This window comes from Odocoileus virginianus, chromosome 29, assembly GCF_023699985.2.
Source record: "Odocoileus virginianus isolate 20LAN1187 ecotype Illinois chromosome 29, Ovbor_1.2, whole genome shotgun sequence".
NCBI lineage: Eukaryota > Metazoa > Chordata > Mammalia > Artiodactyla > Cervidae > Odocoileus > Odocoileus virginianus.
In genome coordinates this window covers 26,403,368-26,475,456 of record NC_069702.1, presented here as the reverse complement: position 1 = coordinate 26,475,456, position 72,089 = coordinate 26,403,368, and the positions used below count along the sequence as shown (strand labels likewise).

Below are 72,089 nucleotides of genomic sequence, written 5' to 3'. Positions count from 1 at the left end.
AGCCTACCAGTCTCCTCTATCTATAAGATTCTCCAGGCAAGAATACTGGAGTGGGTTGCCATGCCCTCCTCGAGTTTTCTCTATATATACAATCCCTACTTTATTCCATACAGCCTTGTGCCTTTAATTGCCATTTGTAACTGACTATTCCTTGACTAGATATTTTCCCTGATTTCTAAACTTCATTACACAACTACCTATCTGCTTGGATATCTACTAGACATTAAAAGGTAACATGTTCAATGACCAACAGTCCTTTACTGTTTTTTCTTCTACTATGTTCCTATTTAATTAAATTCAACTCCATCCTTTTTGTACCTCAGGCCAAAAATCTGGTGTCTTTTCTGGAAGGTGCTGAAGGGTTCACGTTCAAGTAGTTTCAGAGAGGATTACCCTCAAATTTGTACAACAATGGAAAAACTGCAGAACTGGCCATTTTGAAGGCATTATGCAGAAGGAAAAATCTCCCAGAAGACTAGACTTTGATAGAATATCACATTTTTTTTTTTTTAAATAGGAAAGTGTAGGCAATGTATTTGACTTTGATCAGTTCTAGAACATATTTCCCCTCAAATGGCCACAAGATGTTGTTTTGTTCATTAGGGTCCAACACGAATTCATTAAGAAGAAGACATAAAATACGGATCCTTTAGAAATATCCTGTCTGGCCAACTAATGGTAAATACCCAACATACAAAGCCAAACAAGGGAAGGACATTCCGTTTATTTAAATTCAGAGAACTATTTAGGAAAAGTCTTCCAAAAATTTCATATGAGCCTGCAGAGCCTTGTGCCTATTAAGAAAATAGGCACAGCCAAGTAATTTAGTGCAGGTGTTAATAGGTCTTCCTTGGTGGCTCAGTTAGTAGAGTCAACCTGCGATGCAGGAGACTTGGGTTCGCTTCCTGAGTCAGGAAGTTATTAATAGATCCAACACATGCTAAATGGAGGCCATGCGACAGGATGATACAAAACTTTGGATAAAAGCGTGGTTGTATTCATTGGAAATATAGGAAATATGAATAAATTATGAGTTTCCCCAGTAGCCCAGTGGTAAAGAATCTACCTGCAATGCAGGAGCCACAGAAGATGCGGGTTAGATCCCTGGGTCCAGAAGACCCCCTGGAGAAGGGTATGGCAACCCACTCCAGTATTCTTGCCTGGAAAATCCCATGGACAGAGGAACCTGGCAGGCTACAGTCCATGGGGTCGCAAAGAATCAGAAACGACTGCAGTGACTCAACAGGCACACATATAAAAATATCAGTGGAAAGGTGATTTTTCTAGCCCATCTGTCAGAAAGGAGCAATGGTTTTCTCTTTAGTCTTTTTCTCTGGATAGCAGGATTGATACCAGGGAAATATGTCATATTCTTGGCCCTCAACATGTCATCAGGGATAATTCATGTTCTGGAAAAATGATAAAAATTAATACTTTATGAATCAATCAATTAATTAATTAGAAGTATTAATTTTTCACATCTAGTAATATATAAGGACTATAGAGTATTCAAAAGAAGTATTAAATGTACTGTAGATTTTAAGAAACTTAGATGAGGAATTTGAAGTTATCATGACATATAAAGAACAATGCAAGGCTTTAGTAGTTACAGTTCTTTGGCTTTTAGGGAAAAAAAAACTGAAATTGATTCTGGCTTAACCAAGAATAAATTTTTGGGAAGGATATATGGGGTTTGATAGAATTAAAATAAAAGCCAAAGAAATCAAGGAAGTTCTAGTGCTTTAGTTAGCAGTGTACTGCTTCTAGAAGGTATGAACTCCAACTGTTTTTGTTCTTGGGTTCAAGTGGTCAAGGGAAGCAGCATTTGATTACTCAGCTGGGATCATGACCTCACCTCTTGCCCTGGCCACTAGTACATTTTGTTGAAAAGCCATAGGGTTTGTACCTAATGGGAGAATCTTTTCCCAGCAGAGGAAAATCAGGGAGCTATTACTAGAGGAAGAATAAGCGAATTCTGAACAGGCAAACAACAAAAGTCCACCATAGATACTAAATAGTATTATACCAAACAATTTAGAGAAAGGTCATGTCAATGGGGAAGCTTTAACTGGACTTGGAAGGTTGACAGGACTTTGATAAGCAAAGGAGGGACTATAGGACATTTCAACTGGAAGAACAATCAAGAAAATCATAGCATGTTAAAGATACATAACGGAAACCACCCTGACAATAGTGTCAGATATCTATTTGGGAATAAGTTAGAATTTAGTCTGAAGGATCTTCTAAATCATACTGAGAAGATAAACTTCACATTAATGGGTAATAAGTAGTCATTTAAAATTCTTGATCAGGGGACACATGCCATTAAAATGGTGTCATAAGCCAAATAATACCCACCACCACTCCCCGTGCCCCAAAGATGCCCTTGTCCTAATTCCTGGAACCTGTGAACGTGGTCCCTTACATGATAAAAGGGCCACTGCAGATATGATTACGTTTACAGACCTTAATTTGGGGAGATGATTCTGATGAACCCAGTGGACTCAGTCTAATCACATGAGCCTTTAAAAGCAGGGAGCTGTCCCCAGCTGTGGTCAGAGAGCTGTAGTCTGAGAAGGACTTGACCCAACGTTGAAGACTTTGAGACAAAGAAAGTTATCATAAACCAAGAAATGCAGGTGGCCTATAGAAGCTTGAGAAGACAAGAAAATGGATTCCCCCAGAGAGCCTTCAGAAGAGAATGTAGTCTCACCAACACCTTAATATTTACCCATTGCCAACACCTTGCTTTTAGCCCAAGGAAACCTACATTGTACTTCTGATCGATAGGACTGTAAGACAACGAGATCTGTTGGCTTAAGCCACTGAATTTGTGACAGTGTGTTACAGCGGTAATATAAATTGAATATGATTAGTGTTTTGAGAAAATTTAAGGGTTCTTATTTAAGAAGATTGATTGAGAAAATCAGTCTGATTGATTGGAAAAAGAAGACAGAATACCTAGCTAGATGAGTGTTGCAATCACCTAGATATAAATTGAAGAAAGCTACAACCATGGTTATCTGACATAACAGAGAGCAGGAGGAAAATTTCAGATACATCACAGAGAGAAAACCAGAAGTGATTAGTGACTGGATATGCGAAATAAGAGAAAGTGAAGTTAGAAAGAATTCAGCTTTGGAAAAAAGAAGCTAATTTAGTATAAATATGTTGAATGCAAGATAACAACAGGATATACTTATAGAAACAGCATGTTCAAGGTCTTTGACAGTACTTCAAAATTATATATACTATTTTACAATTTAAAGAATACTTTTACTTCTATTAATTCTTTGTTTAAATGCTTTTTCTGACACTGAAGGAGCAGATTAATAATTATTACTTACAAGAGAATATAGTTTCTGGAAAGCTTGTGGTTTTCTCTGAGTCACAAAACAAGTAAAGTCACAGAACTTATATGTTATTTCAGGTCTCCTGATCCCCAAATTTCCATCTACTTAGAGCTGCCTCCCTAAAGTGGAACTTGGGTGTGTGGTGTGAGTTAAAGATGTGATGGTGGGAACTCCCATCACAGAGACTATAGCTGGTGTCAGAGAAACATTTCAAGTTCAATACTTCAAAGAGTGAGGGTAGAGGAAAAATGCCAAGAAAACCAATGATTGACACAGAGGAAATATCTTCACCAAAGAAATTGTCAAAAAAAAAAAAAAAGAGCCAGTGAAGGTAAAAGGAGTGGTTAGATGTTTCATTCATTCATTCAAAAATTACTTATTGAAGGCTTAGTATATGTCTCACAGTTCTACATCTCAACAGTGAGGGGTGACTAAGACAAATTATGACTGGAATTTGCATTTCTAGTGGGAAAAGAAGAAGATAACTAAATAGTAATAACAATAATAGTATCAAACATTTATATAGGGCTTATCATTTACTGGAAAGCTTTTAAAAAATAATAACTCATTAAATCCTTATAACAAGTCTATAAGGTAAGTAACTACTTTTATAAGATTCATTTCTCAGATGAAGGAAATGGGGCAGAATAACTTACCCAAGATCTTGTGGATAGTGATAAAATAAGTTAGTAATACATAATACACTTCGGTGTCAGGGCTGCTTTAGCTATGGTAGCCACATGTATGCATGCTAGGGTGGCCACGGAGGCATCTATTTAGAAGTAATATATGAGCATAGATGTGTGAGGGTGGGGAGCAAACAGTGCTACAAACCTGTGGAGCCAAAGTATTCTGAATCTGGAGCAGAAAATACAAAGACTCTAATATTCAAAAGACGGTCAGATCAGCATGGCTAGAGCATGCTCAGTGGACAGCAGAAAGACAGAAGTCAGAGAAATAGGTGAGGGCAGAAAATTTGGGAAGTACAGGCTTTGGATAAGGTGTTCACCTTTTGTTAAAAAGGCAATGAGCCATGAAAGGGTTGGGAATAGAGTAGTGATAAAATTTGAATTTCATAATGTCATGCGCAGCTGCATGGATGAGCCTAGAGATTATCAAATTAAGCTAAATAAATCAGAAAGAGAAAGACAAATATCATATGATATAATTTACATGTGGAATTTAAAGTATGGCACAAATGAACTTATCTATGAAACCCGGAGACACAGAGAACAGATTTGCGCTTGCCAAGGGATATGGAGGATAAAAGAGTAGTACTGGGAGTTTAGAACTGGCAGATGGAAACTATTGTATGTATAATGGATAAACAAGGTCCTACAATTTAGCACAGGGAGCTATATTCAACATCCTGTAATAATCCATAATGAAAAACAAAATGAAAAGAATATATATAGTTTTTATATATATTTGATTTATAGTGTCATGGTTATTGTCTGCTACATAGCAAAGCAATTCAGATACACCTATGCATATATCTATGTATACATATAAATATGGAAAGTAATTCAGATATACCTATATATATTTAGGTATATAGAATCAATACTTAAAGAAAGTTTAAGGCCATGGAGGAGGTTAACATTACTGGTTAAAATGGAAGTTGGGACTCACCAATGACTTTCAGTTCTCCAGTCATCTCTGGCATTTATACCACGGGTAGCTGAGAGTTGGCTCTCATCCTGGGTTTCAGGAAAAGGACCAATGCCTGTGAGTCACATGCTTACACAAGATGAAGCCTAGGTTACAGTGGGAGACTCTGGCTGGGTAAATATAAATAATATCCTTATCACTGGGTAGGACTTCTTTATAAAATCATGGGTTGGACCACAGAACAGAAAGTTGAACTGGAGAATATACACAGCAGCTATATTGAGAATTGATTCCCTCAGTGTATGTGATGGCTCCTGACCTGTCGGTCATGTCACATAATTTAGAAATCAGGAGTAGAAGGTTTCCGGTTAGTGGAAGTCAACAATTACAGCGGTCTTCTCAGGGGTAACTATTTGCTCTCCTTGACAAGACGAGACTGGGAATCCTAATGAGGATTGGTAGTTGAAGTAAAGTGTCACATTGCAGCATTGCTTCTGCCTTTTTAATTTTGTGCTTCAGAATCTCCCACAGTTCACAGTCTCCATTGTACTATTCCATAGCATGGGGCCCAATATTCAGTTAGTTTGTATGCTTAATATGTATCTGTTTTCCAGTTCTTTGTTGTTCTGTGGTACTTGGTAGAAAAGTTCAATATTTATTATTAATATGATAATATAACTAATGATTCCTCACTGGGATCAATCTAGATTGAAAAAAATTCCCAAAATCCCAATGATACAGACATTGTGCCTACTTCACACACACACACACACACACACACACACACACACACACACACTCACACACACACACACACTCACACACACATTACACACATTAAATAAACAGTTAGCCTTTAGCAATATGCATATAAAACTACAAATACTACATCCAGAGTTGAATGACAAAGAAATATTTATTAAAAACCACAGAAATCATTTCTGAATTCTAGCCTATACTATCTAAAATTTAGGTCCTAAAAACACTTGTAAGAAACTAACTTTGGAAATCGAATCACAAGAGAATTAAATTCCTTTGAAAGTCCTTGATAATGACAGCAGGCAAATTTAGCATATAATAAAAGAAGTGTGCCTTGTACACAGATTTTAATAAATCTTTTTTTCTTACCAGAATGGGCAATCTCAGGCTTGATACTCTCATTAGTCAACAAATCCAACAGGCTATGCCCCAATAGCAGACACAGATCTGTTTGCTACAATGGTAGCAGAATTTCCTGGTGTTGGGTCACAACCCAGCCCCCATTCAAGGAGGGCAAGGAGAAACCAAATAAACAGGCAGCACACTCCAGATTGGGAGCTAGCAGAATGGATAAGCAAGGGAACCTATCTACAAGGTCTTGGGTGATGGTGAGATTGCTAAATTGCCAACACCACCCACCAGATTCTTGAAACTTTATATTAAACCCTTAATGGGGTATTAAAAAGCAGAGACATTACTTTGCCATCCAAGGTCCGTCTAGTCAAAGATTAATGCTTTTGAACTGTGGTGTTGGAGAAGACTCGAGAGTCCCTTGGACAGCAAGGAGATCAAACCAGTCAACCTTAAAGGAAATCAATCCTGAATATTCATTAGAAGGACTGATGCTGAAGCTGAAGCTCTAATACATTGGACAACTGATTCAAAGAGGCTACTCATTGGAAAAGACCTTGATGCTAGGAAAAATTGAAGGCAGGAGGAGGAGGGGACAATAGAGGATGAGATGGTTGGATGGTATCACTGACTCAATGGACATGAATTTGAGCAAGCTCCAGGAAGTGGTGAAGGACAGGGAGGCCTGGAGTGCTGCAGTCCATGGGGTCACAAAGAGTCGGACACGACTGAGCGACTGAGCAACAATCAAATGTAGTTCAGCCATGTATACCTTCCATATGGTGTCAGTAGCACACTGTTTTCTCAAGGCTGCATCCTTGAAAATGGCTCCCACTGTGGGAATGGCCAGCAGGACACTCATTCCCAGGTCAGGGGAGGGGCTGACCTCCTGCCCTGGTCCAGCTCTAGTATCCACCAGTGTTCATATCCTTTAGATGAGCTCCTCCAAAACCTGGATGTATATTCCATTAAAAGAAGAGTTTAGGGGTCATTCTGTAAATGTCTCTCATCAGCTTCCGCAGCAGAATTTTGTGTCATTGGAAAGAAGTTATAGTATATTCAAGTGTGCATGAAAAGAATAGAAACTGTATTAAAATTTATGCATATGTATGTCTCACTTAAAATATGTAACCTACACTTGTTTTTTGTAGCTTTTAATTGCAAAATAGTATGTTTGTTTTTAACAAAATTTTAAAGTGTTATTTAAGTAAAAATAGGTTTAAAGTTACTCTGTTTTCCTATTTCTTAAATTACCACATCTTGATTTATAGTTTTACAGTCTTTGTGAATGGGATTGGGAGCATGTACACAGCAATGGAATAATTCTGTGTGTAATATTTCGCTTCTTGTTTTTAATATTTGACAATGGCAATTTTACATGCGACTAAGCATTCTTGCCAGGAAAATCCCAGGGAGAGAGGAGCCTGGTGGACAATGGTCTATGGTATTGCAAAGAGTTGGACCTGACTGAGCGACTCAGCACTCATGCAAATATTATTGGCTAGTGTTTTAATGACTGCATAATCTCAAAACAAAGCTACACTACTGAATGTGTAAATTGTTTCTATTTTTCCAAATTTGTACAAATTTAGATGAATATCCCTATACCATGTGCCTCTCCCTGATTATTTTCTAGAATAAACACCCCAAAGTAAAATTATTTGAACAAACTTAGGGGCCACATAGTCAAAGCTATGGTTTTTCTAGTAGTCATGTATGGATGTGAGAGTTGGACCATAAGGAAAGCTGAGCATCGAAGAATTGATGCTTTTGAACTGTGATGTTGGAGAAGACTCTTGAGAGTCCCTTGAACAGCAAGATCAAGCCTGTCAATCCTGAAGGAAATCAGTCTTCAATATTCATTGGAAGGACTGATGCTGAAGCTCCAATAATTTGGCAGCCTGATGTGAAGAGCTGGTTCATTAGAAAATAGCCTGATGCTGAGAAAGATTGAAGGCAGGAGGAGAACGGTACAACAGAGATGAGATGATTGGACAGCATCACCGACTCAATGGACATGAGTTGGAACAAGATTTGGGAGTTGGTGATGGACAGGAAAGCCCAGCGTGCTGCAGTCCATGGGGTTGCAAAAAGTCAGACACGACTGAGTGACTGAATTAAACTGAACTTAAGTGTGTATTAGTATAACGGGTTCCCAGGTGGCACAGTGATAACGAATCTGCTTGCCAATACAGGAGACGAAAGAGACACAGGTTCGATCCCTGGGTTGTGAAGATTCCCTGGAGTAGGAAACGGTAACCCACTCTGGTATTATTGCCTGGAAAATTCCATGGACCGAGGAGCCTGGTGGGCTACAATTCATGGGGTCTCAAAGAGTCAGACAAGACTGAACATGCTCGCCAGAAGGATATATAAAATTTTGCTTTTGATAAAATTTGCAGCAATTATTTTTTAAATTCTAGAATGATGAAAAATACATTTTAACACCAATCAATTTTATTTTAATACCACTAATTTGCCAATACATTGGCAAATTATTCAATCAAGAGTTAACCTCTGAACATTTCATCCTATTCCTTGCTTCTCTCTCTCTGCACAATTTGGGCCAAGTTCCAGGTATCTAGAATTCTACCTCTAAATATATTAGTGTTTATTTCCTAAGAATAAGGATATTTTCTTACATAACCAGAGTCAGGTTATCAAAATCAGAAAAATTTAACCTTGATATACTATTATCTAATATTCATTCCATATTCAAATTTTATCAACTCTCCTAGTGATAATCTCATGCTAAACTCTCTTTTTGGTTCAGAATTCAATCAGGATCACATATTGCATTTAGGTGTCAGTTATCTTTCATTTCCTTTCATCTGGAACAGTTCCTCAGCATCTTGATCTCCTAAACCATAATTGTTCTTCCCATTATTAATATCAACCCTTTAGATTAAGACAAAGGACTCCCTTTAAAAGACCAGAGTCATGGAAGTGGGAACAGTCATGAATCCATTAGCATCCTTAACTACATTAGCATATATTCATGTATCATCTTAGCAGGAAAGTGTGCCCCTCCAGGAGAGGGAGTTTATTGAGAGGATAGTGAAGGAAAACTGAAGAATGTGAAAGTTACTGATGATGATGATCATGGCTGAAAAGTTAGAGTGACACTGTGAGGATTGAAATGACAGAAAGAAGGCTTTGAAGACTGGAAGGAATAGTGACGATATACAGAGAAAGTGATATTACAGAGATGTGAAAGTGAAAGTTACTCAGTCGTGTCTGATATGGAGGGCATCAATACATGGTTTTTGCCATTTTGCCAATTTTCCCAAGGATAAGAAAATTCTGTAACTAATGCAATGGGGCTTATAAAATGAGTTAACTATAGCATTCTTTTCTTACCTTTTTGACTTCTGATATCTAATAATACTTCTCAAAGAACAACAATAGGAACTGGGACTGATCATTTGTTTTTTAAGTCAGTTCTCAAATATATTCTTTAAAAGGAGGGAATGCCTACTTGGTCGATTAAATCCATAAATATCTCATTAAACTGGTTCGAATAATATAATTCAGCATAGTAAGCAATGTCAGCATAACAACTAATAAGACTTGTAGCAGTTTCATAGGTGTAAGTCCTAACTTTCTGGAGTTAAATTCCTATCACCACAACTATGTTAAAAAACTCTCATTTGCTCTTCCATGCTCACCAGTGAAAGTTCCCTGGGAACACACATGTGGTCAGACTGTTGGGAGAATTCACTTCTTATTAGGAGGAACTTTTTATAGTGTTTGGGTCTGTGCTGGATGTTTTAAAGGAGAGTATGAGAGAGCCAAGTATTTTCCTAAATTGGGTGCCGTCAGAAAGCTTGAGTAATTCAATTAGGTATCCTACACATTTTTATTTAACAGTCAGGAGGAAGTATGCAAGGCTAAATTTGCCATTAGTCAGAAAATGATAGCCACTCATGTTAGTGGAGATAGAAGGGTATTTGAATATTTTGTGATTGCATTGCATACTGTCTCTGTCATCATATGATTGGAATGTGATCTTACTTTTGTCATGCTCCACCATAATCATGGTGTGGCCCTGTCTGACTCTTCGACATATTTGTTGGACATAGTTTGTGTTCAGTGGAGGACACCATGGCCTACCTGTGAGATGCCAGATGTCAAGGCCTTTTCATTTTATTTCACTTTATTAATTTTATATTATTTTATTGTTACTCTTTTCTCAACTTATCTATTCCACATTCAATAAATATGTATGAGTGACAAGATGTGCCTGGCACTATGTGAGGTACAAGATATGGATGGGAAAAAAAGACAAGAGGGTGGAACTCAGGTAACAATAAAGTGCTCAAGAGCGTGGCTTAGAGTTAAAGTCCCGGATTTAAATCCTGGCTTATCACTTACTGGGCTTCCCTGGTGTCTCAGACAATGAAGAGTCTGACTGCAATGCAGGAGACCTGGAGTTTGATCCCTGTGTTGGGATGATCCCCTGGAGCAGGGCATGACTCTCTACTCCAGTATTCTTGCCTGGAGAATTCCATGGACTGAGAATCCTGGTGGGCTACAGTCCACAGGCTCACAAAGAGTCGGACACAACTGAGTGAAACGCTTTCTCTTTTTTATCACTCCATGTCTCCTTGAGTGGTAGTAATAGTGTCAGTCACTCAGTTGTGTCCTACTCTTTGCGATCCCACAGACTACAAGATCACCAGGCTCCTCTGTCCGAGGGATTCTCCAGGCAAGAATATTGGAGTGGATTGCCACTCCCTTCTCCAGAGGATCTTCTTGACCCAGGGATGGAACCCGGGGGTCCTGTATTGCAGGCAGATTTTTTCCCGTTTGAGCTACAGGGAAGACCTTGAGTCTCCTTGAGTAAGTTATTCAATATCACTAATTCTCAGTTACTTCATCTGCAAGTAGGAATAATAACATTAATAGCTCCCTAAGTTGTTATTGATATTAAATAAATGTTATCATCATCGTTATCATTAAAGAAGACAGAAGTGCTATAGAAGAGGAACCGGAGATGCTCTGATGGTCTGTACCAGGAGCACTTCAACTCAGGGACAGTTAGGGAAGCGCCCCAAGGAGGAAGTATTTAAATGGAGCTCTAACCGTGCTTTAATTAAATGGAAGGAGTGAGGAGAAGGGTATACTACCCAAATAGAAGAAGGAATCTAAACAAAGCCTAAGACAGGAAAGATGTGTCATGTTTGAAATCCTGGAAGAATGTCTGTGTAGTCGGTTTAGTCCAGAGGAGGTGGGTGGTGGGAGATAACATTCATGAGAGGGCAGTTAGGAAGGACCTTAATGCCATATTAAAGATTTGAGATTGTCCCAAGAGCAAGAAAGCACCACCAACCACAGTGCCATGCCTCACCCAACACCTTTTACAAGAGCTGCTGTTCACAGTTACAATAACGAATTTGAACTTTAATCTCTAATCTCCTCTTTGACTCCTAGACATGTGCTAATGAAGGGCTTTGGGTTGTCAGCTCAGACAATCAACACAGCCCTAACTTGTGCCCAGCTCTGAGAAAAACAAAAGTCATTCAAAAAGAAGAGGAATATCAATGGACAAGTTAGCTTTTCCAAGTTTTTCCAAGATAGTAGAATGTATGACACATGCTTTTTAAAAATCCCTTTATTCAATATGTTTAACATTACATTGTATATTTTAGAGTCTAATATTCTACAGATTTTCTTTTTTCCTATGTCTGTAATTTTTTTTCAATACCTGTAACTCACTTAGATACCAAGTCATTTGGTACCGTACTTGTATGGAATCACTTTGGTACAAACAAATAGTCTAAAATATAGATACAGTTGTTGTTTTTTTTTTTTAATTATGTATTTACTTCTGTAAAAATTTACAGACATAAATATTAGTTATTTCTAGTAATGTTTGCTTTCTACACTTTAAAATTAGTATAATTATCTCCCCTAGCTTCTAGGATTGTGATGAGAATTACATGGGATAACATATCCAATGGATATTCAGCGTATGCTTGTTAATTTCCCTTCTACCAAAAGAAGTCCTGCTTTCAGCAGAAGCCAAGGATAGCCATGAGGAGCTGCCCCTTGAAGTCCGACTTTCAGTTTCCCCAGTTTAATTTGGGAAGTGTCACTGCCAAGGTAACAGTTGAGTTGTATTTGAAACCATGATCTGTTAGAGGATGTGTAAAAGATTCGAACAAAGTCATCAGTGAATGTATTGCTGTCTTGCATTCCTTTTATCTTCAAAATTACTTTTCCCAAAGATCTTTGCAGTCATGAGTCCATAATAGCTTGTCAGATTTTGTCCAGGTGGAGCTGAACTTTAAAAAAAGATCTAGCAAAATAAACTGCCCAAGGCTACCATCCATGTGACTCATTTGAACGGAAATGTGAAATTATTTGAAGGCATAAGGAAAACTTTATATTAAGTGATCTAAATAAAATGAATTAAGTGTTGAGAGATGAGTCAGTTCTTTTCTCTTAAAGCACTAGCATTCCTGCTGATTTCAGTTAGAATTATTAATCTTCCTGTAACTATTCCACCTTTTCCTTCACCTTGTATTGACCTCTCTGTTCTTCTATGTTTAAATCACATAGACTCTCTTAAAATTGTAAAAGCCACATCAGTTCACCTCAGTTCAGTCGCTCAGTCATGTCCGACTCTTTGCGACCCCATGAATCGCAACATGCCAGGCCTCCCTGTCCATCACCGACTCCCGGAGTCTACCCAAACCCATGCCCATCGAGTGGGTGATGCCATCCAGCCATCTCATCCTCTGTCGTCCCCTTCTGCTGCCCCCAACCCCTCCTAGCATCAGGGTCTTTTCCAATGAGTCAACTCTTTGCATGAGGAGACCAAAGTATTGGAGTTTCAGCTTTAGCATCAGTCCTTCCAATGGACACCCAGCACTGATAAAGCCGCATACTAGTATTTAAATTTTGACATTAAGGTTGATAAATTTGCCTTTGATGGAAAGTACCTGAGCTTTTCAACAAACTTTCAATTCTGTAATACTTTCTTTTTCTGAACAGCTGATATAATACATCAGAAGGATCCATTTATGTCAATGGTTCTGAGAAACTGATAATTCAAGAAAGTACCAAACTGTGTCATGGATTATACAGAAGAAGTATTTACAGACCAAAGTTGAATTCACACAATGTTTTGTTTTATCCATGTAAGATGTGCAAGGAGTAAATAGATTTCCTTCCCAGATGGTGGTTTGTATAGACGGTGACATCTGTGTTGAAATGATCACACAAGCTTGCACGCGATTCATGCCCAGGCTTTTTCCATCAAGAAGAAATGACTAAGAAGGACCACACCAGTTTACAGGCCAGGAATTCCAGGACAGTCTCCTTGCCTGCCCAGGCCCAACCTGGCACAGGTTAAGGGATAGAAACCCTTTCTTATCATCCTCATTACCAGTTATGAGTGGAAAAATTAAACAAAATAGTCCTTTAAACTGGATATTGCTTTGCTATCACAGATGATTAGTGACAATAGCCAGGGACAAAAATGTATTTTCCCCGCAGTTAGATAAATTTTTTGTTATTCCCTGACTCTGTGTTTCTCAACCCTGGCTGTACCACAGGAGAATTTAAGAGATCTAAAAAACCTTTTTTACTATTCATTTATTTGGCTGTGCTGGGTCTTCATTGCTGTGCATGGGCTTCTCTTATTTCAGTGACTTCTCTTGTTTTGGAGTTCAGGCTCTAGGGCATATGGCATCAGCAGTTGTGGTGCAAGGGTTTAGTTGTCCCAAGGCATGTGGGATCTTCCCGGACCAGGGATCGAACCTATGTTCCCTGCATTGGCAGGCAGATACTTAAGCTCTGGACCACCAGGGAAGTCCCAAGGGATTTTTTTTAAAAAAATATCTATGCCTAGGTCTTACTCCAGAAATATCAATCAGAATTTCGTGGTTTTAAGGCTTGATTCTTAGAAGCTGTTTATGTGCTGCTAATGCTTGCTTATGTGCACGTATTATTACAAATAATGGTTTCAACCAATGAAATCTGTCAGCACAGGACCTGCGGAGTCAGACTTAATTGATCCAGGTTTTGCCTGAAAATTTCAAATGTGATTCTAATAAGCAACCAGGACAAGACGATGATGTTATAAACTGCCTGTATTCTGTTTAGATGTGTAGACATCCACGACAAGTCTTCTAATACAGTGATCCCAACATTGGTTCTTTTCAGAGACAACGGAGCCATTAATAACTAGAATAATTTTTCACATTTATTTAGCATGCATTACATTTCAGAGTATTTTCCAAAGCATTCAGTTCAGTTCAGTTCAGTCGCTCAGTCCTGTCTGACTCTTTGTGACCCCATGAATCACAGCACGCCAGGCCTCCCTGTCCATCACCAACTCTCAGAGTTTACTCAAACTCATGTCCATCGAGTCGGTGATGCCATCCAGCCATCTCATCCTCTGTCATCCCCTTCTCCTCCTGCCCCCAATCCCTCCCAGAATCAGGGTCTTTTCCAATGAGTCAACTCTTCGCATGAGGTGGCCAAAGCATTATTGGATCATATTAAATGGGTATGGAAATATTTTGAAAATAACTTAAAAATACAAAACTAATACCTAATATTGTCTATTATTTTCTAATGTTATTTTAATTGATACTTCAGTTCAGTTCAGTTCAGTTCGGTCGCTCAGTCGTATCTGACTCTTCACAACCCCATGAACCGCAGCACACCAGGCCTCCCTGTCCGTCATCAACTCCCGGAGTTTGCTCAAACTCATGTCCATTGAGTCGGTGATGCCATCCAACCATCTCATCCTCTGTCCTCCCCTTCTCCTGCTGCCTTCAATCTTTCCCAGCATCAGGGTCTTTTCAAATGTCAGCTCTTCAAATCAGGTGGCCAAAGTATTGGAGTTTCAGCTTCAACATCAGCCCTTCCAATGAACACCCAGGACTGATCTCCTTTAGGATGGACTGGTTGGATCTCCTTGCAGTCCAAGGGACTCTTTAGAGTTTTCTTCAGCACCACAGTTGAAAAGCATCAATTCTTTGGTGCTCAGCTTTCTTTATAGTCCAACTCTCACATCCATACATGACTGCTGGAAAAACCATAGCCTTGACTAGATGGACCTTTGTTGGCAAAGTAATGTCTCTGCTTTTTAATATGCTGTCTAGGTGGGAAATAACTTTTCTTCCAAGGAGTAAGAGTCTTTTAATTTCATGGCTGCAGTCACCATCTGCAGTGATTTTGGAGCCCAGGAAAATAAAGTCAGCTACTGTTTCCACTGTTTCCCCATCTATTTGTCATGAAGTAATGGGACCTGATGCCATGATCTTAGTTTTCTGAATGTTGAGCTTTAAGCCAACTTTTTCACTCTCCTCCTTCACTTTCATCATGAGGCTTTTTAGTTCCTCTTCACTCTCTGCCATAAGGGTGCTGTCATCTGCATATCTGAGGTTATTGATGTTTCTCCTGGCAATCTTGATTCCAGCTTGTGCTTCATCCAGCCCCACATTCTGCATGATGTACTCTGCATATAAGTTTAATAAGCAGGGTGACAATATACAGCCTTGATGTACTCCTTTTCCTATTTGGAACCAGTCTGTTGTTCCATGTCCAGTTCTAACTGTTGCTTCCTGACCTGCATACAGGTTTCTCATACTTAGCTCCTCTTATAAACTGAGAATTGCTTAAGGTTCACCTCTTTATCTTATTTATCACTGTATTCCACACAAGGGTTCAATAAATATGTATATTTGGTAAATATTCAACAAATTTATGTTGCATAAATGATTGGATAATTCCATTTACTTGGATGAATACTAATGAATAATTCTGTGCTCGACTCTCTCTAGGTCTTACAGAAACAGTAAAACTTATGCTCATAGCTGCTGTTTTCATGGCGCTTACATTCCAGGAGATGAATGAATATTACGATTTCAGCTTCCGGAATTATTCCATGTGCCTGTCGTCAGTACTGACATGCCACAGTAGAGCTCCAGACTGGCACAAGCCCAAAACTCAAGAGACACGTGTATTTCCCTTTGCTAGCAGTCAAGAATCAGCCTGTCTGGAATTGTTGCAATCCTTATATCTTGCTTTTTTTTTTCATCATGCTGCACATGAAGTGGGCATCCATGATCTTAGTTCTCCAGGCAGGGATTGAATCCATGCCCCATGGATTGGAAGCATGGAGTCCTAACCACTGGACAGTCAAGGAAGCACTGATCCTTCTATCATTTTAAATGAACAACTTCTATTACTTTAAGCATCCTCACACAGGGGTCTTTTAAAAAAAGTGCAATCAAAAGAATGTATTAACAATGCTTAGAACAGAAACCTGAAACCTTAACACTTGATGCAGAAGCCTCAGGTTACCAGGTAATCTTCCCCATTGGAAGGACTGTACCTGATACTTCTGTTTGAACTGTGATTTATATATGCAATATATAAAATGGATATCTGTGCCAAGGAGAAGACTTAGCATGGAGAAAACATTTAATAGCCAATTAAAATAAAATGATAAATGTGCATGTTCCTTAACATGCACAATCCCATTGACAATACTGAGGAGAATAAGAGTGGCTTTTTCTTAGGAAATTGTAAAAGTGACTAAGAGGAGCCTCCAAAAGCCTGCTGGTAGTATAAACTTTCCCTCTCCCAAATAGCTGCAGAATCAGATCCAAATTTATCATCCTTTTAAGCAAAAACTAAATTCTGTGCTTCCCTTTCAAAGGAAATGGGAAATCATCATCATCACCACGGGACGGGAGTTATCATATGATCTGAAGATAGGAAACTCGAGAGTCAGTTTCACTGGCCCTTCTGATTCCAAAACTGCGCCTGAGAAGGAAGAGAAGTAGTGATTTCCTCCTGAGCGGCCCTGGCACCTCGGCTCTGAAGAAGGCTGGATGGGGTTTGGCCCCAAATAAATTTGCCTTCAGCTATTAAAATTCTGCTTTGAATTTTAGAATTCAGGCTCACTGCACTTACAACCAAATGTCTTTTAGGAGTACTGGCAGGCCTAATGGAGCAACGGCAGTGATTCTGTTAAAAAAAATCCTGTGCTTAACTTGGAGCCAAGATAGTACTTAATGCAAACAACTGACTAAAGAATTACCATTTTACTGGGAGCTGAATTCTGGAGGTGAGGTTGGGGAGAAAACTTATTTTGAGTTTGGAGGCCAAATAGAGAAGTGATACATATTAGTCCTCTTTCAGAAGGAAAAATATTAGTCCTCTTTCAAGTTTAGATTCCAGCTAAAATCGTTTATCATAATAACCATAATTATTTTTAAAAACATTCTGAAAAAATTTGCACAGAGAGTGGCAAATCTGAAGATCAGAATCTTAGAGTCTCATCTAAAATTAGTGTTTTCTTTGATAATATCCCTTGCCATGTTTCTGTAAATGCTAATCTCAGGTATATGCTTTCAAAAACAGTAGCTGTCACCCAGGCCCTTAATAACCTTTTGAAATGAGGCAATAAAAAGAGCTAATTATAAGGGAAGGGAAAACAATATACATATCCAAGCAGCTGACCAACATGAGGTATCACTTTCCTTTTCCAAGGCAGAACAGGATGAAGATCCAGCAGCTACTTTTACAGATTGGAAACTGACTAACAAGATGTAATCATCTTGCCATGAAACTTGTATAGAAGAGACTTTGGTTACCATGAAATAATTAAGCAAGGTGAAAATATTAATTGATTCTTGATATAAAGGCAAGGGAAATTTTATTGAAAACACATTTCTATTATGTTGCAAATATTAATGTTTAAGGAAAAATATAGTTACACTGATTTTCTAGTAATACTACCTAGCATTTTACTAACCAGAATCCTCTGTTAACTGGCATTTCTGAATATTTCCAGTACACAAATAATCATCATTACAAACTGAGATGTGAAAATATTGTGAAGAATTATCTAAAGCTTAGGCATATTTGTACACTCTAATACTTGAAGATAAACAATGCTGTGTAAATTATGTTTGGTATATCATAGATCATAACAATATTTTCTAGGGAATCCCAGATATTTTATAAAAAATATCTATTTCAAGAATTTACTCCTAAGCTACATTAATAGAAAAAGACATGTCTCTGAGGCCATTTAGAAAAGTGAGTTTCAGTCAATAAAAAGGATTAATGTGTCATCAGTCTCATTCTTCAGTTGGCAATGAATTTGAACTTACTGGCTTCCCTTCACCATCAATTTTCAGGTAGTGGATGGTTTCTCATTAAGGTTGTTCTTCTTGGTTTTTCTGTCACTTTTCTAAAGTATTATGCCCCATTTTTGAGTTCAGGCATAGCTGAGAAGCAATGAGAGTGATTATAAACTATAAGGGTTGTGAGAGCTCAATCACGAAAACGGACCTAAATGGCGTTTTTCAAAGCATCGGCCTTGGACCATTTGCATCAAGAAGCTATCTGGGAGGTTTCTGGCACATGTAATAAGTAACTCAATTTATTTTTATTCATAAAAGACTAAAAATACCTGCCTTAAAAAGACTTCTTTTCCTCATTTTTAAAATCAAAGTGTTATAAAACCTAGAATTACTTAGAAGTTTAGAATTCTGTTGAGCTCCAAGCTCTGCCTAATGTAAGACTGCTTCTGATGGAGCTTAGCAACAGGAAGTCTTATAAAACCTCTAGGAAGTTACATAATGACAGTGATGATAGTGGTGGAATCACATTGAAAAAGAAAAGACAGTGAAAGTTGCTCAATCGTGTCCGACTCTTTGTGACCCCATGGACTATACAGTCCATGGAATTCTCCAGGTCAGAATACTGGAGTGGGTAGCCTTTCCCTTCTCCAGGGGATCTTCTCAACCCAGGGATCAAACCCAGGTCTCCTGCATTGCAGGCAGATTCTTTACCAGCTAGTCAACAGGAAAGCCTGGAATCATATTAATCTTGACAGTCCAGGTTCTTTCTTGACAATTTTAAGCACAACATTCACCTCAGGGCCTTTGCATCAAATCATATTGTCTTTCATTTGCATCAAATCAATCATGGCTGAAATGATCATCATCTAGTTATTAAATGGCCTGCTTTTCATTTGTGCTGAAAATAGCCATATCTGGGCGATCTCCTTTGACCACCCTAAACTGTATCACCTTCCCGCACTCTCATTTGTATTTACTTTTCTTCATAAAATAGTTATCATGTTATCCATTATATATGTATTGTTTACTTGCTTAAGTTTTTCTGCCCTAGAATAGAACACCGACGAGAGCAATGTTTTCATATGTTTTGTTCACTGCTGGATTCCCAGTGCTTAGGAGGGTCATCAACCCATGAGAAATTTTAATAAATATTTGTTGGAAGTGGATGAGCCAACATACACAGTTGTCAGTTAATCCCTTAGGAAACACAAGTTTGAAAGTGGTCTAAAGGGAACTAGAATGTGAACTCATAAAACTTGCCCCATACATTTTATGCTCCAACGAAGTTGTCTGCACAGAGAATGTGCTAAAAATAAAGGTAAATCTGTGTTCCAATGTCTTTAGACACTCCCCTAATAAACTAGTCTCCTTGCTTCCAATATTGTCACTTTCTATTTTATCCCCCAATGGAAGATAGGGTGATCAGACTACACCATTCATCTGCTTAAAACACTTGTACAGAAGCCCACTGTGTCCAGGATAAAAGACCCCCAGAGCTTTGCATGGTCCAGCTTCATTTGAGTTCCTGCCATTTTTTGCCTAAGCAGCTCTTCCAATAATGCAAACTCTGTCAAACTCAACACTATACTGATGCTGCTCTCTTTGCTTGGATGGCCCTTGGCAAGCTCCTATTCCTTTTCACATTTTAGGGGAATTGCCATTTTTTTTTTCTCAGAAAACTTCCCTGACATTGCCATTTATGTTACCTCTTGGTGTATTTCCAAGCATCCTATAATTCTCTTCCGTGATATCGATCACAATTCAAATAGTTTTTGAAGGTATGACTATTATTAAAAAATGCTCATCTCCACTAAACTCCAAGTGTCATTTCACAAGCTCTTTGAGTTGGTTTTGCATCCCAGCTACGGGTACAACGTAGAGTGGACTTTCAATCAATACAAACTGAATGAATAAATCAATTGTCCCAAGCTAACCTCTGGGAAGAATGGAGTTAAAATATAGCTAGTTTATGCCATTGTGGATGCTCTGAGGTTTCTGGAAAGCTTAATTTTTTGTTAATTGTTCTGTTTAGTCGCTAAGTCATGTCCGACTATTCTGCCACCCCATGGAGTATATAGCCTGCCAGGCTCCTCTGTCCATGGGATTTCCCAGGCAAAAATACTGGAGTGGATTGCCATTCCCTTTTCCAGGGGATCTTCCCAAACCAGGGATTGAACACACATCTCCTACATTGGCAGGCAGTTTCTCTACAACTGAGCCACCAGCAAAGCCTCAATTTTTGTTTTTTAGTTTCATTTTAATTCTAGTATCCTCTTCTATTGTTAGTAGTAACTCTTATGTATTATCTGATGGTTTGATTTAATCCTTTAAAATCATTCCAAAGTAATTTTTATTGTTTACTCAGAGCTGAAGCTCAGTACAAATGAATCAAACCACTATTTCAGCCAAGTCCTGTTGATTCCAAAGCCTGAGCTATAACCTCTCCACTGTGCTGCCTTGACAATATTAGACCCTTCCAGAATATTTGAGCCTTCCACAGGTTTCTGGTTCCATCCTGAAGCCTTAGCCACTTCTATACTTGGAGAGTGTCCAGAATTTGCTTTATTGAAACTTAGTTCTTTCTTCTCTGTTTACTTGGGCATTTACAGAATCAAATAATAGTAAGCGAAAGCATCCTACTTTATCAGTGGACACTACAATCAAACACTCAGTTGAGGAATACATGTATGACCTGATGTTTTTGGATTCCGGGTTTGGGTCCCTGGAAGTCAAACTTGTACTTTACCTTATTTTTTCAATACTAGAGTCAAAAATTGTAATGATTACAGTGACAACTATATTTATTCAGATTTTGTGCAAAGATTTGTATTTGGCAGCTACCTGGCATGCTAAATGCTGAGCTCAACATGCCTTGGCATGTAAGAGTGAGTTTGCTTTCTCTGCTCTGTTTGTGGCATTCTGGCTGATAAAGAAGGCCCCAGAGTCAATGAGAATACCAGATCAGCTTTGGAACTTGTCGTATTAATTTGCTTTGAATCAGAGTTCATTTGATCACCTTTAGCATTCCATAAACTGGCTTAGGTCCTCCTTTAATTGTCTGTTTATTCTAGAGCAAACCTCAGTTGATGTTTCAAAATCTCGGTTAACAGGAAATCAATGAACTCTAGAGAAGTAAATAAAAGGCAAAAATTCTTTTTGTGCAAAAGTTCACTGGGCCTTTGAAGGCATGCAAAAATGACACATGAATCACTAATGTGAATGAGTTGATTATACATCACAATGATTTTACCTTTAATTATGAATATTTTTATGTGAGACAATTATACTTATTTTAAAACCACTGCAGAATTTCAGTACTCTGTATATCTTTATGTTTATTTTAGACTAGATCCCAAATCTTAGTTGCTCAGATTAGGACAATGTACAAAGAAAAAAAGTCAGAAATCCAACTAACAGAGTTATCTATTTTGCTAAATAATTTACAAGAAAGATCAAGGATAGCATTTAAGAAGTTCAGAATAATTGGCAAAATTTTCACCCACTTTTAAAATAAGAACTGGTCTATTTTGACAGCCCAGGAAGTTTCCTTAAAAATGAAATGAGTAGTCATTTAGTTTCTTGTTTTTCCAGGTTTATTACGTAAGTGTGCACTAAGTTAGTACATTTGGACTTTAATGTACAATTGGGATCACTTGTATATCTTGTTAAACAGCAGATTTGGATTCAGAATGTTTAGACTGAGATTCAGCCTTTCCCCCAAGTGCTGACTGATGCTGATGGCTCTTGAACCATTCTGTTCATGCCTTACACAGAGTTGAAGTTCAACAGAAACTGATGTTAATTGAATTCTTGAAAAATAATTCCGTGAGGGAATGCTATGATTTTGTATCTTTTTATTTATTGAACAAATGCATGTAGTGCCTACTATCGTCTAGACACTGATGGGAATAGGGTATTGCCATGGAAAAACCAGATCCATAGAAATGCTTATGAAGGAATCCTTAGAGAAACAGCTGAGAACTAGTCTTGTCCCTGCCTCAGAGTCCTGTGGAGAAGACAAACACAAAAAAATAAATGCATATGCAAATAAAATATTATAAATCTTGACATTGCAATGAGAAGAGTAATAAAAGAGTCTCAAAGATTTATACTGGCGTGTGTAGATGTGAATTTCAGCAGATTTGAAAGATGCCTAAGTGTTATCCACTCAAAAAGGAGGAATATATTCCAGGCAGAAGGGTGCCTTGGAGAAGGACCCTAAGACATGAAAGAGTTTTGCTTCCTCATGAAATCTTTGACATTTTTAGATGACCAGTGTAGCTCAAATGTAGAAAAAACTAGAAGGGGCAAAGAAATGAAATTTGAGATGAGTGACCACTTACCTAACTTACTAGAAAACAATATTTTTGAGTGTAACAGAACGCATTCTTAATAATGACTTTAAGACAATTAAGTATACACCAAAGTGTGTGATGGGGCTTCCCCAGTAGCTCAGCAGTAAAGAATGTGCCTGCAACACAGAAGAGGTGGGTTTGATCCTTGGGTGGAAAAGACCCCTTGGAGTAGGAAATGGCAACCCACTCCCATATTCTTGCCTTGGAAATCCCATGGACAGAGGAGTCTGGTGTGCTGCAGTCCATGGGGTTGCAAATGAGTCAGGCACGACTTAGTGACTAAATGCCAACAGAAAGGTGAATGGTGACCACCTTAGTGTGGATAGGCAGCCAAGGGTAAAATTGCAAAGTGCTTTTGGCTACAAAGTTGTTAGAATTTTTAGTTAGTTTCTTTGTTCTCTCTAGTGGGAAGAACTCCAAGTCATAGCAGTAAAATAATTTCATTTATGATTTAAGATCACTCTGGAAATTGTAAGAGGATAATGGTGAAGCCAGTCTTTTTATTTCCAAGCATTTTTTGCCTTACTTCAGAAAAAAAGTGTCAAAAAGATAGAACATTAATTAGAGCACAATTAAGTGCTCATATTTTGTCCATTTTTTTTTTGTTTCACATAGCTATATAACATTTAGCTACTATGTATGGCATATGAATTTACATGGTGCTTCCATTTGTTTAATTAGAAGTACATAAGCATTAAGTAAGAAAGTTCTTAAAGAATTTTAATATCCTTGAAATATCAAGTTTTACATAAGTTTAAAGGATTTTTAAATGCCAGGAATGTAAATATGATGAGCAAGATATGATAAAAGACTTGGGCAAACATCAGGGGTCTTAATACTAGTGACCTGAGGTGCAGAAGTAGATACTCACATAAATGATGGCCCTTCTTTCCTCCGTGTCCACTGGATAACTAAAATATTCCACACAGATGATATAGAAAGACCTCTGTGGGTTCTTACAACAACTAAGTCAGTGCCACCTACTTTCTTTGCATTGCTTCTTTTCAAGAAGTGATTTCTCATTTCCTTCCCACCCTCTTCAAACAGAGGGCCAAAATGCTGACACTTTACAAGGCTCGTCTACTGCAGTGATTTTCTACTTTCATCACCTCTCTAAACTTGGTGCGTCAGAGTCTTCCCCAGAGTCAGGCCGGTTTCTGGCAGTGATGTGGCTGCTTGGGGAACACAGTCACCGTGTCCTGACACTGAGGGCTGTTCATGCACCCCAGGAGCCCCGGTGTGGGTACACAGGTGTGGGAGTGAGGGTGTTCAAAGGCCCCACTGCTTCCTTTCTTGCCTCTTCCCCATCCCACACTCCACGCCCTCTGATGCCAGTTGACTCATTCATTCTCCAGGACCCACCATCTCCTCTGGAATGCGTCCATGTTCGCCCCGCCTTCCCGTTTCCCCTGCCTGGAGCTCTAGGACAGAGAAGTGCTTTCCTAAAGAGATGAGTGATATCACATCCTTTCCCAAACTGTTTATCTTATCCCTAGCCCTTGTTACAAGTTTAATTCTCTTTGTGCTAGAGGTGTTTTTCACATTTGTGACTGAATCAAAATCTATTTTAAACACACTGTGACATCTTTGTTATTCAAAATAGTTCTCTTAAGAATGCTTTAAAAAAAAAAAATGGAGAGAGTTATTCCCACCCATCCACCACCTTGTATCTAAGTGAAGATTTTAGCATAGGTGGGTTGCAAAAATAGCCTACACCTGTATAAAGCAAGGCTGCCTGGTCATCACAAGTACAAATTACCCCCCTTTTGGCATGTTACAAGTAGGGGGACTGATGCAGCCACCACAGAAGGCTGTTTTCTGATTTTTATCTAGTTCTATGAGACAACATGCATTTTAAAATAAGAAAACTATAACTTTTTATGTGTGTGTCTGCTTAGTTGCCCACTTGGGTCTAACTCTTTGCGGCCCCGTGGACTGTAGCTCTCCAGGCTTCTCTGCCCATGGAATTTTCCAGGGAAGAATAGTGGAGTGGGTGCCATAAACTACTCTAGGGGATCTTCCCAATTATACTTGTTGAAAGAAGCAATTGAACACAGCAGAACACAGTGGAAAAAAAAAAAACAACTCACCCTTAATATAACCATCCAAGGATGAGCAAGTTTCACTTTGGGGACCACTAGATCACATTTTCCATTACCTTATTCTCATGCCAGGTAGACGGGGTTAGAGATGCAGGGGGGGATGAGAGAATAACAATCATGGCCAATGGCCCCCGAGTATTTCTAAGTGGGTGGTAGAAGATACACATCATTTCCTTATCCATACAGGATGTCACAAGTACCTCCGTGGAGAGAAAGAAAGGAAGTGGGAGTGAGAGCAGAGGAGGGTATGTGAACAGAACTCGTCCATCCCTACATTCTTCCGGATCCTTCATCAAATGGTAGGAAAAGTCAAAGAATAAAATTTAACAGAACTCACTCTGTTAAGTGATCCACCAAGTCTCCTCTGGGGACACGTGAACCTGATTCTGCTTGTTGACGAGGGTCGTAGATCATGGATTACTCACTTGGAGACTGAAAAAACTTAGCCCATTTTATTCAGCTGGGAATGTGTACCTGGACATGTTTGTAACTCTATCTTTTTCATAGACCATGCAATTCGGTATGACACTTAGTGCCAATGTATGCTTGCTCTTGCAATTTACTTATTTGACTGTGCTGGGTCTTCGTTGTGGTTCGCAGGCTTTTCTTTAGTTGCAGTGTGTGGCCTTTTCTAGTTGTGGTGTATGGCCTCGAGAGCACTTGGGTTCAGTAGCTGTGGCACCTGGGCCTAGTTACTGTGTGGCATGTGGGTTCTTAGATTCCCAACCAGGGATAGAACCCACATCCCCTGCATTGGAAGACTGGTTCTTAACCACTGGACTACAAGGGAAGTCCCCATATGCTTCTTCTTAAGGGCTTCTAGGGAGGCGTGTTATGATTTAAAACAAAACCAGCCTCAGGGACGCTGCACTTGCTTTTCCTTCTGCATCTGTCCTCCTAAATCTTTGTCCTTCTAAAAACATTGTCCTCCTAACATTTTCCTCCTAAATCATTGCATGATTGTCTCCTTATCACTCATCCAAGCTCAAACACACACCCAAAGAGAACTTCTTTAACCCAATGTACTAATGTACTTGTACAATGTATTTCTTTAATCCAATCTAACTCAATGTACAGTTAGCCACTATCACCTCAGCCTTCTCTAACTCCCTTTATTTTCTTTAGTCTTACCAACATTTTAAATTGCTACCTTTATTTATCTACTTGTTTATTGTCTGTCACTATATTTTAATAAGAGCAGGGACCTCCTATGTCTAGCTCACTACTTATCTCCAATGTCTAGAAAAGTACCTGGCACAAGTGCTTTAAAATGTATTTGTATTTAATAAATATTTATTAAATAAGAATAAGCTTAACAAATGTGATGTAAATTATACTGACAGAATAATTTCATTGGAAACAATGAATAAAGTTTAGATGGTGTGACTGTTTCACTAGTCACAAAAAACATGAAGCAAACAAAAGTAGAAAATTCTGGGTGAATATAATATACAGATTGGTCCTTCTATGGGCCAAAACTGAGAAGATGAGTAGGTACTAAGGGATCTCTTTCATCTGTATTTTCTCATTTCTTTTCCTGAGATGCTCTTAATCTATGCATGGGAAAACACTTGTACACTGTGCAGTACTTTACAAGCAGAAAATGCTTTTATTTCTATTACCAAGTCATCTTCTATTTGCCCTAATGTGTTGACAATAAATAAAACAATGGCTATCTGAAAAGGAACTGTTGGACCTAGATCGTCCAAAGGATCAGCACACAGAATATCTACCATGGATCAGGTGCAAGTGAAGCTTTTGAAACCACCCTATAAAATATTTCTTGTCATCCCCACTTATCAGATGAGGAAACTGAGATTAAGGTTTTGAATAGCCTGTTCAACTGAAGCTAGTCTTAATTCCAAAACTAATGCTTTCTGCTATGATGTGTGGAAAAGGAAACCCACTCTATTATGACAATCCCCACTCTTTACTCCCCATCACACACAGTAGCTAAACAGGATGGCTTGTAGCAATGATAGAATTCCTTGAAATATGGAGGATAAGGTTAATCATTTGTTTCTTTTGCCTATTTGCTTTTCTCCCTGAGCTCTCATTTCCACTGTGACTCTGACTTAATTTAACATTACAGCTATGAAGAAGAAAAAGAAGAAGGAAAAGAAGAAGCAAAAATGGAAGCAGGAAGCAAAGGACAGAAGGAAGAAAACATATATTAAGGATCTGGGCACCAGGATTTTGTCATTTTTAAAAAATTTTTTTTGGTTTGCTTTCCACCGACAACTATATCTCTTATTAAAGAAAATAAATCTAAAAAGAGGACCATTTTTCTCCATTTATATCTTGCACCCTGGCTCAAGATGAATTTAGATTCTGTGTTTCTTACTATAGATACCACACTCCTTTCAGGCAATTTCTTGCTTTCAGTTTGCTTTATATATTCTTTGCTGAACAACTTTTAACCGTGAATTTTTATTTGCTATTTTTGTAGATTTTTTAGGAAACAGTCATATCTTTAAGTAAGGTTAGCAAGAAGTTGGGGTATGGAATGCGAAGAAAATGTGACAGAAGGAAAGAATTAGGAGATGAAACTTAATTTTAAATGGAAAACTTTGAAAAGGAGTAGATTAACTCTTTCCTCCCAATATAGCCCTTAGGAAAAGGAGAGATATAAGAGAAGTGACTGTTCCCTAACCTGGGCAGGGGCACATAGCATAAGTGTGGCCATTTTAGTGTGGAATCAAAGCTTAAAGTCACAGTGTGACTGGTGGCTCTTTGCTTCTCAAAGACACTGTTCATCATAGCAGGCCCATCCTGTACTATATTGGTTGTGTTTCTACTGAGGATGAGGGGACTTAAAGTGTCCCTGGCCACCTGTTTGGTGGCTAACATGAAGCTATATTTGCTGTTGGTCCTTCTCTGGTTGGTGATGGACCAGCTCTCCCTGATTATGGTAACTATAAACTTAGTTTCAGTAATTAGACCTTTATCTTGTTCAAACTTTTGAGACCCTGAGTTTGTGTCTCTTCTGCATCTCCATACAGAGTTTAAATTTGGACCTCTGATCTCAGTTTCATAAGTTTTGACATGGACAATACATCCATGTAACCATCAAAGCCAGATAAAAAATGTTTTTATTATCCCCCCGCCCAGTTCCTTCATCCCCTTTCCAATCAATTCATCCCCTTTCCCATCAATTCATCCCTTCCCCTGCTCCTAGAGCATCTACTTTCTGAATCGTGTCTCTATAGATTGATTTTGCCTATTCTTTGGACCTTATAAGATTGAAAAAATACAACATTTAAATCTTTTTGTCTCATTGCTTTCACTTAATAAAATGCTTTTGAAGTTCCTCTGCTATTGTATGTGTCATTCTTTATTGCTAAGTGTCATTCTACTATATAAATATACCACCATTTTTTTTAATCCATCCTTCTGTTGATAGACATTGGGTTTTTTCCAGTTTGGGACAATTTTGAAGATAGATGTTCAGCACAACTTTGTACATTCTCTTCAGTAAATACACAGGAATGAAATTTCTGGGTCATAAATTAGACGTGTATTCAGTTTTATTAAAAATTGCCAAACAGCTCTCCAAAGTATTTGTACCAGATTTACACTCCCACCAGCAAATATAGTGGAGATCACATTCATTTGCACCATCAAAAGTATTTTGAATTGTCGATATTTTCAATTTTAGCCATTCTAAAGGGTATAATGATATTGTGTTATCAGTTTGATTGGATTTTCATGTGGTCTAGATAACAAACTCTTGGTCAGATATACATACAATAGAAGTATTTTTTTTCTTGTCTGTGGCTTGTCTATTCATTTTCTTAATAGTGACTCTAGAGACTCAAAAATTTTGAAGTTCAAAATGTCGACTTTTCTCCTATGGTTTAGTATTTTTTGTGCCCTGTCCAGAAAATCTTTGCCTACACCAAGGTCTTACAGATGTTTTCATACTTTTTTAAAAAAAAAATCACAATCTAATACAGTTTTCTTTGATGACTGAATTTTCTGTCTTAGCTGCACCATCCAGTACTATAACCTGTAGGCATATCTAGCTATTAAGCAATTTATATATGCCTGCAATGACTTAGGAAGTTTTTAAATTTAATTTAAATAGACAGATGTGGCTATTAAACTACTAAAGTAGATAGCAAGACAAGAAGTTTTAAGGTTTGGGTTCCATATATTTAGATCTACAATGAATCTAGAATTATTTTTTTGTATGGAATAAGGAATCAGTTTATTTCCATGTGTGTATCTAGTTACTGCAACAACAAGTACTAAAACTACTTTCTTTTCTCCTTTAATTTATTTGGCATCTTGATGGAAAATCAACTGACGGTATAAGTAGAGATGAAAAAGATTTTTAATAAACTATATAAATATTGAACAATTATTCATTTAGTACTTTTATGTGCTAGGCAATGTGCTAAACCCTGGGAGAAATAGAGAGTCCTCCATTTAAGATTCAACTGAGATACATACTATTGCCTCTGCCCTCATTAAGATCTCAGGGCAGTTAGCAACATGTGGCAGTCACAGGGAACTGCAATGTGGTACAATATGGTGGAAGAAATAATCTGTGCCTTGGGCATATGTAGAAAGAACATGTAATCTGGATTCAGGGGCAATAGTCATAGAAGGCTTTGTTAGAGGAATTGATCTCCAAGTCAAACAGTGAAACACGTTAGTTAAAGAGTGAAAAGATGTATTTCAAACAAAAGAAGAGAAAGAAAAGCATCTAAGAAAAAATAATACATGAGTGCTTACAATTATTCCATGCTTTACATGGGCTACTTCAATCAAACTTAACAATAATCAGAGGCACAATAATAGCACCATATTGCAGACAAGTAAATTAAAACAATAAAGGATTAGCTACCCAAGTCATAAATGTAGTCGAAAGAAATACCAAAATTTGAAATTAGTCTCTCACTCCAAAGATAGCACTAAGTCATGTGCAACTTTTGTGAATCCATGAACTGTAGCCTGCCAGGCTCCTCTGTCCATGAGATTCTCCAGGCAAGTATACTGGAGTGGGTTGTCATTTCCTTCTCCAGGGGAGCTTCCTGATCGAGGAATGGAACCCAGGTCTCCCGCATTGCAGGCAGATGCTTTATGACAGAGCTACATGGGAAGTCCTCACTCCAAAAGTCACGCTTTTAAATCCACTACTCAATAATGCTCATATTTGATATTTATTTCATTATTCTGTATATTTAATACCTATTGGATTTTATTTTAATTGGATTTTAATTTTTAATACCTATCATGTTGTTCATTAAATTCCCAAAACGTATTCATTTCATAACTGGAAGTTTGTACACTTTAATCAACATCTTCCCATTTCTCCTACCCCCACCCTAACCCCTGGCAACCACCATTCTATTCTCTGCTTCTATGAGTTTGTCTTATTAAATTCCATATATGTGATATCACCCAGTATTTGTTTTTCTCTGTCTGATTTTTTCTACTTAGCATGATGCCCTCAACGTTCATTTATGTTGTTGTAAGTGGCAGGATTTCCTTCTTTTTTGTTGCCAAGTAACATCCCATTGTGCTTGAGTATATCTGTGTGCGTGAAATTCCCTGATGGCTCAGATGGTAAAGAATCCGCTCACGATACAGGAGACCTGGGTTTGATCCCTGGGTTGGGAAGATCCCCTGGAGGAGGGCACGGCAACCCACTCCAGTATTCTTGCCTGTAGAATCCTACGGACAGGGGAGCCTTTCAGGTTACAGTCCGTGGGGTCGCAAAAATCGGACACGACTGAGTTACTAAGCACAGTGTGCATGTGTATGTGATACACACACACACACACACACACACACACCACATTTTTATCTATTCAGCCATCAAAAAGTGGGCACTTGTTTCCACATCTTGGCTATTGTGAGTAATGCTGCATTGAACATGAAAAAGAGATTTTTTTGCAAAATGGTGATGCTATTTCCTACATATATATACCCAGAAGTGGGAGTGTCAAATCATATGGCAGTTTTAATTTCTTGAGGAACCTCAATGCTATTTTCCATAATGCCCTATCAATTTACATTTCCACCAACAGTACAAAACTGGACCCTTTCCTTCATATCCTTGATGACACTTATTGTTTGTGCTTTTGATACTGGGCATTCTAACATGTGAAGCAATAGCTTGTTGCAGTTTTATTTTGCATTTCACTGATTAGCTATATTCTGTATTAGATGAATGTACATTAAAGAAACATAAAGAGTATAAGCCCCTCTAAATGGTTAGATTCTCCTTTAAGAATCAAAATACCCCTTTTTAAACTAATTATTGTCTTTATCAACACTTTAGCCAAAAGCTAAAGCTCCACCCTAATAACATCAAATAATTTTAAGAGAAAGTACCAGAGGCCACAGAATTCTAGGCCCACTGAAGACTGATCAGGTTTTTAAACCTGCGTTAAGCATCAAAATTGTCCTCTGAATTTTGTCTTTCTTCATTTCCCTTATTTACACTTTGACACTGGGATAAAAGTCCTGGTTTTAAAAGGGTCTAATGCTCTAGCACAAGGCCATTTCCAGGCCACATAAGGAAAAGAAGCCAGTTCACAGAGTACCTAATGAGTCCCCAAGTTATTAAGAGCTGATTGTAATAAACTAAGAATAGCATGTAACTCACTTCCAAGCCGTTGGTGTTAGCTCTATCGTGCTGACAACAGGGAAAGTAAACAGTCAACAAAATGATTATGACTCAGACATAGTACACAGTAGGTTTATAGAAAGCCAAGTCTGGCTCTTTCTTTGTATCCCACATCATTCCTCCTTATCTTGAGGTGCTTTTGAAGTCAGTTAAAGCCCTGTGATGGAAAGGTATTAAGAGACATGTAGAAAGAAACAATAATATGATGGTCATTGGTTTAAATAACAATCATTTGTGGAAAAAAATCATTGCATCTGATCAGGAATGTATCTCAAATCATCTCCTAAAATCATGCAGGTGACACTCAACTATATCAAAACTAGAAAATGGATACAATACAAAAGTGTTAACAATTCCTATTAAAAGAGAATGCTGATCTTCTTTTTAATTTATAAATAATATCTCAAATCTATAACCAAATGTCCTAAGAGAAAAATCCTGAAAGCATTCACAGAGACAAACAAAAAGTGTCCTGAAAGGCATGAGAGTCAGACTGATGACGGTGATCCTCTTGGGCATTGGAAGGCAATGGGCAGTGTCTATAATGTTCAGAGTAGAATTATTTTGAAATTAGAATTTGATACACAGCTAATGGAAAAGAAAATACATTTTAAGATGTATAAGAATGTGGACAAAAAAAAATGTGGACAACTAACAGCTCACACACCCTATATCAGAAAGTTTATTTGAGTGGGAAGAGACTCACAGACTTATCAAATGAACTTAAGGTTACCAAAAGGAAGGGATAGTTAAGGAGTTTGGGATGGTCATGTACACACTGCTATATTAAAATGGATGACCAACAAGGACCTACTGCATAGCACATGGAACTCTGCTCAATGTTATGTGGCAGCCTGGATGGGGAGGGGGGAGGATTTAGGGGAGAATGGAGTCCCTTCAATTTTCACCTGACACTATTGTAGCATTGTTAATTGGCTATGCCCCAGTATGAAATAAAAAGTTCAAAAGAAAAAAAGCAAAAGTTTAGTTGAAAAGATATTTCAGGGAGAGAAAAAGCTAAATAAGGAGAACATGAAAGAGGATGGTATGCCATTCAAGAAAGAGTAACAGCTGGTTGTAACCTACAAGAAGAGAAGAAAGTTGAAGACACTTTGAAATAGACTGACAGATGCTAGGAAAGTCCTCTTTGGAGTGGCGAAATGCAAACGACATCTCTTCCTATGTATTTATTTTCAGTTTTAAGTCATCTATATAAACATTCAAAATGACACTAACTATAGTAACGGAATAGGACCTTAAATTTATAAAATGAGGTAAGCTTAAATAATGATCATTGGAAGGAGACAAAGAAGTGAAAAGTGAAAAAAGAGTAAAGTGAACACATTTCAATTTTGTACTTGAAAGGAGTCAGTATTCTCTATATAAAGTCAACAAATCCAAAACAGTGTTTTAAGAATGTTGTAAAGTCATGAAGGCAACTGATAAAGTACAACTACAATGTAACTTTAAAAAGTTGAGGGCCAAATGGGATTGGGAGACAGTGTGAAATATTACATTTCTTTTCCTTCACTGGAGAACTAAACAACACCTAAAACTAAGAAGTCAAGAATAGAGCTAATACTGTAATATATAAAGCTACAAAAACTACCAGCAGAGACAAAAAGCAAATGACACTAGTGATAACATCAGATAAATGGCACGGGGAAGTGGTAGTGGAGACAGAAGTCCTTTCTGAATTATTTTATTCACATTTTTATTCTTGATTTGATCTAGCCACCTCCCATAATTACTTTGAAAACTTAGCAATGAGATGAATGAGACAACTTGTTTTAAATTCTGTCATTGTCAGTTATTTTTAATTCATTGACATTCCCAAAAAAATTTAAGGTGGCTCACTTAGTTCTGTGTGGGGTTTTTTTTTGGTTTTATATTTAATAAAATGTGTTTTTTCTTTCATAAATTTATTTTTTTTCAAGATACAGTCTGGACATCTTGAGTATATAAGAAGCTGAAATATTCTTAAAACAAATCCATGGAGACATGTTACAGACTTAGGAGACATCACAGAATCTCATCCTCATTATCCATCACTCCGTTCCTTGTGTTGAGAAGAACACAGATCAGTATTAAAAGGCACACAGGTAAGCTTTAATAGGTAGGGTATGTCAATATTCCCTATTAGCTATACTATTTTCAGTACTATTCTATGCTAAAATTCACCTTTATCATGTTGAAATCCTAAAGAATGCACTGTGAAAGCCGAACTTTGATCCCTCCTCTGTTTTACAGAACCCTATCTGAGGCTTCCAAGAGCAGGTTCCAAACCCCTGGACTCTCTGTCGTTTGCAAACAGTACACATACTGAGATCTCTTCAATGAAGAATGCTGCACATGGGAAGGTGTCTGCAATGACTCATGTTTAATAGAACTGCCACGGCAACGGTTCCACAGTCTTTCTCTAAACACCGGGAAACAAAGCCAGATGACGTCATAGAGGATCAAGTCCAGAGGAGTGCCACTGACTGCTGGGCTTTGGCTTCCTGTCTGTTTATGTGGCTGGGGTAAAAGAAAAGAGGTCAGAGAAGAAGAGGATTTGTTGTTATAAGGATGAAACATCAAATATGTCTCAGGTGATCTATTTCACTGAGATGTCGTAAGGCTGCTGACACGGGCCCAGACAGATAGAGCTGTCAGTACCTGATGCCTGGGTCCCAAGGAGACACGGACTTTTGAGAGTGCTGTGACCTTTGCCTGGAACACTAGCGTTCTCCTCACCCTCATCCCCATTCCCACAACAGACTCACACTCTCTAGATCTCAGGGTACCATGTCTTTTCCTTAGTATCAGGCCACTTACCACAATGCATTATAGTCATCTGCTTCTCCTCTGTCTCCATCTGCTGCACTGTAAACTGTTTAGAGGAATTGTTTTTCCTTTTTACATCTTATCACAATTCTTGGGATATAATAGGCAAAGCAGAATAATACCTAATAGGTAATAATATATAATATGTAGCAGGTAATACATAATAGGTTGAATGATGAATGACTTACACATTCAGAACACCATCATGGCCATTTTTGAAGGATAAATCTGACTTTCAGAGGTAGTCTAACCAAACTTGCACAGAGTGAGGCAGAAATCCATATGTCAATTTAGTAATTTCCAGTGAGAACTGTGATTGCCGATATGCCTGGTTACAGGAATCTTCTGACCTGCACTGACCTTGGACAAGCTATGAAGACAAATTCTAATCAGAAATTACTCAGGCATTAGACTGAGTGAAATAGATATATCTATTTTTTCAGTAATGATGTGTCAGCTATCAGAATGAAAGAGATGAACTCCTTAGGCTAGAGAAAATCCTGGACATGCGTTCCAATGGACAGAGCCAACTTTAACGTTCTTATATCACCCTTCTGATTAGCACATTTGTCTTTCAGTTTTACTGAAACAGTGAATGTGGTCCTATGAAATTTTTTGGATTTGTTTAGATTTTTTAGATTTTTTTAGTCCTTTGGATTTTTTAGTTATTTTCAGTTATCTTAGAGTTATTTTATATGTTTGCTCTCTGCTCTATCAATTAGAAAAATTTAAAAGTCAATTTTATTTCTAGGTTCTTTTACACTATGATATCATTAGTATTTGGTTTACCGAGCAAGTAACTTTAAAAACATTTGTTAGGACTTCCCTCATGGTTCAGCGGTTAAGAATCCACTTGCCAATGCATGGGACATGGGTTCGATCCCTGGTCTGGGAAGATTCCATATGCTGTGGGGCAACTAAGTCTGTGTGCCACAACTACTGAGCCCGTGCACTGCAACTAGCAAAGCCCACACTCTAGAACCTGTGAGAGTGTTCTACAAGAGGAGAGGCCACTGCAATGAGAAGCTCATATACTGCAACTAGAGAGAAACCCTGCTCACCACAACCAAAGAAAGTCCACGCGTGGCAATGAAGACCAAGAACAGCCAAAAATAAAAACAGATAAAAAAAACATGATATATAATAATGATTAAATGCATGAGCTTTGAGTCAAAGAGACCTTGGTTTGAATCCTACTTCTATCAAATAAAATGCAACCTTCTAGCAAGTTATTTGAACCTTTGATTTTCTCATCTATTACGTGGGGATGATAACATACTTTAAAGGATTTTATGAAGACCAAATGACATGACATCTAAAATGTACTTAGAGTATAGACTCTCAATATATGTTATCTAAATTATATGATAATAGTTGCAGCTTAAATGTACTCTTTCCTGGCAGAGGCACCTATGAAGGAAATGGAAACCTAAGCTGATAGTTTCAGTTTTTAGCATAGGAAACACCTAATGGATTCTGTTCTTATCTCAGGACCTCTATATAATGTTAAGTATTTGCTGAGAACATGCAATGCATATAAACTCATGCTAGGATTTAAGAGTGGTAAACAGATGGAGAGATATGTATTCCTGCCCCTGTTTTCATATATTACCCATGTTGGATATGGTAATTCTCATTCTTGGTATCTTTTCGAGTGTCTCTTTCATTAGCTTTAGGGACCATGTTAATCTAGTCCTTATGCAGCTTTCTTATGTGAAAAATTTATTTTAGAAAATGATGTAAGTGTATCCAAATGTTATGTAAGTCACTGTAAAATAAAAATAGTAACTGGAGGTTCTTAATTTGTTCCCTAAACACTTGTTAATTTACTCAGTTCATTCAACCAACAGTTGAGCCCTTAACACACACCAACTATTCTTACAGGTGACAAAGGAAAGGCAGCCCCCGACATCCAGGAGCTGGCCTGCTGCTCTCACTTTGGCCTTGACGTTCTGCTGAACATTAAAAATTTCACACCACGGCAACATCAAATAAGGCCACTGTATGGCTATGATGGATTATGGCAAAATCGAGACCATTTCATAATCACACCTGAACACAGACAAGACATGAATGTGGTTCAAGCCACATCAGTGACCACACATCCCCTTATCCTGATTTCCCTGGATGACTGCGGATGCCTCCACAATGAACAGATTTAGCCTCCCTACTGCTTTGGAAGACCAAGATATTCAACCATAGATTTATGCCCACTTCCTGACAGCTTCCCATTCAGAGAAAAATGCCCTCCCCTAAATTACTTAACACAAGTCCAAATCCTCTCTGTCCTTTATAACACTTACTCAACACCATCTTTTATTGATATACCCATGTACCCCAGGGCACATTCCCCCTCCCTTCAGCTGCGCTCCTGTGGTCTTTAGCTTGAGGACATTGCTATGGAAGGGAATATTGCTAAAACTACGAGAGTGTCTGATTACCAAATCATTTCATATTAGGCTCAGAAAACCACATACCAGAACACCTTAAATAACAGCAACTTAAGATAGGTTTTCTCTTCTAAGGTAAAGAGTACAGAGGTGGTGCAGCCGCTCCAAATCAGGGATTCAGCTCTTTCTGTCTTTCCCACCATTCTAGCACATGCCTTCCGATTCAGGGTCAATTCATGGTTCAGTACAGTTCTGGGAGATGCTGCCAAGTGTCCATATTCCAGGCAACTGAAAGGAATAAAGAGAGAATAAGAGTGTGGCGCCCAACTTCACCAAATTCCTTCAAGAAGCCTTCCCGGAAATTCTACCCATACTCTGCTTACACAGTTCACCAGACATGACTCACAGAACCTGGTCACATGGTCACCACTATTTTCAGGGAAGCCTGGGAAATGTTCTATTTAAGTTATACATATTGCCATCTGAATAACAGCAGGGTTCTATTACTAAAGAAAGAGATGGGAATGGTTACTGAGTGACGTCTAGGACAAAATTATTGATGGGGTAGTTAGTATTGAAAAATTGCTCAGTTGGGTTAGTTTATGGTGAAAAAAGAAATTTCACCAACAAACAATGTATTCACAGCAGAAATGGCCTGATTTTGCTGTGAAATCATGGTATCATTGTATGAAGACATCATATAGCAGGAAAATATTGCACAGCTGAAAAAACATAGGGTTTGCATGTTTAAAAACAAGTAATGCTCTGGAAAGGGCTTCCCAGTAGGCATTAGTGGTAAAGAATTCACTTCCCAAATGCAGGAGACACAAGAGACAAGGGTTCAATCCCTGGGTTGGAAGGTGCCCTGGAGTAGGAACTGGCAACCCTCTACAGTATTCTTGCCTGGATAATTCCATGAACAGAGGAGCTTGTGGTCTACAGTCCATGGGGTCTCACAGAGTCGGACACGACAGCACACATGTTCATTCTTCCAATGCTCTGGAAATGTCACTCGTCTGAAGTCAGCAGTGCAAGCTGTTTGCAATAGGACCTTAATAACAGGGCTCACTCATGTTGCTTTCATCATTCTAAAAAAGTTTCAAATTCTTAAAGGCCTATCTGTCACAGTAAGCAGAGGTTCTCAAGTTATGAAATCAGTTAGAACAATGTTTAATTATTTATCCCCATCCACAAATAGGCATTGAAATTTTTTCATTGAATTCTCCAGTACTTTTTTCATTTGTGTCAATATTAATCATGAGAAAATTACAAAATATCTTTGAGCAATTATGAGAGGTCAGATACCATTCCAAGTGTCTTACATGCATTATCACATTTAAATGTCACAACAGTCCTATGATTAAGGAGTGGTTATTGTCATCTCCTTTTTTAGAGATCAGAAAGCTAAATCCACAAAAGCATTTAAATCATTTGCCCTTGTTGGTAAGAAATAGACTGTATAGCATTGAAACACATACATTATCATGTGTAAAATAGCTAGCTAGTGGGAATTTGCTTTATGATACACAGAGCTCAACTTGATGCTCTGTGAGAGCCTAGAGGAATGGGATGGGGTGGGAGGTGGGAGGCAGATTCAAGAGAGAGGGGACATATGTATACTTATGGCTGATTCATGTTGATGTATGGCAGAAACCCACACAACATTGTAAAACCATTATCTTTCAATTAAACACAAATAAATTTAAAAAAGAAGGAGACAGTACTTAAATCTAGTAGTTTCAACTTCAGATCCAGTCTTAACCTCTTCACTCCACCTCCTGGATATGGCCCAGCAAAGGACAGCACAGATGCAGGAGCAACTGTTTAAGGGTAAGGAAGAATGGGGAAAAGCAGACAGCTTCAGTGATCACTGTCTTTCAAAACTGACATCCTAATTGGAAAAAACAAAATAATTGATTATAGAAATCACGTCAAATCAGTTTGCTTGGAAAATCATTCTCTTGCCTTGGATTGGCGTTCTTAATTTAGAAAACAAAAAAGAAGTAATATTTGATCTTTGCACACATATTTAGAACATACAGAGCAATGAATTCCTTAACCAGACTAACACTGTTGACATTCTTTCTGTATCCTTTCAGAATGTTTCTGTTCATGTATATCTACATGTACCTATTTATATATGACACGTACATAAATATTTATAAATACATTACTAAAAGTTTCATACTGAACACACTGCTTTATTAATGTTTTATATAAAAATGTTAATATATGTCTATAAAACTTTCTTGGTTTTACTCTTATAAGCAATGGATTTTTAAAAAAATGTAGACTTACATTCTTCTTTTCTCTTTCCTTTTGTGTGTATGCTACCTCCCAAAACCTATGAATGCAGAAATAAAGCCACAATACTTGTTTAGTTTTTCCCCATACATTATATTACATTACCATTACATTACAATACCATTACAGTAATTATTTTGTGCAGATTTCAATTTGTAAGGAAAAAAATGAAGCAAATTTTATAAACATGTATAGACATATTTTCAAATTTCCAAATTAGGAAAACTGAGAAACAAAATATAGTTAAATTTTTTAAAGTTATTATATCCTTAACTATCTGGCAGTTAGAGTAACATTTAAAAGTTTTAAATGGGTTTCTTCAAATAAGCAATTTTAGGCAAAACATACCTTCAAACTCTTGGGTTTTTTTTTTCCTATTTCAATAAATGTAAGAATTTTGGTAAATACAATTTTTAAGATGGAAGCATTTGATCACATTTATATTTCTTAAAAAATTCTTCAAAAATTTTTGCTATCATGTAAGTAACATTCCCCCACTATTATATTAACTTTTGCTCAGGACAGTTGTACTGTTGAAAAGTCAAATATATTTTTTATAGTCACACGAGATAGTGCTTGAGGATCTCATAATTGTCTAGCAAATTAAAAGTATCTTCTTGGAAAGTCTGCTACCTTAAGAGGTGACCAAAATGAATGATTTTTATAGTTTCTGTGGAAGAAAAGAAATCTAGGAGTGAAATTGTATTATATCCTCCACAGATGGCAAAATCATCTGGGAGTACATCAATCCAGGGGTGCTCAGTTGTGTCCAACTCTCTGCAGTCCCACGGACAGTGACCACCAAGCTCCTCTGTCCCTGGAGTTTTCCAGGCGAGAATATTGGAGATGGGTGCCATCTGCTACTCCAGGGAATCTTCCCTGCCCAGGGATCAAAGCCACTTCTATTACTTCACTTGCTTTGGCAGGAGGATTCTTTGGGAAGCCCAAAATCCAGGTTTAGGATGAAAATATTGATTTCAGGAAGCTTACTAAAAATGCACTTAATGTTTATAAAATGTATGGCTATCTTTTCAATTCTTCTTTATCCATGAGTCCCAAGTGTGTATGTATTTTTCCATATTGCCTTCTTCTTATTCTGGTCACATAATTTCAGGGCATACATTCAGAAAGCTTTGGGAAGTATGACATACAAAGGTCATTTTATTTGTGGTTTAATCTGTCTCTGTCTAGGACAGACTGTACATGAGTGGTCTATTCAGCAAAATAATCTTTTCTTCACTTACGATCTTTAAAAACTGCTATTCTTACTGAACTCAGGAAAAAATAGCCTGTTGTGATCATGGGAAAACACAACAAAATCTCTATGTAATATAACCTAGCTTTGCTAAAAATGCATGAATGCTTAGTAAGTAAGTGAAGTCGCTCAGTTGTGTCAGACTCTTTGAGACCCCATGGAGTGTAACCCACCAGGCTTCTCTGTCCATGGGATTCTCCAGGCAAGAATGCTGGAGTGGGTTGCCATTTCCTTCTCCAGGGGATCTTCCCAACCCAGGAATCGAACCTGGGTCTCCTGCATTGCAGACAGACACTTTAACCTCTGAGCCACCAGGGAAGCAGGAGACTATCTAAAGTGATAATAGAAACATTAAATATGTATCATTAATAATATTGCTATTGAATTACTAAATGTATGCATATGTTGTCAATTTTTAAGTAAAAGAAAGCAAGTAATAGTCAATCCTAAAGGAAATCAACCCTGAATATTCATTGGAAGGATGGATGCTGAAGCTGAAGCTCCAATACTTCGACCACTTGATATGAAGAGCCGACTCCTTAAGACCCTGATGCTGGGAAAGTTTGAAGGCAGGAGGAGAAAGGGATGACAGAGGACAAGATGGCCGGATGACATCACTGACTCAATGGACATGAGTTTGAGCAAACTTGGGGAGATGGTGAAGGACAGGGAAGCCTGGCGTGCTGCAGTCCACGGGGCTGCAAACAGTTGGACGTGGCTAAGCGACTGAACAGTAACAACAAGAGTTCCACATCTGTGAAAAAGTGGTCATCACACAATATTGAATTTTTGATAACTGGAATGATAAATTATAAAATAAAATGCAAGAAGCTAAGGAAAGCAGAAATGCATTAAAGGAAGATTAAGCACACACAATTTTGGAAATATTGAATTAAGGATATCATTATTTGCTGACTAAAATTGGTAAACTATAACAATCTTCTATAAGACTCTAATGTACTTCGACCATTTGACCTCAATATATTTTTCAGAAATAATAAAATGCCAAATCTTATCCTAAAATCCTAAATTCATAAAGAAGTGACAGCATACTAAAATTATACACGCTTCCTAACTCAGTGTATGATGATGGTTATGGACGTCTAGTTTTCTGATCTTACATTCAGAATTGAGTTAGTGAGAGCCCATAATAATCTGGTGTAGATGTAACTCCATTCTTGTGAGAAACAGAGTCTTGAAGGACTATATGCAAAGTGGATTTTTTCTTTTTCATATATTCAGACATATTTTATTACATTAAAATAGTTCCCTATTTGTTACTAAAGGTATCTAAATAAATTTGTAAGATGAGTTTTTTAGATATAAGATAAATGTCTTCATCACACTTACATGCTTCCTGCTGAAATTCATTTCTCCATCCTTCACGTTTCAAACATATCTTCCATCTCTATGAATATGCAGCCCCACCGTTTTATAATCTCTCTGAATGTACCTTGATTTTTTTGCCTATGTGTTCCCTAATGGAGTAGGTCTTAATCAGAGGTACACACCAAAATTTTCCTGAAAGTTGTTTTTTTTTTTTTTTAAATACACAGGCCAGGTACTCACATTGGACATACTGGATCAAGAGAGGAAAACGGAGAGTACATTTTGTAAAGGTTTTCAGAGGATTCCAATCAGCTAACCTTTGCTTAAGAAATAAAGACAGCTCTTGTCTAGCACTGCTAAGAAAGGTGTTTAAGAAATGATTAGTGGGATAGACTCTTCTACAAAGTCCTAAAATAGTCTATGTTTGAGGTCCAATTTAAGGCCTCTGTATTCCTCATTCTTCTTGTATATGCCTGTCTCTGTTGTTCATTACTGCTTATGTCTATCTCTGTGTGTGTGTGTGCTAAGTTGCTTCAGTGGTGTCCGACTCTTTGCGACCCCATGGACTGTAGCCTTCCAGGCTCCTCTGTCCATGGGGTTCTCCAGGCAAGAATACTGGAGTGGGCTGCCATTTCCTTCTCCACAGGGTCTTTCTGACCCAGAGATCGAACCTGCATCTCTTAGGTCTCCCACATTGGCAGATGGGTTCTTTACCACTAGCGCCACCTGGGAAGCCAAGTCTCTCTCTGCTGTTACATATTGTTATTATCATTCTATAGGATAATCCTCCCCATTTTATCCTGCCATGTTTCCTCTAGGAAGAAAATATGAACTACTTAAGTAGGGGCTACCTTGCATTTCTTAATATCATCTTCTTCCACCATTCAAGTTCTCTATATCACACTTCCTATTTCTTTCTAGCACTTTTCACTAACTAAATTTATTTTGTGTATTGTTTCCTTGGTTACTATGTGTTTCTCTTAATAGAATGTAAAGACCTTAAAAATAAGGACACTATAACTAATTTAAAGTTCTAACCCAATATCTAGTTCTCAAAATATACTTGATGAATAAATGAACTACCTAGAGGACTGATTTTTGCACATATATCAATGTATATTGTAATTATATACTGTGTTTACTCAGTTCCCACTGTATCAGATCATTTATGACTTTCAGTCCCATCTTCTGGTCCTTGCTCTGGAAGAGTCATCATGTGAAGGATACAAAGAGCAAGAAATTTTATTTCATTCTGTCAAATTAAAACAATCAAGTTCATTTAAGGTCTCTTTTTGAAGGAACTTGAAATTACATACTCTTTAGAGTGGATATTTCCAAGATGAAAAGTAGAAAATCATAGACATCTAAGTGGAGCTAATGCATCTGTTAACAATATACGAACTGTTGCTTATATTTTAGAGAATTTCTTAATTTTAGTTTGGGAGTTCATGTGTTGACTCATAAAAATGACCATGATGTAATATTTACTCAGACCCTGACGCTGTTTGCAAAATTTCAAGATCAGCTATATGAACAAAAACTTATTCTACTGTGGGTTTTATAGAATATCTTTTAGCAGAGTCAAAGGGAGTTTCTTTCCACTCTACATATTAAGTATCATCAGGCTCTAGATACTAGGCACCAAAAGAGTGTGTGACTGGCTAGGAACATTTGCCTTTGGGGCTGCCTTTAATAGCAAACCAATGAGGGAATCATCAATTTATTTGGATAAAAAGAGTTGCTTCTTGACTTGAGTTTTTTGAAATTGCTCCTCCTGGTCTCAACTTAGCAATCAGAATGTAAAGAATCCCACACTTCCATGGGGTTGGTTTCCTTCTCAAGCATATATTCCTGAACACCATGAGTCATCAAGGGGTGTTGCCTTTGTGATGCAACTATTATGACACTCCATGATATCCTGTGATGCACTATAATGTCAAAATACTTAATGTGAAGTGGGTACAAAGTTCATGACTTGAAAACATTGGAGGAGATTACTGATCACTTACTCTGTGAGTAGCTACATTTCTAAGGGTCACTTAGTTCTTCAGTGTGATTAATATAATGTAACTATCACAATGTTAAGGTTAATAATATTTAATAACAGTCAAGTTTATTAATTTATTGTGTATTCACTACAAGCAGGATCTGTGTTATTGTTTATGCATTTTATTTAATCTGCTTAACAGCACATGGGTATCTTTATTCTTATTTTCAGATGAGGAATCCAGAGTCTTTCAGATATTAAGTAATTTACTATATGGTGGAATTTGTATATAAAAACTCAATTGGTTTGAATCTCAAGTTCATACTAAGGACTCAGTCCCTATGATGCTATGTTATGTTCCACCCCAATGTAAATTATCACCCTCTAAGTTTCCAACTGGAAAAAGACAAAACAATTTCCAATGTAAAGAGCCCACTTTCACTTCAAAGTGAAACACTTTTGATGATAGGTGTGTACAACTTACATTAACTCAATAAGAAGAAGGGCTTCCCTGGTGGATCAGCTGATAAAGAATCTGCCTGCAATGCAGGAGACCTGGGTTCGATCCCTGTCTTGGGAAGATTCCCTGGAGAAGGGAAAGGCTACCCATTCCACTATTCCAGCCTGGAGAATTCCATGGACTTTAGAGTCCATGGGGTGGCAAAGAGTCAGACACGACTGAACGACTTTAACTTTCACTTTTACTTTCAATAAGAAGGAAGAGTAAGAAGAGAGGAAGAGAAGGACTAGAACAAAATCAAAGCCTATGAGAGCAGAAAGATATACCAGCCTAGGCACCAATCTGCATGCTAAACAAAATCTCCACCATCTTTTGAAATCTGCTGGTAAGAATGTGAGTCTCTCTGAATCACAGTCACCTCATCCACCAAAAAAGATGACCATGCAGGCCCCTGCTTCACCCTGGAATGGGCAGGGTCATCTTTCTCATCTGATTTCCACTCTCGGTCACACCTAGTCTTCAGGTATTCTTTTCATTTACACTTGCTTCTGGGAAGACCATTGAATGACCTCTCCATCTTTCCACAATGCTTTCCGTGATACACAGAACAAAACTAAACTGTATCCTGGTTTTTCACGGCACTCAATCCTTCTTATCTGATATAACAGTCCTACTTTGCTCTGCATCTGACTTTCACCTCCTTGAGCTACTGCAAACTGGTCATCGTTTAATTACCTCCCTGCATAAAACAGAAAACAAGTGAAATACACAAAATATGCTCTCAACAAATGTCCAATAGGAGCAAAGACATGAGTCATGACTCTGTTTATTTTATCCTACTAAATGTAAGGTACTATTTAGCCTACATCATTATGACATGTCATTAAAAAATATGCAACTTTTAAAAGGTTTCCCAGAATTAGGACACAGGCCCCTGTGAGCCACATTCCTAAAAAGAACTGTTTTACTGGAACAGTCACGGAAGAGACAGGTACCTTCAGGACAAAGAAATACTTAGAACAATGCTTTTTTTTTTCTTCAAGTCATGAAAAATCAAGTTCTGGAGTTGTCTCCACATCGAAGTTAGTCAAATTAATCAACTCTTTCCCTCTCTCTTCACTTTATCTACTTGTCATGATTAAAATGCCCTGCTAGGTTCTAAATGGACTCTCAAAGCTGGCCCATTCTGTCTTGGGATTCCAGAAGCAAAATCTTGGCCACCACTCTTCATCCAATGCCAATATGCTATCAGCAGAGATTGTCCCTTTAGGTTAAATATTATTCTCCTGTAGAAATTCTCTTTTCAAAGAGAAGTTTAGTCTAAATCCCTTTATCGGAGTGGAAAGAGAGTTTAAGAGTGAGATGAGGTTGAAGATGAATCTATCTGGCTCCTGCCATGACCAGCTGTGTGAAGTCCTCCCTGCCTTGTAAAGCTGACATTTGTCGGTCTTGTAAAACAGGGAAAATGATACTTAGACCTCCCTAGGTTTTGAGTGAGGTGGTATTGGTAATATTTTTAGTGTATTGTTCTGCCAAAAAAAAAAAAAATCAATAAATAATAACTTTGACAAGAACGGGTCCTGGGCCGCAAAAAGAAATTGGACAGGAGGTGGTTGGAAATTGTGACCGCATCACAGTAGGGGGTGGGGAAAGGCACCCGAGTGAGATAAGGTAAATAAAGCAGCTTCTCATTAGGAGGTGGTCTCTGTAGTCATATTATGACCGTTATTGTTAAAGACATCGGGCCATTGTTAAGTCACTCCTGATCTTAAGGTACTTTAACATTTTAAAATGGAGTTCTTTTCTAGTTAATTCCTGTCTGTGGTAACACTACGATCAACCAAAGTATATTCGGAGGATTTTCAGATAGGTTGAAAGTTCGGGACTTCTGAATGTCAGCTCCTAGCTCCCAAACTCCACTCCCGTCCCTTGTATGGATCTGGTAAATTTTTTTTTTTTTTTTTCAGCTTGCAGCAAGAAGTTTAATTTTCACTTCCTTCCAGCGGCTCTCTGCCCTCCCGGGAGGTGGGGCGCCTGGCATCCGTGTGTGGTTTTGGGGTAGCAACCTCTTCCCGGGAGGCCGCCCGCCTCCACCCTCCGCGGCAGTGACGTCACGGGCGATGCCCGGGTCCCCGCCCGGCCTATAAAGCGGCAGGTGCGCGCAGCACCTCCGGAATGTTCGCACCTCTGGCGCCCGAGCCTGAGCCCAGGGAGCCCGCGCCCAGGGATCCCGAGGCGACCTCCAGGAGCTGCCTCCAGCGCCCCAGGCTGGCCGGGCCTGCGAGCTCGGCCACGCGGCCCCCCGAGTCCCAGCTCTCTGCCACCACCGCCTCTTCCCGCCCGCAGCTCCCGGCCGAGTTGCCCCAGAGACCGCAACGCCGCCGCTCCGAGGGACCAATGAGAGCCCCGCTGCTGCCGCTGGCGCCGGTGGTGCTGTCCCTCCTCATCTTCGGCTCAGGTGAGGACATCCCGGCTCTGAGCTGCCCGGAGCTTCTCCCACCGCGGCCAAATCGGTCGCCCCTTGGATTTTGCTGATGCATCTCCAAAAAAAAAAAAAAAAAAAAAAAACCCGCCCCCCCCCCCCGTCCCCCGGGTATCCCCCGGTCTGGTGGGAGGTAATCGACATACCGGCCCCTCCTATGCAGGTAGAGAAAAGAGGCCAGGTGTCTTAGAGGGTCCAGGCCAGCAGGAGGTTGCCTGAGAATCTTTGTACTCTCACTTTAGTCCAGAGGAGGGAGAGCTTGGAGATCCTGTGATCCAGGCCCTTCCTTTGACAGAGAAAGAAACAGAGGTTCAGAGTGGTAAAGTGATTTCCCGAGATCTTGGAGAAGAGTAGTTAAGTCCCAGATCTAGGAGTTCTACCTCCTACCTAAATTCTTCGTCTCCTCTGTCAAGTGATTTTCTTTTGACACTAGAGGGCCTGACATCGTCCCAGGGAGAAGTTCCACTTAAAAGCACCACTCTGACACTGTTTTGAGACCTGAAGAATCCGCCTGCCAAGCAGGAGACGCGGGTTCGAGCCCTACGTTGGAAAGATCCCCTGGAGAAGGAAATGATAACCCACTCCAGTATTGTTGCCTGGAAAATTCCGTGAACAGAGGAGCCTGGCAGTCCATGGGGTCGCAACACAGTCCTACACGATTTAGCCGCTAAACAGCAAAGGATAAACCAGGAGCTTGAAACTGGCCCCCAAGGCCTACCTAGTCCCTAGTTTCTTCTCTAAGTGAGAGCAATAATAAACAATGACAGTAAGAAAATTTATTAACAACTACTATTCATATTACTTTTTACATTTGATATGCATAATGTTTAAAAGGTAAGTATGTGTTAAGAAGATACTGGATTGATCTCTAGACTGTTTATTAAAATGGAACAGGTAACATTCTATTCTATATATGAAGTTATGGTCATATTTAGATGTTGCCCCTTAAATAGTTATATTAAATGTTAAATAATTATATTACATTAATTTGCCTATTTGGTGGGTTTTTGATGTGGAAATTAATGTAGATTATCTGTGTGGAAAAGAAAACCTAAATGAAAGAAGCTCTGTAATTGGGACAGCTGAGTTTCCTTGTCGGCAGAGTACGAAGCAGCTTTCATAAGTGACTCAATCACAAACAAAAACACATGTGCAGTCACTGCTTTGAAGATAAACATTCCTCCCGAACAGAACTGACTGGAGAGAACAGTCACCCCGCTTAACTTTTTCTTTTCTCCTCTTATTCTCACTCCCATAGCCCATTATACTGTTGGATTAGACGTCAATGACACCTACCCTGGAAAAGGGGAACCATTTTCTGGGGACCACAGTGCCAACAGATTTGAGGTGACCTCAAAAAGTGAGATTTCCTCTGCAAGTGAAACGCCTCCTGGTGGTGAACTGTCCTCGGGGATCGACTATGACTATTCAGAAGAGTATGATAGTGAACCACAGATATCTGGCTATGTTGTAGATGATTCAGTCAGAGGTGAGTAGAGGATAAGATGACAGTATAGCCTATAAGATATGTGGTTTGTATGAGCAAAGCTGCTTCAAAAGAAAAGCCTCTCCAGGATCTTCCAGTGGCTTTCTTGTGTGTATGACTGTTGTGCATCCCGCTAGTTAAGGTGGAAACTCAAATAGAGCTTTTAGTGGGCACAACCTTTGTGTCTGGAGCTCTAACAAATGTTTCATGTCTGCTAAGTCTAATCTTCACAACTTTATGAGGTAGGAATTGTTATCATTTTACAGATGTGATAACTGAAGCTTAAGAAGGTTAAGCATTTTGCCCAAATTTCCACAGCCAGAATGAGAAACTCCAATCTGTTGGATTTCAGATACTCTGCCACATGACCACTCCCCTATGTGAGAAACCAATATAGACATCAACCAATCTCATATACTTTATATCTCAGCTTTTATAGCCACTCGCCATCACCATTTTTCTCTAAATAACTGCTGTTGGACTCAAATAGGGCTTCCCTCATAGCTCAGTTGGTAAAGAATCTGCCTGCAGTGCAGGAGACCCAGGTAAGGGAACAGAAAGATGAATGGGAAAAGAATGATTGGATCTTAGCCACTGTGTATTGTGTTACGAACTTGGTAGTAATAATAGTAATATCACTTAAATATTAAAGAACAAATATGCATGGATTTTATGTCACTAACATCTCTGTTTAACCCCAAATCTCATTTGTCAGTTAAATAATAGTGACCTATAATTTCATCTCTTCTGCTGTTATCTGATTTTTCAAAAAGAGCATTTACTTAAAATGAGGGTACGAGGGTAAGAGGTCACTATTGTTCATTACTCTCATATTACTTTGGAGTTGGAGGGCAGACAAGGTCATCAGTAAATCAGATCTAAATATCCTAGGAGCATCCATTATGAAGGCAGGGTTTAAAGCGTCTTCTTTCCTGATCTTAGTTTCCCTGACTCCTCCCCTCTGTCTAGCTCCCAGAACTGGTGAAGGAATAGCAAGTGATAACATGAAGACAATGGCAGGTGGGAAAAGTTTTATCAAATACTCCATTTTCCTCCCTTGCTCCACACCTCCTTTATGTGCTTTTACATAAGGTGGGAAAGGGGTCCATCTATAATTCTTATTTTGGGAGGGGGATGAGATGAGACCATTAATAAGACTATAGAAATTTTTCTCTTAAGAATGTTTCAAGTTAGTATTTCATAAGACCAAATGAATTGATGGTGATGAATGAAAATGGCTAGGGGCCAAAATTAGAATGCACTGTAAAATACAGTGAAAATTGATCCATGAAGATAATGTCTATTATAGCACTTCAGCATAGTGACTGTCTCTGTTTAAAATTTGTAATGTATCTGATAAAGTGCTGTATTATCAATTTAAAATGTTTCTGTTAGAGGAACTGTTCTAATTTGGGGTACTTTTCTTATCTTCAGAGGGAAGTTTCAACACAAAAATTGCATAGCCACCTATTAAACATTGCTCCTGGTTTGACTGTTATTAATGTTGATATAATGACTGCTAAAATACTCAAAGTATTTAATTTTTCATTACCTTAATCACAGGGCTTCAGCTTTGCTACCCTTCCTTATGTTTCTGGAGTTCTCTCTTTACTGGGCACTGCAGAACCATTATGACTAACTTTATTATGACTTTATGACTCTTTTCTCTGGGTTCACTAAATACTTGCTCAGATAAACCTATGCAGAGATTAGTAAGATGAAATTCACAGCTCTAACATAGAAACTCCTCCTTCCTATATTTAATGTGTGGGTAAACTATACCCTGCAAAGCTATAACACTGAACAAAGGTTTCTGTGAATCTGAAGAGCTAGGATGAACCCATGAAGCATCAAGTACAAATGTTTCTGGACTCCTATTTTTCAAATAGATTGATCACAGAAATTAGCCCCCAGAATGTATCAATTAATTATAATCTGCTGTAATCAGGGAGTTGAAGAAAGTTAACTCTACTGTATAATTCTGTTTTCTTCACTTCAGGTAATACACACCAATTCCCAACTATGATAGCACAAGACTGATATGAGTAAAAAAATCATCAAATATACCCAAACCCCACTTTAATGAATGGAACTGAGCTTTTCCAAGAGAAAACAGAATATAATCAAGTATTAATAGGCTTTAACATCCCAGCACTGCCATTTTCTAGCTACTGTCTTAGTGCAATTTTCTTGTCTTTGCTCGACTCCACTTTTTCTTATCTGTATTATGTGGATAGTAACAATACATTCAACTATGATTTGGGTTTAATTAAATTAATGCTTGTTACCAAGAACCTGGTATGTATTAGAAGTAGAAACAAATGTTTAAAATATTTCATGGATTTTCCTAGACAAGTAACTCCTATTATTCCTGTTATCAGTAATAATAATACTGATACAAATAAATCAAAATATGTTTTTAAGCTAATAAAATAACAAGTGTGTTCAAATTCTAAATGCCACATAATACAGATATTGCCTTTGTTCAATTATTATATATGAGTTGCATTAAAAAATGATACCGATACGGCTGTTATCCCTGTGAACTTTCATTGCTAGGACATTTTTCTCTCATGTCTTCAAAATGGTCTTCCACATACAAAGAGGCTGTTGTCAATAAATCTTTTCTTTTCCTTTTTATTGTTTTAGTTGAACAGGTAGTTAAGCCTAAGAAAAACAAAACGGAAAGCGAAAAGACTTCAGATAAACCCAAGAGAAAGAAAAAGGGAGGCAAAAATGGGAAAAATAGAAGAAACAGAAAGAAGAAAAATCTGTGTGATACAGAATTTCAAAATTTCTGCATTCATGGAAAATGCACATTTTTAGAGCAACTGGAAACAGTATCATGCCAGTAAGTTACCCTAAATCATGTGGAATTCTATATTTCTAACACTGTGTCTGAAATCCCTAGTTGCAGAAAACCATTTGCTTTTTTTCAATGTATAAACCAAGAGTTGGCAAACTTCCTTAAAGAAGCACATATGAAATATTTTGGGTGTTGTGGGTCAAGATTATGTATGGTTATCATATAACCAATTAAAACATGGCCATTTAAAACTGTGGAAAAAAAAACCAAAAACATTTCTCGGCTTGCTTGCTATAAAAGACCTAGCAAATGGCCAAATTTGACCCATGGGCAATAGTTTGCTGAACCCTGGTGGAAATCATCATTTTGCAATATATATTTTACAAAACCTCTTGATAAAAAAGGAACTAAGGTAGTTTTCACTTAATGTTGTTCTTGCTTCCTTCCCCCTAAAAGCTGCTAGCACGTTAAATGGTGGTGGAATGTGTTAGCTGCATAACTAGCCACTGAATTCATCAGTTGGTCATACACGGAGCACAAAGAATGAAAAGGCGTGTCTTCCTGGACTATCACACCCAGACTAATCTCAACTTGTTCTTATACTAATAGACCTTAGGCTCGAATGCATTCTACGTCTCATCATTTTGAAATACAAATAAATGTCTGGACTGATTTTTTGAATGCTAGAATTAATGATGGTTTGTGCTCTGGAAAGTGAACATAAAATTTATTGGAATCTTTTCAGTGATTGTAATTTTAAAATGTGGGTTGTTTGCAGATGTTATACAGAGTACTTCGGTGAACGATGTGGGGAAAAGTCCATGAAAACTCAGAGCATGGTCGACAGCGATTTATCAAAAATTGCTTTAGCAGCTATAGCTGCTTTCGTCTCTGCCATGACCTTCACAACTATTGCTGTTGTCATTACAATCCTGTAAGTAAGGCATGTCTTTAAAATCCCTAATAAAGTAATGCCAGGTTGATTTTTTTTCAGCATTTTTATCTTAATGTGGTATCATATTTTACGTGAGTTATTCTATTAGTGGTACGTGATATTTGGCCATATCTTTCCACTTTATTGACAGTTCACAGAATATGGTTAAATGTATTCCTCTGACCACCATTGACACTTAATATATGAATCCCTTTTCTTGAACTTAAAAATTGATGGTTTTGTTTCATGTTATATGTCTACTCATGACTATTTCCGAATCTCAGATTGCTGATACCTTCTATTAGTATATTAAGCTTAAGCAAGCTTCCCAGAAGCTAATTAAGACCTAGGTTGTCAGAGACCTTACTTTGACACTAAAAATTCACAAAGAGCTTCAAACCAGGAGCCAAGAAAAGATATGTCTTCTGCTTCTGTCAGAATGCAAAATTCTGAGTTAGGAATTTGATAGCATGGTACTGACTTTTTAGAGCTTATGCCTATTTTGTTATTGTCAAATGCAGTATGGGAATTCAGTTACAAAAAAAAAAAAACAAAAACAAAACATTTCCTCCATATGGCATGGCGTAGGAAGCAGGGACAATTCTATTACTGTTTCATTCTAGCAGTATCTTCCCTGTGCTCGTAATAACAGATCACTTACTTCACTTCATGACCAATGGATGTTAGCACTAGACTGTCCTAGGTAGTAGTCACTGGTGGGTATGTAAAAATGGCATTGTCTGTCAAACAAAAGCCAGTAGATTAAGGAGCTTGGGGGAGCGTGTGAATGGCTCTGTGATGACTCATGTGCTACTGGAGCTTGGGAAAAGCAAGACTCATTATTCTAATTTTAGGTCTTGGTAAATTACTTTTAACAACTGGATTGTATACATGATCTACTCCTCTTGCCATTCAGGAAACAAGGGGTTATCTTCTGTCATTGTTTACTATTATTTTAAATTCAGATCAGCTAATGATAAAATGCCAGGTAAAACACAATTTTATGATGCACGTAAAGTTTGATGTGTGGTTTATGTTTGTTTTGCACATCCGAGAAATTATTTCGGTCTGTTGGTACTTCAAGCCCAATATGATATGCAAGTGTGTTTAGGAAAAATACACTCAGACACCATTATTATTTGATGCAGAATTACAGAAGAAGAAACTGCCAGTTAGGGAAGATGTTTTGAAAGAATTATTCAAAAACTCATAATTATTCAAATTGAAATATTTAATAATCCTTTGGAAAAGTATGGAAAAACTTTGTCATGTTTTCCTTTTCTCTTGTATTTTCTCCTGTATTTGAAACACATTGCAAATACCAGCCTAAGACACAGTTGCTGCTTTTTCAAAATTGAAATCAGTTTTTTCCCAAACATCACAACAAAAGTTCTGAAGATTTTAATAATAACATTTAGTAGATAAAAAAGCCAATAAAAATTGAATTGCTTGAACAACACTAAAACATTTCAGACCATTGAGTTTTTTGGTATCAGGTAGTAATAAATAAAGTTAGAAGTATTTATTATATTTAGAAATAAAATCAATTTGTTTTTAAGCCTGTTAAAAAAAAACAAGCATCTACATTAGTTTGTGCAAGTATACAGCCCTTCTGTGGTAAAGCTATACTATCTTCTTCCAGTTGTACCTGCAATTGTGCTGTTTTGGGGAAAAATATGGATGTGTTTCATGCCTTCTAAAAGTTTGCATCCCAATGCACATTTGTTTAAATCTCAGTACTTTGGGAATATGGTTATATAAAGTCAACATAAAGATTCCCTTAAAAGAACATTGGTGATACTTTTTAGCTGGGTTTGGTTTTGGGTTTGGTGGAGTGGTCAGTAAGTGTATAGTGGTCCATAAGGACTCATGAAAGAAATTCACTGTGCTCATGAAACCCCAGTCAATATATACGTGAATAGAACTTTGATGACAGTAGAATATCTTGTTCTCTGAAGGCTTCGAAGACGATACCTCAGGGGATATGAAGGTGTCGCTGAAGAACGAAAGAAACTTCGACAAGAAAATGGAAATGCACATGCTGTAGCATAACTGAAGGTATTATTGCAGGTTTGAGTTTTAAAAGATATCTTTAAATAATATTTTACAATTTAAAAAATATAACGTCTATTATCTGAAGAAAAATAAGAAAAGCATGTGTTCTTTTTTTTTATTTTTTATTAGTTGGAGGCTAATTACTTAACAATATTGCAGTGGGTTTTGTCATACATTGACATGAATCAGCCATTGATTTACATGTATTCCCCATCCCGGTCCCCCCTCCCACCTCCCTCTCCACCTGATCCCTCTGGGTCTTCCCAGTGCACCAGGCCCCGAGCACTTGTCTCATGCATCCAGCCTGGGCTGGTGATCTGTTTCACCCTAGATAATATACATGTTTCGATGCTGTTCTCTTGAAACATCCCACCCTCGCCTTCTCCCACAGAGTCCAAAAGTCTGTTCTACATAAAGCACGTGTTCTTAACAGTACACTATGAACATTGGCTACACAAAAGTGTTATTCTTTCAGCTTGAGTTGCAGTTCCATACTGAGAATGGAGCATGTCCTTACTATTCTAAGGGGTAGAAAAATGAAGGAGACACAAATTCTGTTCTCAAAGAGCTTCGTGTTTTGAAGATAGAAAAAAAAATTGCAAGAAACAAGAATATCAGGGGGAGTAAAATATAAGTCATAAAAAAGGAACTAATGGAATATGAGGAGTTTCCAGTGAAGGAGAGATAGAATCCAGTGGGCTGCATGTAGGGAGCAGAAAAAGATGCGATGGAGGATGGCATTGGAAGTGAGCCTCAAAGAACTGATGAGAGTGGGACAAGTGATTATAAGTGGAAAGGAAGATCGATAGTGTGAGATGGGCTAGATTATTTTAGAAAGGTTTGAAAGATGACCTAGTTCAAATAGTGTTGGAGAAGATAAGGTTGAACTGATAGGCTGAGCTCACATGGTGGAGAACCAACATCAGGGCACCTGCATTACAAATATGAGGAAGTAGAAACACCGGTGGGATATCCTTACACAGAAAAAAAGTAGGAATGGAGGGGACTCACACTTGAGAGGAAGTTGGTTAGTGTACAGATTGTAGTTCTTATTCTTTTTTTAAATTTTGTAAAGAGAGAGAGCTGAGCATGTTGTATGGAGAAAATATGGAGAGGGATGTTTCATTGATAACTAAAGTCAACAGCTGATGAAACAAACTTCCAGAGGAAGAGGGGAGGCAAGGAGATCAAGGAGACTCTTAATGTCAGTCAAAAGAAGGAACTCTATTTCCTCAGACATTTTGGAAAGAGGTCACATCCTTAAGTTATTGGGTTGGCCAAAAAGTATGTTAGGATTTTTCCTTACAGTCTTACAGAAAAACTCGAATGCACTTTTTGGCCAGCCCAATATTATTTTCTGCCTTCAATTGCTTTAAGAATTACTTGAGATACTTGCTCAATATGCATATTTCTAAGCCAAATCCTAAATCTACTAAGTCTGTGGTTCCATTTTTTATTAACATTCCAGATGCTTGGAGAACACTATCTTTAGCATTGGTTAAGTACAGGCATTACATTCTGAGCCTATTACAGAATTAGCTCAGTAAGTCATGAAATAGATAATTATCCATGCCAATGCAATACTCAATACTTATTCATCAAAAGTTATTAATGAATTGGCTTAATGTTCTGAAGCTAAAGTCACCAGCATGAATAAGAGTTTATTTTTGGTTGTTTAGTGCAATTGAAATTTCTCAAAGGAGGTCCAGAATGACTTTAGGAAAAGGAATATGCTGTGTTGGCGCATTGTGGCTGCCTATTAACTGGTAGCTACTATTATTATGCCCTTGGTGCTAATTATCCTAAATTAACTGTATATCATAAATATACTGAGCCACTTCATCTTTGTTTTTAATTATGTCCACTTCATAGATTGGTTAGGAAGACTATTTCTCATCACTATTCTCAGTGTTGCAGTTTTAATAAACAGAATTTGATGAAACAGGTTTGAACATATACAGTCTTCTACCCAAGTAAGCATATAACCAAAGCAGATGTGAAAGACAGATTCAAGTCAGAAGGGCTAGTTTGTCTCTAAAAAGCTTTTAGCTCTTTCCGCAAGACATCCTAGAAAAAAAAAATTGGCAGAAATTCTGATAGATGATTATTCTTTGACCTTATCTCAAAGCTATGTTGGAATTGGGCTGTCTCTAACAGTTCATTTTATTTCCCAACAGGGTATCAGATCGGAGTCGCTGCCAAGTCACATCTGCAAGTGATACATTGGTTCCTCTTTTCAGCGAATCCTAAGAAAACAGAACCTTTTCGTTCTGATGGTTTTAAACTTTCAATTGTCACTTTTTAATGTTAAGTCTTATTTCTGTACATAAAGATGCATGGAGATAAAAAGTATTTTTTCAAGTTGTAAATAATTTATTTAATATTTAATGGAAGTGTATTTATTTTGCAGTTCATTAAACTTTTTTTTTTAAGCAAACAGATTGAGAGTTTGAATATGACTTTTGAGATTGTAAGACTTTAGGGTATATTTCTAACATTTAAATGATCATTTTAAAAGGAGTTCCCCCACCCTTTTTATTTATTTATTTTTTTACTGTTTTGATGTTTCTTTTCAAAACTTAACTGTTTTCTTAGAAAGTACTCTTAATGGGAAAATTATTAACTAGAGTCACTTAGTCCTCCTACAAATACTGATGTCCCAAACTGCTCTTTCTTATTCCATATAGAACTTATTGCAAATCCCATAAATTATAAAAGCTTCTAAAACCAACATGTGGCATAGCTTCTCTGTTACAGTAGACATAGATATTATAAAAGAGAGAAAACATATTGCCCATCATTATCATGACCATAATCAAGAAAGGAATAAGGTTTGAATATGGCCTTTTGCATATACCAGGAAGTATTTAGATTTGAGACTTCTTTCCCTAATATCATGACATAAATATATAAAACATTTAAAACCCACTCTTCTTTTTCTCCACTCTTTTCTTATTTTAAACAAATACATGTATATTTCTGGTGAATGTTCTTTCAAAAGCATTAAGGTTGTGGAATGATTCAGTCATCCCTGGCTGGTCAACTAAGTTATCTGGGTGAAAAACAAAATAACCTTTCTGTTGTGCAGGGTATATTTTGAGACTATTCACCAGTAATAAGCATATTTCCAGCAATCATCTCATGGGATTTCATGATGAATGAAATGGATGAAAGGTGCCTCAAATATCAGCACTTCCATCTGTCTCTAACATGCATGTGGTTGCTCAGTCATGTCCTACTCTTTGTGACCCTTTGGACTGAAGCCCTCCAGGCTCCTCTGTGCATGGAATTTTTCAGGCAAGAATACTAGAGTGGGTTGCCATTTCTTCCTCCAGGCAATCTTCCCGACCCAGGGATTGAATCCATGTCTCCTGCAACTCTGGCATTACAGGCGGATTCTATACCTACTGAGCCACTGGGATTTCCAAATCCTTGCCCAGTGATCATCTAACCAACTGGCTCCCAGTCTCACACATTATTAGTTGAGTTTTAAATGTCAAAGTGGCAATCCTCATCCCAACCCTGCCACCCTCCTCACAGTTTCTGACTTAAATGGTCAGGAGTGGGTCATTGGTCCCTGTATTTTTTAAAGATTCCTATTTACAGTCAGTGTTGAGAACCTCTGGTTCACCTCTGTGTACACATCTACAGTATATATTTTCCTCATCATCAGTTACTGATTATTTATTGTTGATGACTCAAATATAGTGCTAGGGATATATGACCAAAAAAAAGCCTTTATTTTGGGACATTTACCACCAAACTGGTAGGAGAGAGCGTCTTGTCAATACAGTGCAGTAAATAGCTGGATTACGATATGTACCAGGAATTCATGGGATTTAGAGGAGCTCTTATCCGGAGCAGGCTGACTGAGGCAGGAAGGGTTTCTTGAAGAGGGCCCACCTGAGATAATCTTTGAAGGGTGAGTAGAGGTTATGTAGAGAAACCATTAGAGTCACAAGCAAATTACAAAGTCATCAAAGAGTGTGCCTCAAAAAGGGGAAAAAAAAAAAGTACCAACAGCAAAAAAAATAAATAAAATAAAATAGTTCAGGATTACTGAAACAAAGGGTAAAGTCAAGAGAGGCTGTAAGGGAAGTTGGATTGGTCAGAGCGGGGGTTCACAGGGCACTTAGCTTACACTGTGAGTTAATTGAGGAACCATTCAGGCCAGTTGATCAAGGATAGTACTGATCATTTGCATTTCAAGTAGGTTAACAGTCAACCCTATGGTGAAGGTAAAGCCCAAAGCCAGAGGTAGGAAGTTTAGCTTGGAAGCAGTTGAAATATTCTAAGAGTGAAAAGAAAAACAGTTGAAGTTGGGAAGTTAAGGGAGGGAATGAGAAACCCAAGATGTATTTGGAGATGTTTTTGCAGATTGGAAAAGCAAAAATAAGGTGAGGTATTACTGAAAACAAAGCCAAGGGAACAAGATAGAGAGAGGAGAGAAGAAATCTGGAGTGGCCTTCAGGTTCCTGGCTTTAGTGGCTGGGAAGACAGTGACACAATTTTAAGTAGCCATCTCTTGAACTAACTTGTTGAATATTCTAAAAGAAAGCATGGCTTTTTAGTTATACTTGAATGAAGAATGTCTCTTCTCTATTTCATAAAATCATCCTTTCTAGTTTTTAATGGATTTGTGAAGAAATGAGTACCAGCCTGAGCAATCATTCAACTGAATCAACACTGGCCCTCACCTTCCATCTGAAATTGAGCAGATGAGAGGAAAAACTAGGTCTACAAGTGTGATAATAAATGCAGCTTTGGATCTGTTGAGTTTGAGATGTCAGGAGATACAGGAAGCGGTTGGATACACAAGTTTGAAATCCAGTGAGGTGAAGAATTATACATTGAGAGTTGTCAAAATATATATGTTGTAACTGAAGCCACAAAATGCTCAAGATTACCAAATGAGGTGCTAATGAGTTTGCAGAAAAGTGTATTTGAATTGAAAATTTTCAGCTGTCACCAACACTGGGAAGGATGACTCAGGCTACCATAGTCACTGTGAAGGTTCTAGGCAATTGCTTATTATTCCATGTAATTTCTTAGTCCTTAAAACAAAATAAAAGTCTATTGAACGATTACAGGCGAAGATGGAACAGCTCTATAGGGTCAGCAAAAACAAGACCTGGAGCTGACTGTGGCTCAGATCATGAGCTCCTTATTGCAAAATTCAGACTTAAATTGAAGAAAGTAGGGAAAACCACTAGGCCATTCAGGTATGACTTAAATAAAATCCCTTATGATTATAGAGTGGAAGTGAGAAATAGATTCAAGGGATTAGATTTGATAGACTAAGTGCCTGAAGAACTATAGACAGAGGTTTGTAACACTGTACAGGATACAGTGACCAAAACCATCCCTAAGAAAAAGAAATGTAAAAGGCAAAATGGTTGTCTGAGGAGGTCATACAAATAGCTGAGTAAAGAAGAGAAGCAGAAGGCAAAGGAGAAAAAAGAAAGACATACCCATCTTAATGCAGATTTCCAAAGAATAGCAAGGAGAGATAAGAAAGACTTCTTTAGTGATCAATGCAAAGAAATAGAAAGAAACAATAGAATGAGAAGGACTAGCAATCTCAAGAAAGTTAGAGATACCAAGGGAACATGTCATGCAAAGATGAGCACAATAAAGGATAGAAATGGTATGGACCTAACAGAAGCAGCAGATATTAAAAAGTGGCAAGAATACATAGAACTATACAAAAAAGGTCTTAGTGATCCAGATAATCACAATGTTGTGATCATTCACCTAGAGCCAGACATCCTGGAGTGTGAAGTCAAGAGGGCCTTGGGAAGTATTATTACAAACAAAGCTAGTGGAGGTGATGGAATTCCAGTTGAGCTATTTCAAATCCTGAAAGATGATGCTGTGAAAGTGCTTCAGTTAATATGCTACAAATCCGGAAAACTCAGCAGTGGCCTCAGGACTGGAAAAGGCCAGTTTTCATTCCAATCCTGAAGAAGGGCAATGCCAAAGAATGTTCAAACTACCATACAATTCCACTCATCTCACATGCTGGCAAGTCATGCTCAAAATCCTTCAAGCTAGGCTTCAACAGTGTGTGAACTGAGGGCTTTCAGATATGTAAGCTGGATTTAGACAAGGCAGAAGAACCAGAGAAAAATTGCCAACATCCATTGGATCATAGGAAAAAAGCAAGAGAGTTCCAGAAAAACATCTACTTTTGCTTTATTGACTACACCAAAGCCTTTGACTGTGTGCATCATGACAAATTGTGGAAAAATTTTCAAGAGATAGGAATATCAGACCACCTGATCTGCCTCCTGAGAAATCTGTATGCAGGTCAAAAAGCAACAGTTAGAACTGGACATGGAACAACAGACAGGTTCCAAACTCAGAAAGGAGTAATTCAAGGCTGTAAATTGTCATCCTCCTTATTTAACTTATGTGCAGAGCACATCATGTGAAATGCCAGACTGGATGAAGCACAAGCTGGAATCAAGATTGCTGGGAGAAATATCAATAACCTCAGATATGCAGATGACACCACCCTTATGGCATAAAACAAGGAGGAGCTAAAGAGCCTCCTGATGAAGGTGAAAGAGGAGAGTGAAAAAACTGGCTTAAAACTCAACATTCAAAAAACAGTGATCATGGCATCAGGTCCTATCACTTCATGGTAAACAGATGGGGAAACAATGGAAACTGTGACAGACTTTTTTCACCACAGACAGTGACTGTAGCCATGCGATTCAAAGATCCCTGGAAGAAAAGTTATGACGAACCCAGACAACATATTAAAAAGCAGAGACATCACTTTGCCAACAAAGATCCATATAGTCAAAGCTGTAGTTTTTCCAGTCGTCTTATAAAGATGTGAAAGTTGGACCATAAAGAAGGCTAAGTGCTGAAGAATTGATGCAGTTGAACTGTGGTGCTGGAGAATACTCTTGAGAGTCTCTTGGACAGCAAGGAGATCAAACCAGTCCATCCTAATCAACCCAGAACATTCACTGGAAGAACTGATACTGAAGCTGAAGTTCCAATACTTTGGCCACTTGATGCAGAGTGGACTCATTGGGAAAAGTCCTAATTTTGGGAAAGATTGATGGCAAGAGGAGAAGGGGGTGACAGAGCATGAGATGGTTGGATGGCATCACCGACTCAATGGACATGAATTTGAGCAAACTCCAGGAGAGAGTGAAGGACAGTGAAACCTGGTGGGCTGCACTCCACGGGGTCACAACAGGGTGCCTTGTGGGCTGCACTCCACGGGGTTGCAAAGAGTCAGACACAACTGAGTGACTAATATAAAAGTAGTGACACTTATTTTCTTCTATGACTTAGAAATCAACAGAATTCTTTAGTAATATTTTGTGTGAATATTTTCATCTTAACCTCTCATCTCTCAAAACACACACATGCAAACATATCTATACTATGTTCATTTAATCATAATGCAATAAATATTTACTGAGCATGTGCTATAACCATAGTGATGGTTTGCACAGGGCAATCCAAGCTTCCTCCAGGACTCTCTGGAGAGACCAAGTATATCATAAACTGCTTTGGATACATGTGTGTGCATGCTGGTAGTGAGGTGGTTGGCAGCTTAGATCATCTGCAATACAACTAGAACTTTTTTAAAGGATAACAAAAACTGTTTTATGCCTGGACACTAACACAAAAACTCTTGAGTTAAAAATTATCTTAAAGAAGATTTCAAAATACTTAGAATCTAATGAAAATGTTTTATTTGTCAAAATTTGTGAGGCATAGCTAAAATAGTACTTAATAGTTTGTAGATTTAAAGTATATTTATTAGAAAACAAGAAAATCTTAAAAGGGACACAACTTAAGCTAAATATTTAACTCACAATTTAGAAAAATATCAATAGAATAAACCCAAGGAACATAAGAATAAAAATATTTAAATAAGGGCAGAAACAAGTTTTCAGTATTTGTGTACAAATGTGAGTTGAACCATAAAGAAGGCTGAGTGCCAAAGAATTGATGCTGATGAATGTCATTTTATGCTGAACAAATTTGCAAAAATAGAAAGATGGATAATATTGGCAACCAGTTAAACTTTACTGGTTGGAGATTAGCCTGGAACTGCCATTATAATAACACTTGGTCAGATTAAAAGTAAATATACCCCATTACCCAGCGTAAACATATTTCTGAGACATGGAGGCCCACGAAAGAACTTGCATGAGGATGTTCATTGTTGTGTTGTTTATGATAGTGGGGAATTAGAAGCAATCTAGGTGTCTATTACTTGATAATGGAAAAGTCAAATGTGGTGGGTGCACCCTGGAAAATTCAGTGCAGCTGTGAGAAACATGAGGTAGCCTCCTAGTAGTAGGGGTAGATTTTTTTTAATGTAAAAGTTTTTAAAGATAATGCTCAAGAAAATAGATATAAACCAAGGCAGTTCACATTTCCTTATGTTAATTAAATATACATTTTACAAATATCACAGATTATATTAATATTTATGTTAATTAAAAATAAAAGGTCACATGAAACATAAGAATGGTTACCTAGTCGGGAAAGGTGAATAGGAGTAGGGAAATTACACTATGCCGTGATGTCTTAGGCATAATATTGAAAAGCAGAGAGGACAGACATTAGCAGCCTTCACTTCTGGTTAGTGCAAAAGCTGTATTTCTGAGGTTACTAAATTTATTTCCACAGGGTCCAGTGAAAAGTGGATTGTGAATGATGTACACCTCATTCATTCCTTGTTAGCTGGGAGCCTTTCTCCCACACCGCATTGCCACATTGACAGAGGCAAAGTGACTTCCCCTCAGTATTGTAATATTTCCACTTTTTCTTTTGCCTTCTTACTTGATTCTCCCTCAGATAAGATGTCGAATGTGATGACTTACCTACTTGGTGAATTAGTAGTAGGCAAAAATCCCTTGGCCCTTGGTTATCGAAGTGAAGGTGTTAGTCACTCAGTAGTGTCCAACTCTTTGCGACCCCATGTACTGTAGCCCACCAGACTCCTCTGTCCACAGAATTCTCCAGGCAAGAATACTGGAGTGGGTATCCATTTCCTTCTCCAGGGGATCTTCCTAATCCAGGGATTGAACCCAGGTCTCCCACATTCAGGCAGATTCTTTACCATCTGAGCCAGCAGGGAAGCCCTTGGTTGTCAGAAGGGTTGTCACTGACTTGCAAAGATGAGGCTCCCATGCCTGCCAACCTTCACTTTCTTCCTTCTCCTGCTATGACTGAGCAAGCAGGCTGAACTTCATTCAGTTTCTCTGCCTGTGAATAGGTCAGGTGTGTCCAAACCTTCAGTCTTGCCTTTTTTAATTAATAAAGGAGGAAGCAGAAAGCCCCATTTGAAGCTCAGATGCTACTACCATTGTTCAGAAGGTTTACCATTAATTCTCTGGACCAATTTGACTACCTTTTTCTATTTTTAGTTGTCAAGGAGACTGAAGGGAGGAGGAGGGAATGACGGGAATCTCAAATCTCCAGCCATTCTGGTTTGCTGAATTTTTCACTGTAAAAGGTTAACTATGGGACCTTTTGGGATCACAAAATCTTGTGAAAATAAATAAAAGGTTTCCACATCCATTCATACTTTTTTCTTGTTCCCATTTACAGGGGACCCACAGAATCCTTCAAGCTAATTTTTTAACCATGCAAGAGTCCATGGGTAAGGATTAAGAAACTCTGGATTTAAATACTTTAAAAGGTCCTATGTTCCTCGATATTTTTAACTCTCCAATGCATTCAGAAGTTATCTGGTATTCTCAAGAACTCAACTCTGATTCTAGGGGTTTGTAAGCAAATAAAAACTCTTTTAACCATAGTCTTAACCCTTCTACAGAACATGAGAATGCTTAGTGCAACCACAAGAAGCAGGTTTCTCCATTTATGGGGAGAGAGTTGAAGGAAATTTCCAAGACTAGGGAAAAGGTAAATGAGTTTAGCAGTTTAGAGTACCAAGAAAGGAATGACGTGAAGGAGGAAATAAATGCAGAAAGATGGGCAGGATAAGAATGATACTGGACTCAGGAGCCATAGAGAAGCTCTTCCTTACATTAAATACCACTGAAAATGTGCAAAGTACCTTGTTGTGAAGAGTAACAGGGATGGGCAAATAACCAGAGATCAGGAGGGCCAACCTGAACTCTTGTAGAGGTCCCAAACAAAGCACCTTTGAAGTTCTGTATGAATCAATGAGCTATTTCTACATCCATGTGTCTCTTTTCCAATTCATTTGGTGCCTATTCTTATCAGGTAGGAAGAATTCCTGAATTTTTTTTTTTTTTTTTTTTTGGTCAGCTTGAAAGGGACTTCCCTGGTGGCTCAGGGAATAAACAATCTGCCTATAATGCAAGAGACCCAGGTTTGATCCCTGGGTTGGGAAAATCCTCTGGAAAAGGGGATGGCAACCCACTCTAGTATTCTTGCCTGGAGAATCCCATCGACAGAGTCTGGCAGTCTACAGTCCTTAGGGTCACACAGAGTTGGACACGACTGAGTGACTAGCACTTTCTTTCACGTTTTTTTCTTGCAGAATTCTTATTTACTGCCTGAAAATTTGATGAAAACTGTGCTTCACTTTGATAACTGGATATACACCTAGATAGAATGAATTTATGAAAAAGAATATTGCTTATACAAATATGGTACTCTTTAAAGAGCATTTTACATTATATGAGTTTAGCATCACACACACATGAATATAGCATGAATGTTCATACACATATCAATTAATGGGACTCACTTTATCTCAGATATGTTAATATGTGCTATAGGGTAAGACATTGTACAGCTATGTGATCTTTACCCATGAAGGGGGAGGACACATCAACAAAGGCCTTATTTCAGGACATTGGCACCTATGGGCTCTACCTACGACCCATGTGAACAGTAAGTAAAACAAGTAATTAATTAAAATATTCTGGGATTCCAAGAATGGCCTGATGTTGGTGAGGCACTAATTCTCAGGTATTTCTCTTAGTCAAAGTTAACCTGCAAATGACTTGGCAGACTGCCTGTTGGGTTTCCCAAGTATCATTTCAAGCACATGACTCATTCCATGAAGGCTTTTAGAGCTAATAGCCTCAGTGCAGGAAACCAGGACCAAAGATGTGGCTCATTCAGTAGCCTTCAATGAGAAACAGACATAGCGAATAGACTTACGGACATGGGGAGAGGGGAGGAGAGGGTGAGATGTATGTAAAGAGTAACACAGAAATTTACATTACCATATGTAAAATAAATAGCCAATGGGAATTTGCTATGTGGCTCAGGAAACTCAAACAGGGCCTCTGTATCAACCTAAAGGGGTGGGATGGGGAGGGAGATGGGAGGGAGGTTCAAAATGGAGGGGATATATGTATATCTACGACTGATTCATGTTGAGGTTTGACAGAAAACAGCAAAATTCTGTGAAGCAATGATCCTTCAATAAAAAATAAATTAATTTAAAAAAAAGTAAACAGAGACGATCTGAACTGGGGCAGGATTTGATTAGAGACAAATCGTGGGCAAGGAAAATGAAATACTTCCTAATTCAATCCCAATCAGCTTGTCTGTCCCTCAGGTCTTCAGAAGACTGCCCAGAGACCAGGCTGCTGATTGCGCTGAGCCCGACAGATACAGCGGCACCTGTGCTCACTGAAGGGGGCCGGTGTGGTGAGAAGGGGCTTTAGGGCGCTTGAGTCCATTGTCAGGCCTGGATCTGCTGTGTGACTTTGTATGTCTCTCTTCTGCATGCCATTTCCCCCTCATTTACACAGGTTCATGCCCCTCCACTGAGAGAAGATAACTCTACTTTAAAAATACTCTGAACTTCACTGAAAGGAATGCTGGAAGGAACACAGAACTCTGAGTTGGAGGCCGTTGGTCTGGTAAAGAGACTGTTTGCCATGTCATGAGCTATAGAACCTCAGACAGGTACATCAACACTTAACCTTGGCCTCATCTGAAAACAGGCCCTGAGAAGTGCTGTCTGGGACCTCTCTACTAGTACTGAAATGGTTCCTTGGGCACAAGTCTAGTTTATTATTCCCCAAGGAGGCTTATACAAATTTTAGGAATTTGATTTTATTTTGGCCTTCTCAGTTAGTTGATGAAGTTCCTGTTTCTTTCCAAAAGGCATTTCCCACAGCTAAGTAAGTTAGAACTCTATGGAGCTGGTGCTGTGCCTAGAACTCGTGGTAAATACCCAATACATTTTAATTATTTTTTGGCTGAACCATGCAGCATGTGGGATCTTAGTTCCCCAACCAGAGATTGAATCCATGCCCCTTGCAGTAGAAGCATGGAGTCTTAAGCACTGGACCATCAGGGAAGTCTTTACACTTTAATTTTAATATATGAATAAATAAATAAATGAGGGTTTCTTAACCCATGTAGAGAGAACAAATGACTTCTTTACAATGAGAAACATATTACAATAAAGTTTTGCTGCAGTTGGATTGACAGAGAAATACAGTGAAGTGAGCACTCTGCCCAGCTGTGAGGGCTGAATGGCCTTTGACAAGGCAGGTGCTTTTTTAAGCCTCAGTTTTCTTACGTGCAAATTGAGGTTGATAATAGTACCCATACTATAAGCCCCAGAGGATTCTGAGAAGAGTCACATAATATCTGTAAATGCTTTTCAAACAGTAGTATTATGAAAAGATTAGATGTTGTAAAACCCGGAATAGTATGATTACCAGTGCTAATGGATTACTTCTCCTTTATATTTCCTTCAATATTGTGCATTTATTTCAGTAGAAAGGTACTTAAACTCATAAATTAAGAAAGAAAAAGTTTTCTATGAAAGTTTATCTGTTGTTTCCAATGAAAATATAAATGATACTTTCTCTGACATGCATTTTATTATTTTTTTCATTTATTTTTATTAGTTGGAGGCTAATTACTTTACAATATTGTAGTGGTTTTTGCCATACATTGACATGAATCAGCCATGGATTTACATGTATTCCTCATCCTGATCCCCCCTCCCACCTCCCTCTCCACCTGATCCCTCTGGGTCTTCCAGGGCACCAGCCCCGAGCACTTGTCTCATGCATCCAACCTGGGCTGGTGATCTGTTTCACCCTTGATAATATACATCTGACATGCATTTTAATCTAATGAACAATGTATATGTGTGTTAGTCGCTCAGTCGTGTCCAACTTTTGCAACCCCATGGACTATAGCCCACCAGGCTCCTCTGTCCACAGGATTCTCCAGGCAAGAATACTGGAATGGGTTGCCATTCCCTTCTCTAGAGAATCTTCCTGACCCAGGGATTGAACCTGGGTCTCCCACATTGTAGGCAGATTTTTTACTATCTGAACCACCAGGGAAGATAACCAATGTAAATGAGCATATTACAATTGTATCAATATCTGGACATATTTTGTTCCTAGAGGCTTCTTAGGGACCTTCTGAGGGAAGTTTAGGGACCTTAGATACTTATCCTTAATTCCTTTTCTGCAACTGCTAAGTCTAAAAATCTCCAATAATAACTTTTTTGGTTGTTTTTATTTGTTTATTCCAGTTAGTGAGAATATTTACTCATTTCATTGCAAAAATATCAAGGAGTATGATTTCCATGTTGCCCATTCACAGATGGGGATATTATAAAATATATGGAATATGTAAAGTATTACCTTTCTCAAACCAGAAAAACTCTAAATTTCATAGCACATTGATTTCAAAAGTTTCTGATAAGGGATTATAGGTCTATGCTATCATAAGAAAAGGATGAAATCATTAGCAGCTCAAGCATATTGGAAATTATTTTTTTTTCTTGGAAATATATCAAAACTTAACTACTAAAGCCCATGTCGACCCACTGGGAAGCTCTAGTCTTAGCCCATTAATACTCAAACTTTCCACTGAAATTATCCTTACAGACAGCATCACATTCCTGTGAAAATCCTCAGGGATGGCAAATATTCATAGTTTTGTGTGGATTACATTCTTGGAAGCAATCCAAACAATTAAAAAGAAAATCTGATGAATAAAGTGGGCATTTAAGCTGGGCAATACGTTGTCATTTTTATCATTGTTGTAAAAATATACATATGCGTGTGTGTGTGTGTGTGTGCAGAAACATTGAAAAGTGGAAGCCAATAAAATAGATTGTAATTAAACACAACACAAATTTTCACAACTAACAGAATCTCTTAGAATTTATAACTTCTAATTTATAAGACTAGGTGACTATTAGGTTTTAAGGAAAAGTTCTCCATAAGCAGTAGGATCATGGAAAAATAAATGTAAAACATTATGACTTGGATATGAGAGGTTTTGCATTTTGGAATGGCAGAACTTCCCATGACAAATTTATCTATTTGTTCCTGAATTATGGGAAGAATTTAATTTTCAGACATGATTTAGTAACTAGGGGTAAACTTGTGCCATTAACAACTAAAAAATAAAAAACAACACTTTTCAAATTATGGACAATAGACAATGCAGAATTTCGATCCTTGAGAAAAGGAGAGCAAATGAGGTAGGCTTTACTACTAGCCTGAATTTCTACCTGAATGTCCTGTCCCAGCACAGGGAAACGAAACCTGAGCAGAGCATGGAAGTCTCAGGAAGTTAAGAAAACATAGATTTGCATACAGGGAGTCTGAGACAGCTGAGACTTATGGGACAGAATAGCATAGAGGAAAAACATATGCAGAGAAAGAGGTATAGAAATCTGCATGGAGGTCTCAAACTTTTGACTAAATATTAAGCTCTGCATAATTAGAGCAAAATTCCACCAGGCTATGCAAATAACAGCTAATGGATATGTGGGAGTGGAAAATTCCCAGGGCTATAGCAGGATTAGAAGATGTTCAATGTCATACCATTTACTGGGGCAAGACCTCACTGAACACATGAGACATTCAATAGAGACTTTGTAGAGTCAGGTCATTACTAAACTAGAAGTCACGCTAAAAAAACTCAAATAAAGCTGAAGAAGAAGTTAAAAATGCAACAGATTGATCTGAACTAATGTACCTCTCAATACTTTGGCCACCTAATGCAAAGAGCTGACTCATGGGAAGAGACCCTGATGCTGGGAAAGATTGAGGGCAGGAGGAGAAGAGGGCAACAGAAGATAAGATGGTTGGATGGCATCTCTGACTCAATGGACATGAGTCTGAGCAAACACCAGGAGATAATGAGGACAGGGAAGCCTGGAATGCTGTAGTTCCTGGGGTTGCAAAGAGTTGAACATGACTTAGGTAGGAAAAAGTTTCTTTGTACAAAAAAAAAAAAAAAAAAATTTAAAGGAAGGCAACAAAATCCAGACATTCAATAACATGATATTAAAATGTCCAACACCCAATTGAAATCTTCTGGACATTCAAAGCAACATTATTTTGCTTACACTCCAATGAATAAAACAACAAGTGTCATGTTTTCTTAATTTCTCTTTATTATCTATATATAGACTTTTCCTTTTAGTCAAGCATAAACTTTTATCTTAAACTAAAATGAATTCTTTAGCTGCCTTGTCATAATTAACAGTCCATTTGAGTGGACGATATCTTGACAAACTTTTAGCATTTTTCTAGATTATCAGGTGCCTGAAGAGTAAGGCATAACTACACATGGTCAGGCATGTGTTGCTGTGGTCATCAGATCATTTGAATATAAAATGTGGCTCCCCCAAACTCTTATTCTTGATGGTCATTTCTTTCAGAGTTTAACTTACATACCTCAAAGATTAATCTGACCCCACTCAAAGCTAATAAGAAGACTGTGCTTTAAATAATATTCATTTCTACCAGATCATGAAGCACCATGCCTTTTTTTTCTCTTTGCTGTTACTTCAACCTTCAAGGCTTCTCTTGAAGCATAGTGGGACTACAGGTTGAAGTATAATGCAAAAATGTCACAGATGTGGTCATTCATTGTATACACTACCAAAGACTGGAGACATTAGTCTCCAATTTTTTGTTTTCTAGTGTCACTTCAAATAAAATGACAATAAATACATCCCACGTTCCATTAATACAATATGCAAAGAATAAATTACCTAGCAGTCCTATAAAAATGCATAAAAGTAAATTTTATTCAACCCATTTTAAGAAACATATACTGATTATTTACTATGTGCCAGATGCCCTGATACTAAAATTGTACAGAAGCAATAAGGAGTTTAATTTTCAATTTTATTAAGGCAGTCCTAAATTTCCGTGGTGCGTCTAGTGGTAAAGAATCTGCCTGCCAATGCAGGAGACACAGGAGATGCAGGTTTGAACTCTGGGTTAGGAAGATCCCTTGGAGAAGAAATGGCAACCCACTCCAGTATTCTTGCCTGGGAAATTCCATGGACAGAGGAGCCTGGTGGGCTACAGTCCATGGGGTCATAAAGAGTTAGACATGACTGAGTGACTGAGAACTCACACACACACACTTCCATGCATTTAATTTTCAACTTCTACTTTCATGCATTATAAACTTATATATATATTAAGCTTACATAGATTTTAATAAATCTTATTTGAACATTCATGCATTAATTTATGCACATTTCAAGTCACGGCATGGCGGCCTTCCTGTCAACCAAGAATTCACTTTGGAGTTTATTTGTCCCTGTAGTTAGTATGGCAACTTTTTTTTGTACCATCATTTAAACATTTTATTGTAGTGGTATTTAAACACAAAGGTAGGATATGCCTCAGAATTATCTTCTGAGGGGAATTCCATAAAGCTGTATAACCTCAGTTCCCATTTTGATCAGGAATCTCTGCTTCCATTTCTGTATTGAATGGCTTTCTCAGGAGGTCCTCATTTAAATATATCCTTCTTCAACTGGGGACTTTCCTGATAGCTCAGTTGGTAAAGAATCCACCTGCAATGTGGGAGACCTGGGTTTGATCCCTGGGTTGGGAAGATCCCTTGGAGGAGGGAAAGGCTACCTAGTCCAGTATTCTGTCCTGGAGAATTCCAGGAGTCACAAAGAGTTGAAAATGACTGAGCAACTTTCACTTTCACTTTTCTACAACTTAAAATAAAATTAAAAATTACTAATATTTTGCATTTTTATCAGTAACTCACATGATAAATGGTATATAGAAAGGTCAAAGTGCCAATAACTTAATATAACTAAGTCAAAGATATGCAAATTTTAGGCCACCAAGTGACAAATTTTTAACCCTGGTCAGAATCAGGTATATTGTCTTCATTTGAGAAGAAAAAGAATGAAGTTAATAAATGCCATCAAAACTTTTGAAAGAAGAGGCATAATTATGAATTTTGAGATGTATTTTCATTTTCTAGGAACAAAACCCTACCCATATAGATTTTAAATTCTTTTTCAATTTTGGCTCCTTCAAACTTAAATATTTCCTTTAAAGAAAAAGTAGAGAATACTTGTACCAGGAAATTTAAAAAAATGAATTTAAACTATCTTTTTGAAAGTCTTCTTCTTGGTTAGAAAAAAATAAATCACCTTTTTTTAAGAAATGCTGCCCCAAGAGAACTTCATCTCAGGGTTCACCCAATTGTGATCATTTTGAGGAACTCGGGGGTAATCAACACACCTCTACTGGGAAGAAGAGCTGGAGGAGGCAGGTGAGAGGAAAGAGTCCAGAGATCTAGCAAGACATTTCAGGGTAAGGTGCTGTTTAAACTTGTTCTGGGAGGGCCCAGCTGATTAGTTAGATTACCTTTCCAAACACAACAAAAGCTCTTCAGGGTAGAACTGAAGTCCCTGAGTGGAAAGCTTCCTATTTAAAAGCAGAGATTGCCGGTGGCCCTGGGGCACACCCAAGTCCTTTGACAACTCTTGTATCAATGGTTTCAAGGCCTGAGGAGGTAACAACACAACAAAAACAGGACAGAGACAAGATTTGGCCAAAATCATGGAACCATCAGCAACACCGGGGAGGTAGCAGGGGTTGAAAGAGGGGAAGGAGGTGGGGGGTGGGAGAGGAAGAAGTGAGAGGAAAGAGATCAACTAGGAAGGAGGGTTGGGTTTAAAGAAAGATCTGACCGACTTAAACCAAACTTGTCCAAAGAAACCACTTCAGTTCCAATGATTTGTGTAGGTTCATTGACTTTCTGCTCTTCCTGTTTTCTCCCATTTTTCTCACTGTTTTCCTTGGGATAACAATGGGAGAGTATAGTCTGGGTTTTTAAAGGGATGATTTCTACCAAGAAGTTACAACAAATAATAGTTCTTTTTTCCGATCTAAAATGTCATCTCAAATTTGACCCCTTTCTAGCTAAGTGACCTAGGTTAGTCCAGTAACCTCCCTTTGAAAACAAAGGAAATGATGGTTACCACCCAAGATGGTTGTGATTAAACTCCATGCACACAATAAGTAGTAGTGAACTCACTGAACCCCTAAGCCAATGGTCTGACTGAACAGGTTTGAATTATCATTACTAGCTATATGCTCATGGATAAGATACAATACTTTATTCCCAGCTAGAAAATGGGAAAGTTATAAAATGGTCAAGTACCTACTTCGTGAGGTTATTGTGAGATTAACTGGGAAGAAAAACTTATTTAAAAAGTTATAAAATTTTAAAAATATGTC

At 38.0% G+C, this 72,089-nt stretch overlaps 1 protein-coding gene across 4 annotated transcripts; it reads left to right on the top strand.

The window, feature by feature from the left end:
* Positions 1-43,320: 43,320 nt before the first annotated feature.
* Positions 43,321-56,038, top strand: AREG (amphiregulin). 4 transcript variants are annotated; one of them, XM_020884867.2, is made up of 8 exons: positions 43,321-43,403; positions 46,185-46,296; positions 47,579-47,809; positions 48,776-48,826; positions 50,456-50,657; positions 51,391-51,546; positions 53,505-53,604; positions 55,779-56,038. In XM_020884867.2, exons 2-7 carry the CDS (start codon positions 46,236-46,238, stop codon positions 53,596-53,598), a joined length of 795 nt encoding a protein of 264 aa, XP_020740526.2. In that variant the 5' UTR covers positions 43,321-43,403; positions 46,185-46,235; the 3' UTR covers positions 53,599-53,604; positions 55,779-56,038. The 4 variants fall into 4 exon arrangements, with proteins under 4 accessions (XP_020740526.2, XP_070314398.1, XP_070314397.1 ...); XM_070458297.1 differs by lacking the exon at positions 43,321-43,403 and having other exon boundaries at positions 45,957-46,296; positions 53,505-53,616; XM_070458296.1 differs by lacking the exon at positions 43,321-43,403 and having other exon boundaries at positions 45,959-46,296.
* The last annotated feature ends 16,051 nt before the right edge of the window (positions 56,039-72,089 follow it).

Bases quoted from the DNA above. Each gene is read 5' to 3' on its own strand.
- AREG (XM_070458297.1), top strand. From the start codon at position 46,014: ATGTTCGCACCTCTGGCGCCCGAGCCTGAGCCCAGGGAGCCCGCGCCC. The intron at 46,297-47,578 runs GTGAGGACATCC...TCACTCCCATAG, and splicing joins CCTCCTCATCTTCGGCTCAG to CCCATTATACTGTTGGATTA. The intron at 48,827-50,455 runs GTGGGAAAAGTT...TTATTGTTTTAG, and splicing joins TAACATGAAGACAATGGCAG to TTGAACAGGTAGTTAAGCCT.